The sequence below is a fragment of the Myxine glutinosa genome, chromosome 4 (genome assembly GCF_964187855.1).
Source record: "Myxine glutinosa chromosome 4, kmMyxGlut1.1, whole genome shotgun sequence".
NCBI classification, from domain to species: domain Eukaryota; kingdom Metazoa; phylum Chordata; class Myxini; order Myxiniformes; family Myxinidae; genus Myxine; species Myxine glutinosa.
The window spans coordinates 148342780-148414868 of record NC_136264.1 but is presented as its reverse complement, the minus strand read 5'-3'; positions in this window follow the sequence as shown (position 1 = coordinate 148414868).

Genomic DNA, 72089 nt, shown 5'->3' with positions numbered 1-72089 from the left:
TTTTTCAACACTATCACAAGTGCAAAAAGTGGTTTTTCAACACTATCACAAGTGCAAAAAGTGTTTTTTCCACACTAATACAAGTGCAAAAGTGGTTTCCTGCACCAACATAAGTGCGAAAAGTGGTTTTTCAACACTAACACAAGTGCGAAAAGTGGTTTTTCAACACTAACACAAGTGCGAAAAGTGGTTTTTCAACACTATCACAAGTGCAAAAAGTGTTTTTTCCACAATAATACAAGTGCAAAAGTGGTTTCCTGCACCAACACAAGTGCGAAAAGTGGTTTTTCAACACTAACACAAGTGCGAAAAGTGATTTTTCAACACTAACACAAGTGCGAAAAGTGGTTTTTCCACACTAATACAAGTGCGAAAAGTGGTTTTTCAACACTAACACAAGTGCGAAAAGTGGTTTTTCCACACTAATACAAGTGCAAAAGTGGTTTCCTGCACCAACACAAGTGCAAAAAGTGGTTTTTCAACACTAACACAAGTGCGAAAAGTGGTTTTTCAACACTAACACAAGTGCGAAAAGTGTTTTTTCCACACTAATACAAGTGCAAAAGTGGTTTCCTGCACCAACACAAGTGCGAAAAGTGGTTTTTCAACACTAACACAAGTGCAAAAAGTGGTTTTTCAACACTAACACAAGTGCGAAAAGTGGTTTTTCAACACTAACACAAGTGCGAAAAGTGGTTTTTCCACACTAATACAAGTGCAAAAGTGGTTTCCTGCACCAACACAAGTGCGAAAAGTGGTTTTTCAACACTAACACAAGTGCGAAAAGTGGTTTTTCAACACTATCACAAGTGCAAAAAGTGTGTTCCACACTAATACAAGTGCAAAAGTGGTTTCCTGCACCAACACAAGTGCGAAAAGTGGTTTTTCAACACTATCACAAGTGCAAAAAGTGTTTTTTCAACACTAACACAAGTACGAAAAGTGGTTTTTCAACACTAACACAAGTGCGAAAAGTGGTTTTCCACACTAATACAAGTGCAAAAGTGGTTTCCTGCACCAACACAAGTGCGAAAAGTGGTTTTTCAACACTAACACAAGTGCGAAAAGTGGTTTTTCAACACTATCACAAGTGCAAAAAGTGTTTTTTCCACACTAATGCAAGTGCAAAAGTGGTTTCCTGCACCAACACAAGTGCGAAAAGTGGTTTTTCAACACTAACACAAGTGCGAAAAGTGGTTTTTTCCACACTAATACAAGTGCAAAAGTGGTTTCCTGCACCAACACAAGTGCGAAAAGTGGTTTTTCAACACTAACACAAGTGCAAAAGTGGTTTCCTGCACCAACACAAGTGCGAAAAGTGGTTTTTCAACACTAACACAAGTGCAAAAAGTGGTTTTTCAACACTAACACAAGTGCAAAAAGTGGTTTTTCAACACTATCACAAGTGCAAAAAGTGGTTTTTCAACACTATCACAAGTGCAAAAAGTGTTTTTTCCACACTAATACAAGTGCAAAAGTGGTTTCCTGCACCAACATAAGTGCGAAAAGTGGTTTTTCAACACTAACACAAGTGCGAAAAGTGGTTTTTCAACACTAACACAAGTGCAAAAAGTGGTTTTTCAACACTATCACAAGTGCAAAAAGTGTTTTTTCCACAATAATACAAGTGCAAAAGTGGTTTCCTGCACCAACACAAGTGCGAAAAGTGGTTTTTCAACACTAACACAAGTGCAAAAGTGGTTTCCTGCACCAACACAAGTGCGAAAAGTGGTTTTTCAACACTAACACAAGTGCAAAAAGTGGTTTTTCAACACTAACACAAGTGCAAAAAGTGGTTTTTCAACACTATCACAAGTGCAAAAAGTGGTTTTTCAACACTATCACAAGTGCAAAAAGTGTTTTTTACACACTAATACAAGTGCAAAAGTGGTTTCCTGCACCAACATAAGTGCGAAAAGTGGTTTTTCAACACTAACACAAGTGCGAAAAGTGGTTTTTCAACACTAACACAAGTGCGAAAAGTGGTTTTTCAACACTATCACAAGTGCAAAAAGTGTTTTTTTCCACAATAATACAAGTGCAAAAGTGGTTTCCTGCACCAACACAAGTGCGAAAAGTGGTTTTTCAACACTAACACAAGTGCGAAAAGTGATTTTTCAACACTAACACAAGTGCGAAAAGTGGTTTTTCCACACTAATACAAGTGCGAAAAGTGGTTTTTCAACACTAACACAAGTGCGAAAAGTGGTTTTTCCACACTAATACAAGTGCAAAAGTGGTTTCCTGCACCAACACAAGTGCAAAAAGTGGTTTTTCAACACTAACACAAGTGCGAAAAATGGTTTTTCAACACTAACACAAGTGCGAAAAGTGTTTTTTCCACACTAATACAAGTGCAAAAGTGGTTTCCTGCACCAACACAAGTGCGAAAAGTGGTTTTTCAACACTAACACAAGTGCAAAAAGTGGTTTTTCAACACTAACACAAGTACGAAAAGTGATTTTTCAACACTAACACAAGTGCGAAAAGTGGTTTTCCACACTAATACAAGTGCAAAAGTGGTTTCCTGCACCAACACAAGTGCGAAAAGTGGTTTTTCAACACTAACACAAGTGCGAAAAGTGGTTTTTCAACACTATCACAAGTGCAAAAAGTGTTTTTTCCACACTAATACAAGTGCAAAAGTGGTTTCCTGCACCAACACAAGTGCGAAAAGTGGTTTTTCAACACTAACACAAGTGCGAAAAGTGGTTTTTCCACACTAATACAAGTGCAAAAGTGTTTTCCTGCACCAACACAAGTGCGAAAAGTGGTTTTTCAACACTAACACAAGTGCGAAAAGTGGTTTTTCAACACTATCACAAGTGCAAAAAGTGTTTTTTCCACACTAATACAAGTGCAAAAGTGGTTTCCTGCACCAACACAAGTGCGAAAAGTGGTTTTTCAACACTAACACAAGTGCGAAAAGTGGTTTTTCAACACTAACACAAGTGCGAAAAGTGGTTTTTCAACACTAACACAAGTGCAAAAGTGGTTTCCTGCACCAACACAAGTGCGAAAAGTGGTTTTTCAACACTAACACAAGTGCAAAAAGTGGTTTTTCAACACTATCACAAGTGCAAAAAGTGTTTTTTCCACACTAATACAAGTGCAAAAGTGGTTTCCTGCACCAACACAAGTGCGAAAAGTGGTTTTTCAACACTAACACAAGTGCGAAAAGTGGTTTTTCAACACTAACACAAGTGCGAAAAGTGTTTTTTCCACACTAATACAAGTGCAAAAGTGGTTTCCTGCACCAACACAAGTGCGAAAAGTGGTTTTTCAACACTAACACAAGTGCGAAAAGTGGTTTTTCAACACTATCACAAGTGCAAAAAGTGTTTTTTCCACACTAATACAAGTGCAAAAGTGGTTTTTCAACACTACCACAAGTGCAAAAAGTGTTTTTTCAACACTAACACAAGTGCGAAAAGTGGTTTTTCAACACTAACACAAGTGCAAAAGTGGTTTTTCAACACTATCACAAGTGCAAAAAGTGTTTTTTCCACACTAATACAAGTGCAAAAGTGGTTTCCTGCACCAACACAAGTGCGAAAAGTGGTTTTTCAACACTATCACAAGTGCAAAAAGTGTTTTTTCCACACTAACACAAGTGCGAAAAGTGGTTTTTCCACACTAATACAAGTGCAAAAGTGGTTTCCTGCACCAACACAAGTGCGAAAAGTGGTTTTTCAACACTAACACAAGTGCGAAAAGTGGTTTTTCCACACTAATACAAGTGCAAAAGTGGTTTCCTGCACCAACACAAGTGCGAAAAGTGGTTTTTCAACACTAACACAAGTGCGAAAAGTGGTTTTTCAACACTATCACAAGTGCAAAAAGTGTGTTCCACACTAATACAAGTGCAAAAGTGGTTTCCTGCACCAACACAAGTGCGAAAAGTGGTTTTTCAACACTATCACAAGTGCAAAAAGTGTTTTTTCAACACTAACACAAGTACGAAAAGTGGTTTTTCAACACTAACACAAGTGCGAAAAGTGGTTTTCCACACTAATACAAGTGCAAAAGTGGTTTCCTGCACCAACACAAGTGCGAAAAGTGGTTTTTCAACACTAACACAAGTGCGAAAAGTGGTTTTTCAACACTATCACAAGTGCGAAAAGTGGTTTTTCAACACTATCACAAGTGCAAAAAGTGTTTTTTCCACACTAATACAAGTGCAAAAGTGGTTTCCTGCACCAACACAAGTGCGAAAAGTGGTTTTTCAACACTAACACAAGTGCGAAAAGTGGTTTTTCCACACTAATACAAGTGCAAAAGTGTTTTCCTGCACCAACACAAGTGCGAAAAGTGGTTTTTCAACACTAACACAAGTGCGAAAAGTGGTTTTTCCACACTAATACAAGTGCAAAAGTGGTTTCCTGCACCAACACAAGTGCAAAAAGTGGTTTTTCAACACTAACACAAGTGCGAAAAGTGGTTTTTCAACACTAACACAAGTGCGAAAAGTGGTTTTTCAACACTAACACAAGTGCGAAAAGTGGTTTTTCCACACTAATACAAGTGCAAAAGTGGTTTCCTGCACAACACAAGTGCGAAAAGTGGTTTTTCAACACTAACAGAAGTGCGAAAAGTGGTTTTTCAACACTATCACAAGTGCAAAAAGTGTTTTTCCACACTAATACAAGTGCAAAAGTGGTTTCCTGCACCAACACAAGTGCAAAAAGTGGTTTTTCAACACTAACACAAGTGCGAAAAGTGGTTTTTCAACACTAACACAAGTGCGAAAAGTGTTTTTTCCCACACTAATACAAGTGCAAAAGTGGTTTCCTGCACCAACACAAGTGCGAAAAGTGATTTTTCAACACTAACACAAGTGCGAAAAGTGGTTTTTCCACACTAATACAAGTGCGAAAAGTGGTTTTTCAACACTAACACAAGTGCGAAAAGTGGTTTTTCCACACTAATACAAGTGCAAAAGTGGGTTTCCTGCACCAACACAAGTGCAAAAAGTGGTTTTTCAACACTAACACAAGTGCGAAAAGTGGTTTTTCAACACTAACACAAGTGCGAAAAGTGTTTTTTCCACACTAATACAAGTGCAAAAGTGGTTTCCTGCACCAACACAAGTGCGAAAAGTGGTTTTTCAACACTAACACAAGTGCAAGAAAGTGGTTTTTCAACACTAACACAAGTGCGAAAAGTGGTTTTTCAACACTAACACAAGTGCGAAAAGTGGTTTTTCCACACTAATACAAGTGCAAAAGTGGTTTCCTGCACCAACACAAGTGCGAAAAGTGGTTTTTCAACACTAACACAAGTGCGAAAAGTGGTTTTTCAACACTATCACAAGTGCAAAAAGTGTGTTCCACACTAATACAAGTGCAAAAGTGGTTTCCTGCACCAACACAAGTGCGAAAAGTGGTTTTTCAACACTATCACAAGTGCAAAAAGTGTTTTTTCAACACTAACACAAGTACGAAAAGTGGTTTTTCAACACTAACACAAGTGCGAAAAGTGGTTTTCCACACTAATACAAGTGCAAAAGTGGTTTCCTGCACCAACACAAGTGCGAAAAGTGGTTTTTCAACACTAACACAAGTGCGAAAAGTGGTTTTTCAACACTATCACAAGTGCAAAAAGTGTTTTTTCCACACTAATACAAGTGCAAAAGTGGTTTCCTGCACCAACACAAGTGCGAAAAGTGGTTTTTCAACACTAACACAAGTGCGAAAAGTGGTTTTTTTCCACACTAATACAAGTGCAAAAGTGGTTTCCTGCACCAACACAAGTGCGAAAAGTGGTTTTTCAACACTAACACAAGTGCAAAAGTGGTTTTCTGCACCAACACAAGTGCGAAAAGTGGTTTTTCAACACTAACACAAGTGCAAAAAGTGGTTTTTCAACACTAACACAAGTGCAAAAAGTGGTTTTTCAACACTATCACAAGTGCAAAAAGTGGTTTTTCAACACTATCACAAGTGCAAAAAGTGTTTTTTCCACACTAATACAAGTGCAAAAGTGGTTTCCTGCACCAACATAAGTGCGAAAAGTGGTTTTTCAACACTAACACAAGTGCGAAAAGTGGTTTTTCAACACTAACACAAGTGCGAAAAGTGGTTTTTCAACACTATCACAAGTGCAAAAAGTGTTTTTTCCACAATAATACAAGTGCAAAAGTGGTTTCCTGCACCAACACAAGTGCGAAAAGTGGTTTTTCAACACTAACACAAGTGCAAAAGTGGTTTCCTGCACCAACACAAGTGCGAAAAGTGGTTTTTCAACACTAACACAAGTGCAAAAAGTGGTTTTTCAACACTAACACAAGTGCAAAAAGTGGTTTTTCAACACTATCACAAGTGCAAAAAGTGGTTTTTCAACACTATCACAAGTGCAAAAAGTGTTTTTTCCACACTAATACAAGTGCAAAAGTGGTTTCCTGCACCAACATAAGTGCGAAAAGTGGTTTTTCAACACTAACACAAGTGCGAAAAGTGGTTTTTCAACACTAACACAAGTGCGAAAAGTGGTTTTTCAACACTATCACAAGTGCAAAAAGTGTTTTTTCCACAATAATACAAGTGCAAAAGTGGTTTCCTGCACCAACACAAGTGCGAAAAGTGGTTTTTCAACACTAACACAAGTGCGAAAAGTGATTTTTCAACACTAACACAAGTGCGAAAAGTGGTTTTTCCACACTAATACAAGTGCGAAAAGTGGTTTTTCAACACTAACACAAGTGCGAAAAGTGGTTTTTCCACACTAATACAAGTGCAAAAGTGGTTTCCTGCACCAACACAAGTGCAAAAAGTGGTTTTTCAACACTAACACAAGTGCGAAAAATGGTTTTTCAACACTAACACAAGTGCGAAAAGTGTTTTTTCCACACTAATACAAGTGCAAAAGTGGTTTCCTGCACCAACACAAGTGCGAAAAGTGGTTTTTCAACACTAACACAAGTGCAAAAAGTGGTTTTTCAACACTAACACAAGTACGAAAAGTGATTTTTCAACACTAACACAAGTGCGAAAAGTGGTTTTCCACACTAATACAAGTGCAAAAGTGGTTTCCTGCACCAACACAAGTGCGAAAAGTGGTTTTTCAACACTAACACAAGTGCGAAAAGTGGTTTTTCAACACTATCACAAGTGCAAAAAGTGTTTTTTCCACACTAATACAAGTGCAAAAGTGGTTTCCTGCACCAACACAAGTGCGAAAAGTGGTTTTTCAACACTAACACAAGTGCGAAAAGTGGTTTTTCCACACTAATACAAGTGCAAAAGTGTTTTCCTGCACCAACACAAGTGCGAAAAGTGGTTTTTCAACACTAACACAAGTGCGAAAAGTGGTTTTTCAACACTATCACAAGTGCAAAAAGTGTTTTTTCCACACTAATACAAGTGCAAAAGTGGTTTCCTGCACCAACACAAGTGCGAAAAGTGGTTTTTCAACACTAACACAAGTGCGAAAAGTGGTTTTTCAACACTAACACAAGTGCGAAAAGTGGTTTTTCAACACTAACACAAGTGCAAAAGTGGTTTCCTGCACCAACACAAGTGCGAAAAGTGGTTTTTCAACACTAACACAAGTGCAAAAAGTGGTTTTTCAACACTATCACAAGTGCAAAAAGTGTTTTTTCCACACTAATACAAGTGCAAAAGTGGTTTCCTGCACCAACACAAGTGCGAAAAGTGGTTTTTCAACACTAACACAAGTGCGAAAAGTGGTTTTTCAACACTAACACAAGTGCGAAAAGTGTTTTTTCCACACTAATACAAGTGCAAAAGTGGTTTCCTGCACCAACACAAGTGCGAAAAGTGGTTTTTCAACACTAACACAAGTGCGAAAAGTGGTTTTTCAACACTATCACAAGTGCAAAAAGTGTTTTTTCCACACTAATACAAGTGCAAAAGTGGTTTTTCAACACTACCACAAGTGCAAAAAGTGTTTTTTCAACACTAACACAAGTGCGAAAAGTGGTTTTTCAACACTAACACAAGTGCAAAAGTGGTTTTTCAACACTATCACAAGTGCAAAAAGTGTTTTTTCCACACTAATACAAATGCAAAAGTGGTTTCCTGCACCAACACAAGTGCGAAAAGTGGTTTTTCAACACTATCACAAGTGCAAAAAGTGTTTTTTCCACACTAACACAAGTGCGAAAAGTGGTTTTTCCACACTAATACAAGTGCAAAAGTGGTTTCCTGCACCAACACAAGTGCGAAAAGTGGTTTTTCAACACTAACACAAGTGCGAAAAGTGGTTTTTCCACACTAATACAAGTGCAAAAGTGGTTTCCTGCACCAACACAAGTGCGAAAAGTGGTTTTTCAACACTAACACAAGTGCGAAAAGTGGTTTTTCAACACTATCACAAGTGCAAAAAGTGTGTTCCACACTAATACAAGTGCAAAAGTGGTTTCCTGCACCAACACAATTGCGAAAAGTGGTTTTTCAACACTATCACAAGTGCAAAAAGTGTTTTTTCAACACTAACACAAGTACGAAAAGTGGTTTTTCAACACTAACACAAGTGCGAAAAGTGGTTTTCCACACTAATACAAGTGCAAAAGTGGTTTCCTGCACCAACACAAGTGCGAAAAGTGGTTTTTCAACACTAACACAAGTGCGAAAAGTGGTTTTTCAACACTATCACAAGTGCGAAAAGTGGTTTTTCAACACTATCACAAGTGCAAAAAGTGTTTTTTCCACACTAATACAAGTGCAAAAGTGGTTTCCTGCACCAACACAAGTGCGAAAAGTGGTTTTTCAACACTAACACAAGTGCGAAAAGTGGTTTTTCCACACTAATACAAGTGCAAAAGTGTTTTCCTGCACCAACACAAGTGCGAAAAGTGGTTTTTCAACACTAACACAAGTGCGAAAAGTGGTTTTTCCACACTAATACAAGTGCAAAAGTGGTTTCCTGCACCAACACAAGTGCAAAAAGTGGTTTTTCAACACTAACACAAGTGCGAAAAGTGGTTTTTCAACACTAACACAAGTGCGAAAAGTGTTTTTTCCACACTAATGCAAGTGCAAAAGTGGTTTCCTGCACCAACACAAGTGCGAAAAGTGGTTTTTCAACACTAACACAAGTGCGAAAAGTGGTTTTTCAACACTATCACAAGTGCGAAAAGTGGTTTTTCAACACTATCACAAGTGCAAAAAGTGTTTTTTCCACAATAATACAAGTGCAAAAGTGGTTTCCTGCACCAACACAAGTGCGAAAAGTGGTTTTTCAACACTAACACAAGTGCGAAAAGTGATTTTTCAACACTAACACAAGTGCGAAAAGTGGTTTTTCCACACTAATACAAGTGCGAAAAGTGGTTTTTCAACACTAACACAAGTGCGAAAAGTGGTTTTTCAACACTAACACAAGTGCGAAAAGTGTTTTTTCCACACTAATACAAGTGCAAAAGTGGTTTCCTGCACCAACACAAGTGCGAAAAGTGATTTTTCAACACTAACACAAGTGCGAAAAGTGGTTTTTCCACACTAATACAAGTGCGAAAAGTGGTTTTTCAACACTAACACAAGTGCGAAAAGTGGTTTTTCCACACTAATACAAGTGCAAAAGTGGTTTCCTGCACCAACACAAGTGCAAAAAGTGGTTTTTCAACACTAACACAAGTGCGAAAAGTGGTTTTTCAACACTAACACAAGTGCGAAAAGTGTTTTTTCCACACTAATACAAGTGCAAAAGTGGTTTCCTGCACCAACACAAGTGCGAAAAGTGGTTTTTCAACACTAACACAAGTGCAAAAAGTGGTTTTTCAACACTAACACAAGTGCGAAAAGTGGTTTTTCAACACTAACACAAGTGCGAAAAGTGGTTTTTCCACACTAATACAAGTGCAAAAGTGGTTTCCTGCACCAACACAAGTGCGAAAAGTGGTTTTTCAACACTAACACAAGTGCGAAAAGTGGTTTTTCAACACTATCACAAGTGCAAAAAGTGTGTTCCACACTAATACAAGTGCAAAAGTGGTTTCCTGCACCAACACAAGTGCGAAAAGTGGTTTTTCAACACTATCACAAGTGCAAAAAGTGTTTTTTCAACACTAACACAAGTACGAAAAGTGGTTTTTCAACACTAACACAAGTGCGAAAAGTGGTTTTCCACACTAATACAAGTGCAAAAGTGGTTTCCTGCACCAACACAAGTGCGAAAAGTGGTTTTTCAACACTAACACAAGTGCGAAAAGTGGTTTTTCAACACTATCACAAGTGCAAAAAGTGTTTTTTCCACACTAATACAAGTGCAAAAGTGGTTTCCTGCACCAACACAAGTGCGAAAAGTGGTTTTTCAACACTAACACAAGTGCGAAAAGTGGTTTTTTCCACACTAATACAAGTGCAAAAGTGGTTTCCTGCACCAACACAAGTGCGAAAAGTGGTTTTTCAACACTAACACAAGTGCAAAAGTGGTTTTCTGCACCAACACAAGTGCGAAAAGTGGTTTTTCAACACTAACACAAGTGCAAAAAGTGGTTTTTCAACACTAACACAAGTGCAAAAAGTGGTTTTTCAACACTATCACAAGTGCAAAAAGTGGTTTTTCAACACTATCACAAGTGCAAAAAGTGTTTTTTCCACACTAATACAAGTGCAAAAGTGGTTTCCTGCACCAACATAAGTGCGAAAAGTGGTTTTTCAACACTAACACAAGTGCGAAAAGTGGTTTTTCAACACTAACACAAGTGCGAAAAGTGGTTTTTCAACACTATCACAAGTGCAAAAAGTGTTTTTTCCACAATAATACAAGTGCAAAAGTGGTTTCCTGCACCAACACAAGTGCGAAAAGTGGTTTTTCAACACTAACACAAGTGCAAAAGTGGTTTCCTGCACCAACACAAGTGCGAAAAGTGGTTTTTCAACACTAACACAAGTGCAAAAAGTGGTTTTTCAACACTAACACAAGTGCAAAAAGTGGTTTTTCAACACTATCACAAGTGCAAAAAGTGGTTTTTCAACACTATCACAAGTGCAAAAAGTGTTTTTTCCACACTAATACAAGTGCAAAAGTGGTTTCCTGCACCAACATAAGTGCGAAAAGTGGTTTTTCAACACTAACACAAGTGCGAAAAGTGGTTTTTCAACACTAACACAAGTGCGAAAAGTGGTTTTTCAACACTATCACAAGTGCAAAAAGTGTTTTTTCCACAATAATACAAGTGCAAAAGTGGTTTCCTGCACCAACACAAGTGCGAAAAGTGGTTTTTCAACACTAACACAAGTGCGAAAAGTGATTTTTCAACACTAACACAAGTGCGAAAAGTGGTTTTTCCACACTAATACAAGTGCGAAAAGTGGTTTTTCAACACTAACACAAGTGCGAAAAGTGGTTTTTCCACACTAATACAAGTGCAAAAGTGGTTTCCTGCACCAACACAAGTGCAAAAAGTGGTTTTTCAACACTAACACAAGTGCGAAAAATGGTTTTTCAACACTAACACAAGTGCGAAAAGTGTTTTTTCCACACTAATACAAGTGCAAAAGTGGTTTCCTGCACCAACACAAGTGCGAAAAGTGGTTTTTCAACACTAACACAAGTGCAAAAAGTGGTTTTTCAACACTAACACAAGTACGAAAAGTGATTTTTCAACACTAACACAAGTGCGAAAAGTGGTTTTCCACACTAATACAAGTGCAAAAGTGGTTTCCTGCACCAACACAAGTGCGAAAAGTGGTTTTTCAACACTAACACAAGTGCGAAAAGTGGTTTTTCAACACTATCACAAGTGCAAAAAGTGTTTTTTCCACACTAATACAAGTGCAAAAGTGGTTTCCTGCACCAACACAAGTGCGAAAAGTGGTTTTTCAACACTAACACAAGTGCGAAAAGTGGTTTTTCCACACTAATACAAGTGCAAAAGTGTTTTCCTGCACCAACACAAGTGCGAAAAGTGGTTTTTCAACACTAACACAAGTGCGAAAAGTGGTTTTTCAACACTATCACAAGTGCAAAAAGTGTTTTTTCCACACTAATACAAGTGCAAAAGTGGTTTCCTGCACCAACACAAGTGCGAAAAGTGGTTTTTCAACACTAACACAAGTGCGAAAAGTGGTTTTTCAACACTAACACAAGTGCGAAAAGTGGTTTTTCAACACTAACACAAGTGCAAAAGTGGTTTCCTGCACCAACACAAGTGCGAAAAGTGGTTTTTCAACACTAACACAAGTGCAAAAAGTGGTTTTTCAACACTATCACAAGTGCAAAAAGTGTTTTTTCCACACTAATACAAGTGCAAAAGTGGTTTCCTGCACCAACACAAGTGCGAAAAGTGGTTTTTCAACACTAACACAAGTGCGAAAAGTGGTTTTTCAACACTAACACAAGTGCGAAAAGTGTTTTTTCCACACTAATACAAGTGCAAAAGTGGTTTCCTGCACCAACACAAGTGCGAAAAGTGGTTTTTCAACACTAACACAAGTGCGAAAAGTGGTTTTTCAACACTATCACAAGTGCAAAAAGTGTTTTTTCCACACTAATACAAGTGCAAAAGTGGTTTTTCAACACTACCACAAGTGCAAAAAGTGTTTTTTCAACACTAACACAAGTGCGAAAAGTGGTTTTTCAACACTAACACAAGTGCAAAAGTGGTTTTTCAACACTATCACAAGTGCAAAAAGTGTTTTTTCCACACTAATACAAATGCAAAAGTGGTTTCCTGCACCAACACAAGTGCGAAAAGTGGTTTTTCAACACTATCACAAGTGCAAAAAGTGTTTTTTCCACACTAACACAAGTGCGAAAAGTGGTTTTTCCACACTAATACAAGTGCAAAAGTGGTTTCCTGCACCAACACAAGTGCGAAAAGTGGTTTTTCAACACTAACACAAGTGCGAAAAGTGGTTTTTCCACACTAATACAAGTGCAAAAGTGGTTTCCTGCACCAACACAAGTGCGAAAAGTGGTTTTTCAACACTAACACAAGTGCGAAAAGTGGTTTTTCAACACTATCACAAGTGCAAAAAGTGTGTTCCACACTAATACAAGTGCAAAAGTGGTTTCCTGCACCAACACAATTGCGAAAAGTGGTTTTTCAACACTATCACAAGTGCAAAAAGTGTTTTTTCAACACTAACACAAGTACGAAAAGTGGTTTTTCAACACTAACACAAGTGCGAAAAGTGGTTTTCCACACTAATACAAGTGCAAAAGTGGTTTCCTGCACCAACACAAGTGCGAAAAGTGGTTTTTCAACACTAACACAAGTGCGAAAAGTGGTTTTTCAACACTATCACAAGTGCGAAAAGTGGTTTTTCAACACTATCACAAGTGCAAAAAGTGTTTTTTCCACACTAATACAAGTGCAAAAGTGGTTTCCTGCACCAACACAAGTGCGAAAAGTGGTTTTTCAACACTAACACAAGTGCGAAAAGTGGTTTTTCCACACTAATACAAGTGCAAAAGTGTTTTCCTGCACCAACACAAGTGCGAAAAGTGGTTTTTCAACACTAACACAAGTGCGAAAAGTGGTTTTTCCACACTAATACAAGTGCAAAAGTGGTTTCCTGCACCAACACAAGTGCAAAAAGTGGTTTTTCAACACTAACACAAGTGCGAAAAGTGGTTTTTCAACACTAACACAAGTGCGAAAAGTGTTTTTTCCACACTAATGCAAGTGCAAAAGTGGTTTCCTGCACCAACACAAGTGCGAAAAGTGGTTTTTCAACACTAACACAAGTGCGAAAAGTGGTTTTTCAACACTATCACAAGTGCGAAAAGTGGTTTTTCAACACTATCACAAGTGCAAAAAGTGTTTTTTCCACAATAATACAAGTGCAAAAGTGGTTTCCTGCACCAACACAAGTGCGAAAAGTGGTTTTTCAACACTAACACAAGTGCGAAAAGTGATTTTTCAACACTAACACAAGTGCGAAAAGTGGTTTTTCCACACTAATACAAGTGCGAAAAGTGGTTTTTCAACACTAACACAAGTGCGAAAAGTGGTTTTTCCACACTAATACAAGTGCAAAAGTGGTTTCCTGCACCAACACAAGTGCAAAAAGTGTTTTTTCCACAATAATACAAGTGCAAAAGTGGTTTCCTGCACCAACACAAGTGCGAAAAGTGGTTTTTCAACACTAACACAAGTGCGAAAAGTGATTTTTCAACACTAACACAAGTGCGAAAAGTGGTTTTTCCACACTAATACAAGTGCGAAAAGTGGTTTTTCAACACTAACACAAGTGCGAAAAGTGGTTTTTCCACACTAATACAAGTGCAAAAGTGGTTTCCTGCACCAACACAAGTGCAAAAAGTGGTTTTTGAACACTAACACAAGTGCGAAAAATGGTTTTTCAACACTAACACAAGTGCGAAAAGTGTTTTTTCCACACTAATACAAGTGCAAAAGTGGTTTCCTGCACCAACACAAGTGCGAAAAGTGGTTTTTCAACACTAACACAAGTGCAAAAAGTGGTTTTTCAACACTAACACAAGTACGAAAAGTGATTTTTCAACACTAACACAAGTGCGAAAAGTGGTTTTCCACACTAATACAAGTGCAAAAGTGGTTTCCTGCACCAACACAAGTGCGAAAAGTGGTTTTTCAACACTAACACAAGTGCGAAAAGTGGTTTTTCAACACTATCACAAGTGCAAAAAGTGTTTTTTCCACACTAATACAAGTGCAAAAGTGGTTTCCTGCACCAACACAAGTGCGAAAAGTGGTTTTTCAACACTAACACAAGTGCGAAAAGTGGTTTTTCCACACTAATACAAGTGCAAAAGTGTTTTCCTGCACCAACACAAGTGCGAAAAGTGGTTTTTCAACACTAACACAAGTGCGAAAAGTGGTTTTTCAACACTATCACAAGTGCAAAAAGTGTTTTTTCCACACTAATACAAGTGCAAAAGTGGTTTCCTGCACCAACACAAGTGCGAAAAGTGGTTTTTCAACACTAACACAAGTGCGAAAAGTGGTTTTTCAACACTAACACAAGTGCGAAAAGTGGTTTTTCAACACTAACACAAGTGCAAAAGTGGTTTCCTGCACCAACACAAGTGCGAAAAGTGGTTTTTCAACACTAACACAAGTGCAAAAAGTGGTTTTTCAACACTATCACAAGTGCAAAAAGTGTTTTTTCCACACTAATACAAGTGCAAAAGTGGTTTCCTGCACCAACACAAGTGCGAAAAGTGGTTTTTCAACACTAACACAAGTGCGAAAAGTGGTTTTTCAACACTAACACAAGTGCGAAAAGTGTTTTTTCCACACTAATACAAGTGCAAAAGTGGTTTCCTGCACCAACACAAGTGCGAAAAGTGGTTTTTCAACACTAACACAAGTGCGAAAAGTGGTTTTTCAACACTATCACAAGTGCAAAAAGTGTTTTTTCCACACTAATACAAGTGCAAAAGTGGTTTTTCAACACTACCACAAGTGCAAAAAGTGTTTTTTCAACACTAACACAAGTGCGAAAAGTGGTTTTTCAACACTAACACAAGTGCAAAAGTGGTTTTTCAACACTATCACAAGTGCAAAAAGTGTTTTTTCCACACTAATACAAATGCAAAAGTGGTTTCCTGCACCAACACAAGTGCGAAAAGTGGTTTTTCAACACTATCACAAGTGCAAAAAGTGTTTTTTCCACACTAACACAAGTGCGAAAAGTGGTTTTTCCACACTAATACAAGTGCAAAAGTGGTTTCCTGCACCAACACAAGTGCGAAAAGTGGTTTTTCAACACTAACACAAGTGCGAAAAGTGGTTTTTCCACACTAATACAAGTGCAAAAGTGGTTTCCTGCACCAACACAAGTGCGAAAAGTGGTTTTTCAACACTAACACAAGTGCGAAAAGTGGTTTTTCAACACTATCACAAGTGCAAAAAGTGTGTTCCACACTAATACAAGTGCAAAAGTGGTTTCCTGCACCAACACAATTGCGAAAAGTGGTTTTTCAACACTATCACAAGTGCAAAAAGTGTTTTTTCAACACTAACACAAGTACGAAAAGTGGTTTTTCAACACTAACACAAGTGCGAAAAGTGGTTTTCCACACTAATACAAGTGCAAAAGTGGTTTCCTGCACCAACACAAGTGCGAAAAGTGGTTTTTCAACACTAACACAAGTGCGAAAAGTGGTTTTTCAACACTATCACAAGTGCGAAAAGTGGTTTTTCAACACTATCACAAGTGCAAAAAGTGTTTTTTCCACACTAATACAAGTGCAAAAGTGGTTTCCTGCACCAACACAAGTGCGAAAAGTGGTTTTTCAACACTAACACAAGTGCGAAAAGTGGTTTTTCCACACTAATACAAGTGCAAAAGTGTTTTCCTGCACCAACACAAGTGCGAAAAGTGGTTTTTCAACACTAACACAAGTGCGAAAAGTGGTTTTTCCACACTAATACAAGTGCAAAAGTGGTTTCCTGCACCAACACAAGTGCAAAAAGTGGTTTTTCAACACTAACACAAGTGCGAAAAGTGGTTTTTCAACACTAACACAAGTGCGAAAAGTGTTTTTTCCACACTAATGCAAGTGCAAAAGTGGTTTCCTGCACCAACACAAGTGCGAAAAGTGGTTTTTCAACACTAACACAAGTGCGAAAAGTGGTTTTTCAACACTATCACAAGTGCAAAAAGTGTTTTTTCCACACTAATACAAGTGCAAAAGTGGTTTCCTGCACCAACACAAGTGCGAAAAGTGGTTTTTCAACACTAACACAAGTGCGAAAAGTGGTTTTTCCACACTAATACAAGTGCAAAAGTGTTTTCCTGCACCAACACAAGTGCGAAAAGTGGTTTTTCAACACTAACACAAGTGCGAAAAGTGGTTTTTCAACACTATTACAAGTGCAAAAAGTGTTTTTTCCACACTAATACAAGTGCAAAAGTGGTTTCCTGCACCAACACAAGTGCGAAAAGTGGTTTTTCAACACTAACACAAGTGCGAAAAGTGGTTTTTCAACACTAACACAAGTGCGAAAAGTGGTTTTTCAACACTAACACAAGTGCAAAAGTGGTTTCCTGCACCAACACAAGTGCGAAAAGTGGTTTTTCAACACTAACACAAGTGCAAAAAGTGGTTTTTCAACACTATCACAAGTGCAAAAAGTGTTTTTTCCACACTAATACATATGCAAAAGTGGTTTCCTGCACCAACACAAGTGCGAAAAGTGGTTTTTCAACACTAACACAAGTGCGAAAAGTGGTTTTTCAACACTAACACAAGTGCGAAAAGTGTTTTTTCCACACTAATACAAGTGCAAAAGTGGTTTCCTGCACCAACACAAGTGCGAAAAGTGGTTTTTCAACACTAACACAAGTGCGAAAAGTGGTTTTTCAACACTATCACAAGTGCAAAAAGTGTTTTTTCCACACTAATACAAGTGCAAAAGTGGTTTTTCAACACTACCACAAGTGCAAAAAGTGTTTTTTCAACACTAACACAAGTGCGAAAAGTGGTTTTTCAACACTAACACAAGTGCAAAAGTGGTTTTTCAACACTATCACAAGTGCAAAAAGTGTTTTTTCCACACTAATACAAATGCAAAAGTGGTTTCCTGCACCAACACAAGTGCGAAAAGTGGTTTTTCAACACTATCACAAGTGCAAAAAGTGTTTTTTCCACACTAACACAAGTGCGAAAAGTGGTTTTTCCACACTAATACAAGTGCAAAAGTGGTTTCCTGCACCAACACAAGTGCGAAAAGTGGTTTTTCAACACTAACACAAGTGCGAAAAGTGGTTTTTCCACACTAATACAAGTGCAAAAGTGGTTTCCTGCACCAACACAAGTGCGAAAAGTGGTTTTTCAACACTAACACAAGTGCGAAAAGTGGTTTTTCAACACTATCACAAGTGCAAAAAGTGTGTTCCACACTAATACAAGTGCAAAAGTGGTTTCCTGCACCAACACAATTGCGAAAAGTGGTTTTTCAACACTATCACAAGTGCAAAAAGTGTTTTTTCAACACTAACACAAGTACGAAAAGTGGTTTTTCAACACTAACACAAGTGCGAAAAGTGGTTTTCCACACTAATACAAGTGCAAAAGTGGTTTCCTGCACCAACACAAGTGCGAAAAGTGGTTTTTCAACACTAACACAAGTGCGAAAAGTGGTTTTTCAACACTATCACAAGTGCGAAAAGTGGTTTTTCAACACTATCACAAGTGCAAAAAGTGTTTTTTCCACACTAATACAAGTGCAAAAGTGGTTTCCTGCACCAACACAAGTGCGAAAAGTGGTTTTTCAACACTAACACAAGTGCGAAAAGTGGTTTTTCCACACTAATACAAGTGCAAAAGTGTTTTCCTGCACCAACACAAGTGCGAAAAGTGGTTTTTCAACACTAACACAAGTGCGAAAAGTGGTTTTTCCACACTAATACAAGTGCAAAAGTGGGTTCCTGCACCAACACAAGTGCAAAAAGTGGTTTTTCAACACTAACACAAGTGCGAAAAGTGGTTTTTCAACACTAACACAAGTGCGAAAAGTGTTTTTTCCACACTAATGCAAGTGCAAACGTGGTTTCCTGCACCAACACAAGTGCGAAAAGTGGTTTTTCAACACTAACACAAGTGCAAAATGTGGTTTTTCAACACTAACACAAGTGCGAAAAGTGGTTTTTCAACACTAACACAAGTGCGAAAAGTGGTTTTTCCACACTAATACAAGTGCAAAAGTGGTTTCCTGCACCAACACAAGTGCGAAAAGTGGTTTTTCAACACTATCACAAGTGCAAAAAGTGGTATTTCAACACTATCACAAGTGCAAAAAGTGTTTTTTCCACACTAATACAAGTGCAAAAGTGGTTTCCTGCACCAACACAAGTGCGAAAAGTGGTTTTTCAACACTAACACAAGTGCGAAAAGTGGTTTTTCAACACTAACACAAGTGTGAAAAGTGTTTTTTCCACACTAATACAAGTGCAAAAGTGGTTTCCTGCACCAACACAAGTGCGAAAAGTGGTTTTTCAACACTAACACAAGTGCGAAAGTGGTTTTTCAACACTATCACAAGTGCAAAAAGTGTTTTTTCCACACTAATACAAGTGCAAAAGTGGTTTTTCAACACTCCCACAAGTGCAAAAAGTGTTTTTTCAACACTAACACAAGTGCGAAAAGTGGTTTTTCAACACTAACACAAGTGCAAAAGTGGTTTTTCAACACTATCACAAGTGCAAAAAGTGTTTTTTCCACACTAATACAAGTGCAAAAGTGGTTTCCTGCACCAACACAAGTGCGAAAAGTGGTTTTTCAACACTATCACAAGTGCAAAAAGTGTTTTTTCCACACTAACACAAGTGCGAAAAGTGGTTTTCCACACTAATACAAGTGCAAAAGTGGTTTCCTGCACCAACACAAGTGCGAAAAGTGGTTTTTCAACACTAACACAAGTGCGAAAAGTGGTTTTTCAACACTATCACAAGTGCAAAAAGTGTTTTTCCACACTAATGCAAGTGCAAAAGTGGTTTCCTGCACCAACACAAGTGCGAAAAGTGGTTTTTCAACACTAACACAAGTGCGAAAAGTGGTTTTTCAATACTAACAGAAGTGCAAAATTGGCTTCCTGCACCAACACAAGTGCAAAAGTGGTTTTTCAACACTAACACAAGTGCGAAAAGTGATTTTTCAACACTAACACAAGTGCGAAAAGTGGTTTTCCACACTAATACAAATGCGAAAGGTGGTTTTTCAACACTATCACAAGTGCAAAAAGTGTTTTTTCCACACTAATACAAGTGCAAAAGTGGTTTTTCAACACTAGCACAAGTGTGAAAAGTGGTTTTTCAACACTAACACAAGTGCGAAAAGTGGTTTTTCAACACCAACACAAGTGCGAAAAGTGGTTTTTCCACACTAATACAAGTGCAAAAGTGATTTCCTGCACCAACACAAGCGCGAAAAGTGGTTTTTCAACACTAACATAAGTGCGAAAAGTGGTTTTTCAACACTATCACAAGTGCAAAAAGTGTTTTTTCAACACTAATACAAGTGTAAAAGTGGTTTCCTGCACCAACACAAGTGCGAAAAGTGGTTTTTCAACACTAACACAAGTGCGAAAAGTGGTTTTTCAACACTAACACAATTGCGAAAAGTGTTTTTTCCACACTAATACAAGTGTAAAAGTGGTTTCCTGCACCAACACAAGTGCGAAAAGTGGTTTTTCAACACTATCACAAGTGCAAAAAGTGTTTTTTCCACACTAATACAAGTGCAAAAGTGGTTTCCTGCACCAACACAAGTGCGAAAAGTGGTTTTTCAACACTAACACAAGTGCGAAAAGTGGTTTTTCAACACTAACACAAGTGCGAAAAGTGGTTTGTCAACACTATCACAAGTGCAAAAAGTGTTTTTTCCACACTAATACAAGTGCAAAAGTGGTTTCCTGCACCAACACAAGTGCGAAAAGTGGTTTTTCAACCCTAACACAAGTGCGAAAAGTGGTTTTTCAATACTAACAGAAGTGCAAAATTGGCTTCCTGCACCAACAGAAGTGCGAAAAGTGATTTTTCCACGCTAATACAAGTGCAAAAGTGGTTTTTCAACACTAACACAAGTGCGAAAAGTGATTTTTCAACACTAACACAAGTGCGAAAAGTGGTTTTCCACACTAATACAAGTGCGAAAGGTGGTTTTTCAACACTATCACAAGTGCAAAAAGTGTTTTTTCCACACTAATACAAGTGCAAAAGTGGTTTTTCAACACTAGCACAAGTGTGAAAAGTGGTTTTTCAACACTAACACAAGTGCGAAAAGTGGTTTTTCAACACCAACACAAGTGCGAAAAGTGGTTTTTCCACACTAATACAAGTGCAAAAGTGATTTCCTGCACCAACACAAGCGCGAAAAGTGGTTTTTCAACACTAACATAAGTGCGAAAAGTGGTTTTTCAACACTATCACAAGTGCAAAAAGTGTTTTTTCAACACTAATACAAGTGTAAAAGTGGTTTCCTGCACCAACACAAGTGCGAAAAGTGGTTTTTCAACACTAACACAAGTGCGAAAAGTGGTTTTTCAACACTAACACAATTGCGAAAAGTGTTTTTTCCACACTAATACAAGTGTAAAAGTGGTTTCCTGCACCAACACAAGTGCGAAAAGTGGTTTTTCAACACTATCACAAGTGCAAAAAGTGTTTTTTCCACACTAATACAAGTGCAAAAGTGGTTTCCTGCACCAACACAAGTGCGAAAAGTGGTTTTTCAACACTAACACAAGTGCGAAAAGTGGTTTTTCAACACTTACACAAGTGTGAAAAGTGGTTTGTCAACACTATCACAAGTGCAAAAAGTGTTTTTTCCACACTAATACAAGTGCAAAAGTGGTTTCCTGCACCAACACAAGTGCGAAAAGTGGTTTTTCAACACTAACACAACTGCGAAAAGTGTTTTTTCAACACTAACACAAGTGCGAAAGTGGTTTTTCCACACTAATACAAGTGCGAAAAGTGGTTTTTCAACACTAACACAAGTGCGAAAAGTGGTTTTTCCACACTAATACAAGTGCAAAAGTGGTTTCCTGCACCAACACAAGTGCGAAAAGTGGTTTTTCAACACTAACACAAGTGCGAAAAGTGGTTTTTCAACACTAACACAAGTGCGAAAAGTGTTTTTTCCACACTAATACAAGTGCGAAAAGTGGTTTTTCAACACTAACACAAGTGCGAAAAATGGTTTTTCAACACTAACACAAGTGCGAAAAGTGGTTTTTCAACACTAACACAAGTGCGAAAAGTGGTTTTTCCACACTAATACAAGTGCAAAAGTGGTTTCCTGCACCAACACAAGTGCGAAAAGTGGTTTTTCAACACTAACACAAGTGCGAAAAGTGGTTTTTTCAACACTATCACAAGTGCAAAAAGTGTTTTTCCACACTAATATAAGTGCAAAAGTGGTTTCCTGCACCAACACAAGTGCGAAAAGTGGTTTTTCAACACTATCACAAGTGCAAAAAGTGTTTTTTCAACACTAACACAAATACGAAAAGTGGTTTTTCAACACTAACACAAGTGCGAAAAGTGGTTTTTCCACACTAATACAAGTGCAAAAGTGGTTTCCTCAACCAACACAAGTGCGAAAAGTGGTTTTTCAACACTAACACAAGTGCGAAAAGTGGTTTTTCAACATTATCACAAGTGCAAAAAGTGTTTTTTCCACACTAATACAAGTGCAAAAGTGGTTTCCTGCACCAACACAAGTGCGAAAAGTGGTTTTTCCACACTAATACAAGTGCAAAAGTGGTTTCCTGCACCAACACAAGTGCGAAAAGTGGTTTTTCAACACTAACACAATTGCGAAAAGTGGTTTTTCAACACTATCACAAGTGCAAAAAGTGTTTTTTCCACACTAATACAAGTGCAAAAGTGGTTTCCTGCACCAACACAAGTGCGAAAAGTGGTTTTTCAACACTAACACAAGTGCGAAAAGTGGTTTTTCAACACTAACACAAGTGCGAAAAGTGGTTTTTCACACTAACACAAGTGCAAAAGTGGTTTCCTGCACCAACACAAGTGCGAAAGTGGTTTTTCAACACTAACACAAGTGCAAAAAGTGGTTTTTCAACACTATCACAAGTGCAAAAAGTGTTTTTTCCACACTAATACAAGTGCAAAAGTGGTTTCCTGCACCAACACAAGTGCGAAAAGTGGTTTTTCAACACTAACACAAGTGCGAAAAGTGGTTTTTCAACACTAACACAAGTGCGAAAAGTGTTTTTTCCACACTAATACAAGTGCAAAAGTGGTTTCCTGCACCAACACAAGTGCGAAAAGTGGTTTTTCAACACTAACACAAGTGCGAAAAGTGGTTTTTCAACACTATCACAAGTGCAAAAAGTGTTTTTTCCACACTAATACAAGTGCAAAAGTGGTTTTTCAACACTACCACAAGTGCAAAAAGTGTTTTTTCAACACTAACACAAGTGCGAAAAGTGGTTTTTCAACACTAACACAAGTGCAAAAGTGGTTTTTCAACACTATCACAAGTGCAAAAAGTGTTTTTTCCACACTAATACAAGTGCAAAAGTGGTTTCCTGCACCAACACAAGTGCGAAAAGTGGTTTTTCAACACTATCACAAGTGCAAAAAGTGTTTTTTCCACACTAACACAAGTGCGAAAAGTGGTTTTTCCACACTAATACAAGTGCAAAAGTGGTTTCCTGCACCAACACAAGTGCGAAAAGTGGTTTTTCAACACTAACACAAGTGCGAAAAGTGGTTTTTCCACACTAATACAAGTGCAAAAGTGGTTTCCTGCACCAACACAAGTGCGAAAAGTGGTTTTTCAACACTAACACAAGTGCGAAAAGTGGTTTTTCAACACTATCACAAGTGCAAAAAGTGTGTTCCACACTAATACAAGTGCAAAAGTGGTTTCCTGCACCAACACAAGTGCGAAAAGTGGTTTTTCAACACTATCACGAGTGCAAAAAGTGTTTTTTCAACACTAACACAAGTACGAAAAGTGGTTTTTCAACACTAACACAAGTGCGAAAAGTGGTTTTCCACACTAATACAAGTGCAAAAGTGGTTTCCTGCACCAACACAAGTGCGAAAAGTGGTTTTTCAACACTAACACAAGTGCGAAAAGTGGTTTTTCAACACTATCACAAGTGCGAAAAGTGGTTTTTCAACACTATCACAAGTGCAAAAAGTGTTTTTTCCACACTAATACAAGTGCAAAAGTGGTTTCCTGCACCAACACAAGTGCGAAAAGTGGTTTTTCAACACTAACACAAGTGCGAAAAGTGGTTTTTCCACACTAATACAAGTGCAAAAGTGTTTTCCTGCACCAACACAAGTGCGAAAAGTGGTTTTTCAACACTAACACAAGTGCGAAAAGTGGTTTTTCCACACTAATACAAGTGCAAAAGTGGTTTCCTGCACCAACACAAGTGCAAAAAGTGGTTTTTCAACACTAACACAAGTGCGAAAAGTGGTTTTTCAACACTAACACAAGTGCGAAAAGTGTTTTTTCCACACTAATGCAAGTGCAAACGTGGTTTCCTGCACCAACACAAGTGCGAAAAGTGGTTTTTCAACACTAACACAAGTGCAAAATGTGGTTTTTCAACACTAACACAAGTGCGAAAAGTGGTTTTTCAACACTAACACAAGTGCGAAAAGTGGTTTTTCCACACTAATACAAGTGCAAAAGTGGTTTCCTGCACCAACACAAGTGCGAAAAGTGGTTTTTCAACACTATCACAAGTGCAAAAAGTGGTTTTTCAACACTATCACAAGTGCAAAAAGTGTTTTTTCCACACTAATACAAGTGCAAAAGTGGTTTCCTGCACCAACACAAGTGCGAAAAGTGGTTTTTCAACACTAACACAAGTGCGAAAAGTGGTTTTTCAACACTAACACAAGTGCGAAAAGTGTTTTTTCCACACTAATACAAGTGCAAAAGTGGTTTCCTGCACCAACACAAGTGCGAAAAGTGGTTTTTCAACACTAACACAAGTGCGAAAGTGGTTTTTCAACACTATCACAAGTGCAAAAAGTGTTTTTTCCACACTAATACAAGTGCAAAAGTGGTTTTTCAACACTCCCACAAGTGCAAAAAGTGTTTTTTCAACACTAACACAAGTGCGAAAAGTGGTTTTTCAACACTAACACAAGTGCAAAAGTGGTTTTTCAACACTATCACAAGTGCAAAAAGTGTTTTTTCCACACTAATACAAGTGCAAAAGTGGTTTCCTGCACCAACACAAGTGCGAAAAGTGGTTTTTCAACACTATCACAAGTGCAAAAAGTGTTTTTTCCACACTAACACAAGTGCGAAAAGTGGTTTTCCACACTAATACAAGTGCAAAAGTGGTTTCCTGCACCAACACAAGTGCGAAAAGTGGTTTTTCAACACTAACACAAGTGCGAAAAGTGGTTTTTCAACACTATCACAAGTGCAAAAAGTGTTTTTCCACACTAATGCAAGTGCAAAAGTGGTTTCCTGCACCAACACAAGTGCGAAAAGTGGTTTTTCAATACTAACAGAAGTGCAAAATTGGCTTCCTGCACCAACACAAGTGCGAAAAGTGATTTTTCCACGCTAATACAAGTGCAAAAGTGGTTTTTCAACACTAACACAAGTGCGAAAAGTGATTTTTCAACACTAACACAAGTGCGAAAAGTGGTTTTCCACACTAATACAAGTGCGAAAGGTGGTTTTTCAACACTATCACAAGTGCAAAAAGTGTTTTTTCCACACTAACACAAGTGCGAAAAGTGGTTTTTCCACACTAATACAAGTGCAAAAGTGGTTTCCTGCACCAACACAAGTGCGAAAAGTGGTTTTTCAACACTAACACAAGTGCGAAAAGTGGTTTTTCCACACTAATACAAGTGCAAAAGTGGTTTCCTGCACCAACACAAGTGCGAAAAGTGGTTTTTCAACACTAACACAAGTGCGAAAAGTGGTTTTTCAACACTATCACAAGTGCAAAAAGTGTGTTCCACACTAATACAAGTGTAAAAGTGGTTTCCTGCACCAACACAAGTGCGAAAAGTGGTTTTTCAACACTAACACAAGTGCGAAAAGTGGTTTTTCAACACTAACACAATTGCGAAAAGTGTTTTTTCCACACTAATACAAGTGTAAAAGTGGTTTCCTGCACCAACACAAGTGCGAAAAGTGGTTTTTCAACACTATCACAAGTGCAAAAAGTGTTTTTTCCACACTAATACAAGTGCAAAAGTGGTTTCCTGCACCAACACAAGTGCGAAAAGTGGGTTTTCAACACTAACACAAGTGCGAAAAGTGGTTTTTCAACACTAACACAAGTGCGAAAAGTGGTTTGTCAACACTATCACAAGTGCAAAAAGTGTTTTTTCCACACTAATACAAGTGCAAAAGTGGTTTCCTGCACCAACACAAGTGCGAAAAGTGGTTTTTCAACACTAACACAACTGCGAAAAGTGTTTTTTCAACACTAACACAAGTGCGAAAGTGGTTTTTCCACACTAATACAAGTGCGAAAAGTGGTTTTTCAACACTAACACAAGTGCGAAAAGTGGTTTTTCCACACTAATACAAGTGCAAAAGTGGTTTCCTGCACCAACACAAGTGCGAAAAGTGGTTTTTCAACACTAACACAAGTGCGAAAAGTGGTTTTTCAACACTAACACAAGTGCGAAAAGTGTTTTTTCCACACTAATACAAGTGCAAAAGTGGTTTCCTGCACCAACACAAGTGCGAAAAGTGGTTTTTCAACACTAACACAAGTGCGAAAAGTGGTTTTTCAACACTAACACAAGTGCGAAAAGTGGTTTTTCCACACTAATACAAGTGCAAAAGTGGTTTCCTGCACCAACACAAGTGCGAAAAGTGGTTTTTCAACACTAACACAAGTGCGAAAAGTGGTTTTTCAACACTATCACAAGTGCAAAAAGTGTTTTTCCACACTAATATAAGTGCAAAAGTGGTTTCCTGCACCAACACAAGTGCGAAAAGTGGTTTTTCAACACTATCACAAGTGCAAAAAGTGTTTTTTCAACACTAACACAAGTACGAAAAGTGGTTTTTCAACACTAACACAAGTGCGAAAAGTGGTTTTTCCACACTAATACAAGTGCAAAAGTGGTTTCCTCAACCAACACAAGTGCGAAAAGTGGTTTTTCAACACTAACACAAGTGCGAAAAGTGGTTTTTCAACACTATCACAAGTGCAAAAAGTGTTTTTTCCACACTAATACAAGTGCAAAAGTGGTTTCCTGCACCAACACAAGTGCGAAAAGTGGTTTTTCCACACTAATACAAGTGCAAAAGTGGTTTCCTGCACCAACACAAGTGCGAAAAGTGGTTTTTCAACACTAACACAAGTGCGAAAAGTGGTTTTTCAACACTATCACAAGTGCAAAAAGTGTTTTTTCCACACTAATACAAGTGCAAAAGTGGTTTCCTGCACCAACACAAGTGCGAAAAGTGGTTTTTCAACACTAACACAAGTGCGAAAAGTGCTTTTTCAACACTATCACAAGTGCAAAAAGTGTTTTTTCCACACTAATACAAGTGCAAAAGTGGTTTCCTGCACCAACACAAGTGCGAAAAGTGGTTTTTCAACACTAACACAAGTGCAAAAAGTGGTTTTTCATCACTAACACAAGTGCGAAAAGTGGTTTTTCCACACTAATACAAGTGCAAAAGTGGTTTGCTGCACCAACACAAGTGCGAAAAGTTGTTTTTCAACACTAACACAAGTGCGAAAAGTGGTTTTTCAACACTATCACAAGTGCAAAAAGTGTTTTTTCCACACTAATACAAGTGTAAAAGTGGTTTCCTGCACCAACACAAGTGCGAAAAGTGGTTTTTCAACACTAACACAAGTGCGAAAAGTGGTTTTTCAACACTAACACAATTGCGAAAAGTGTTTTTTCCACACTAATACAAGTGTAAAAGTGGTTTCCTGCACCAACACAAGTGCGAAAAGTGGTTTTTCAACACTATCACAAGTGCAAAAAGTGTTTTTTCCACACTAATACAAGTGCAAAAGTGGTTTCCTGCACCAACATAAGTGCGAAAAGTGGTTTTTCAACACTAACACAAGTGCGAAAAGTGGTTTTTCAACACTAACACTAGTGCGAAAAGTGGTTTTTCAACACTATCACAAGTGCAAAAAGTGTTTTTTCCACAATAATACAAGTGCAAAAGTGGTTTCCTGCACCAACACAAGTGCGAAAAGTGGTTTTTCAACACTAACACAAGTGCGAAAAGTGGTTTTTCAACACTAACACAAGTGCGAAAAGTGGTTTTTCCACACTAATACAAGTGCGAAAAGTGGTTTTTCAACACTAACACAAGTGCAAAAAGTGGTTTTTCCACACTAATACAAGTGCAAAAGTGGTTTCCTGCACCAACACAAGTGCGAAAAGTGGTTTTTCAACACTAACACAAGTGCGAAAAGTGGTTTTTCAACACTAACACAAGTGCAAAAAGTGTTTTTCCACACTACTACAAGTGCAAAAGTGGTTTCCTGCACCAACACAAGTGCGAAAAGTGGTTTTTCAACACTAACACAAGTGCAAAAAGTGGTTTTTCAACACTAACACAAGTGCGAAAAGTGGTTTTTCAACACTAACACAAGTGCGAAAAGTGGTTTTTCCACACTAATACAAGTGCAAAAGTGGTTTCCTGCACCAACACAAGTGCGAAAAGTGGTTTTTCAACACTAACACAATTGCGAAAAGTGGTTTTTCAACACTATCACAAGTGCAAAAAGTGTTTTTCCACACTAATACAAGTGCAAAAGTGGTTTCCTGCACCAACACAAGTGCGAAAAGTGGTTTTTCAACACTATCACAAGTGCAAAAAGTGTTTTTTCAACACTAACACAAGTACGAAAAGTGGTTTTTCAACACTAACACAAGTGCGAAAAGTGGTTTTCCACACTAATACAAGTGCAAAAGTGGTTTCCTGCACCAACACAAGTGCGAAAAGTGGTTTTTCAACACTAACACAACTGCGAAAAGTGTTTTTTCAACACTAACACAAGTGCGAAAGTGGTTTTTCCACACTAATACAAGTGCGAAAAGTGGTTTTTCAACACTAACACAAGTGCGAAAAGTGGTTTTTCCACACTAATACAAGTGCAAAAGTGGTTTCCTGCACCAACACAAGTGCGAAAAGTGGTTTTTCAACACTAACACAAGTGCGAAAAGTGGTTTTTCAACACTAACACAAGTGCGAAAAGTGTTTTTTCCACACTAATACAAGTGCAAAAAGTGGTTTTTCAACACTAACACAAGTGCGAAAAATGGTTTTTCAACACTAACACAAGTGCGAAAAGTGGTTTTTCAACACTAACACAAGTGCGAAAAGTGGTTTTTCCACACTAATACAAGTGCAAAAGTGGTTTCCTGCACCAACACAAGTGCGAAAAGTGGTTTTTCAACACTAACACAAGTGCGAAAAGTGGTTTTTCAACACTATCACAAGTGCAAAAAGTGTTTTTCCACACTAATATAAGTGCAAAAGTGGTTTCCTGCACCAACACAAGTGCGAAAAGTGGTTTTTCAACACTATCACAAGTGCAAAAAGTGTTTTTTCAACACTAACACAAATACGAAAAGTGGTTTTTCAACACTAACACAAGTGCGAAAAGTGGTTTTTCCACACTAATACAAGTGCAAAAGTGGTTTCCTCAACCAACACAAGTGCGAAAAGTGGTTTTTCAACACTAACACAAGTGCGAAAAGTGGTTTTTCAACATTATCACAAGTGCAAAAAGTGTTTTTTCCACACTAATACAAGTGCAAAAGTGGTTTCCTGCACCAACACAAGTGCGAAAAGTGGTTTTTCCACACTAATACAAGTGCAAAAGTGGTTTCCTGCACCAACACAAGTGCGAAAAGTGGTTTTTCAACACTAACACAATTGCGAAAAGTGGTTTTTCAACACTATCACAAGTGCAAAAAGTGTTTTTTCCACACTAATACAAGTGCAAAAGTGGTTTCCTGCACCAACACAAGTGCGAAAAGTGGTTTTTCAACACTAACACAAGTGCGAAAAGTGGTTTTTCAACACTAACACAAGTGCGAAAAGTGGTTTTTCAACACTAACACAAGTGCAAAAGTGGTTTCCTGCACCAACACAAGTGCGAAAAGTGGTTTTTCAACACTAACACAAGTGCAAAAAGTGGTTTTTCAACACTATCACAAGTGCAAAAAGTGTTTTTTCCACACTAATACAAGTGCAAAAGTGGTTTCCTGCACCAACACAAGTGCGAAAAGTGGTTTTTCAACACTAACACAAGTGCGAAAAGTGGTTTTTCAACACTAACACAAGTGCGAAAAGTGTTTTTTCCACACTAATACAAGTGCAAAAGTGGTTTCCTGCACCAACACAAGTGCGAAAAGTGGTTTTTCAACACTAACACAAGTGCGAAAAGTGGTTTTTCAACACTATCACAAGTGCAAAAAGTGTTTTTTTCACACTAATACAAGTGCAAAAGTGGTTTTTCAACACTACCACAAGTGCAAAAAGTGTTTTTTCAACACTAACACAAGTGCGAAAAGTGGTTTTTCAACACTAACACAAGTGCAAAAGTGGTTTTTCAACACTATCACAAGTGCAAAAAGTGTTTTTTCCACACTAATACAAGTGCAAAAGTGGTTTCCTGCACCAACACAAGTGCGAAAAGTGGTTTTTCAACACTATCACAAGTGCAAAAAGTGTTTTTTCCACACTAACACAAGTGCGAAAAGTTGTTTTTCCACACTAATACAAGTGCAAAAGTGGTTTCCTGCACCAACACAAGTGCGAAAAGTGGTTTTTCAACACTAACACAAGTGCGAAAAGTGGTTTTTCCACACTAATACAAGTGCAAAAGTGGTTTCCTGCACCAACACAAGTGCGAAAAGTGGTTTTTCAACACTAACACAAGTGCGAAAAGTGGTTTTTCAACACTATCACAAGTGCAAAAAGTGTGTTCCACACTAATACAAGTGCAAAAGTGGTTTCCTGCACCAACACAAGTGCGAAAAGTGGTTTTTCAACACTATCACGAGTGCAAAAAGTGTTTTTTCAACACTAACACAAGTACGAAAAGTGGTTTTTCAACACTAACACAAGTGCGAAAAGTGGTTTTCCACACTAATACAAGTGCAAAAGTGGTTTCCTGCACCAACACAAGTGCGAAAAGTGTTTTTTCAACACTAACACAAGTGCGAAAAGTGGTTTTTCAACACTATCACAAGTGCGAAAAGTGGTTTTTCAACACTATCACAAGTGCAAAAAGTGTTTTTTCCACACTAATACAAGTGCAAAAGTGGTTTCCTGCACCAACACAAGTGCGAAAAGTGGTTTTTCAACACTAACACAAGTGCGAAAAGTGGTTTTTCCACACTAATACAAGTGCAAAAGTGTTTTCCTGCACCAACACAAGTGCGAAAAGTGGTTTTTCAACACTAACACAAGTGCGAAAAGTGGTTTTTCCACACTAATACAAGTGCAAAAGTGGTTTCCTGCACCAACACAAGTGCAAAAAGTGGTTTTTCAACACTAACACAAGTGCGAAAAGTGGTTTTTCAACACTAACACAAGTGCGAAAAGTGTTTTTTCCACACTAATGCAAGTGCAAACGTGGTTTCCTGCACCAACACAAGTGCGAAAAGTGGTTTTTCAACACTAACACAAGTGCAAAATGTGGTTTTTCAACACTAACACAAGTGCGAAAAGTGGTTTTTCAACACTAACACAAGTGCGAAAAGTGGTTTTTCCACACTAATACAAGTGCAAAAGTGGTTTCCTGCACCAACACAAGTGCGAAAAGTGGTTTTTCAACACTATCACAAGTGCAAAAAGTGGTTTTTCAACACTATCACAAGTGCAAAAAGTGTTTTTTCCACACTAATACAAGTGCAAAAGTGGTTTCCTGCACCAACACAAGTGCGAAAAGTGGTTTTTCAACACTAACACAAGTGCGAAAAGTGGTTTTTCAACACTAACACAAGTGCGAAAAGTGTTTTTTCCACACTAATACAAGTGCAAAAGTGGTTTCCTGCACCAACACAAGTGCGAAAAGTGGTTTTTCAACACTAACACAAGTGCGAAAGTGGTTTTTCAACACTATCACAAGTGCAAAAAGTGTTTTTTCCACACTAATACAAGTGCAAAAGTGGTTTTTCAACACTCCCACAAGTGCAAAAAGTGTTTTTTCAACACTAACACAAGTGCGAAAAGTGGTTTTTCAACACTAACACAAGTGCAAAAGTGGTTTTTCAACACTATCACAAGTGCAAAAAGTGTTTTTTCCACACTAATACAAGTGCGAAAAGTGGTTTTTCAACACTATCACAAGTGCAAAAAGTGTTTTTTCCACACTAACACAAGTGCGAAAAGTGGTTTTCCACACTAATACAAGTGCAAAAGTGGTTTCCTGCACCAACACAAGTGCGAAAAGTGGTTTTTCAACACTAACACAAGTGCGAAAAGTGGTTTTTCAACACTATCACAAGTGCAAAAAGTGTTTTTCCACACTAATGCAAGTGCAAAAGTGGTTTCCTGCACCAACACAAGTGCGAAAAGTGATTTTTCAACACTAACACAAGTGCGAAAAGTGGTTTTTCAATACTAACAGAAGTGCAAAATTGGCTTCCTGCACCAACACAAGTGCGAAAAGTGATTTTTCCACGCTAATACAAGTGCAAAAGTGGTTTTTCAACACTAACACAAGTGCGAAAAGTGATTTTTCAACACTAACACAAGTGCGAAAAGTGGTTTTCCACACTAATACAAGTGCGAAAGGTGGTTTTTCAACACTATCACAAGTGCAAAAAGTGTTTTTTCCACACTAATACAAGTGCAAAAGTGGTTTTTCAACACTAGCACAAGTGCGAAAAGTGGTTTTTCAACACTAACACAAGTGCGAAAAGTGGTTTTTCAACACCAACACAAGTGCGAAAAGTGGTTTTTCCACACTAATACAAGTGCAAAAGTGATTTCCTGCACCAACACAAGCGCGAAAAGTGGTTTTTCAACACTAACATAAGTGCGAAAAGTGGTTTTTCAACACTATCACAAGTGCAAAAAGTGTTTTTTAAACACTAATACAAGTGTAAAAGTGGTTTCCTGCACCAACACAAGTGCGAAAAGTGGTTTTTCAACACTAACACAAGTGCGAAAAGTGGTTTTTCAACACTAACACAATTGCGAAAAGTGTTTTTTCCACACTAATACAAGTGTAAAAGTGGTTTCCTGCACCAACACAAGTGCGAAAAGTGGTTTTTCAACACTATCACAAGTGCAAAAAGTGTTTTTTCCAAACTAATACAAGTGCAAAAGTGGTTTCCTGCACCAACACAAGTGCGAAAAGTGGGTTTTCAACACTAACACAAGTGCGAAAAGTGGTTTTTCAACACTAACACAAGTGCGAAAAGTGGTTTGTCAACACTATCACAAGTGCAAAAAGTGTTTTTTCCACACTAATACAAGTGCAAAAGTGGTTTCCTGCACCAACACAAGTGCGAAAAGTGGTTTTTCAACACTAACACAACTGCGAAAAGTGTTTTTTCAACACTAACACAAGTACGAAAGTGGTTTTTCCACACTAATACAAGTGCGAAAAGTGGTTTTTCAACACTAACACAAGTGCGAAAAGTGGTTTTTCCACACTAATACAAGTGCAAAAGTGGTTTCCTGCACCAACACAAGTGCGAAAAGTGGTTTTTCAACACTAACACAAGTGCGAAAAGTGGTTTTTCAACACTAACACAAGTGCGAAAAGTGTTTTTTCCACACTAATACAAGTGCAAAAGTGGTTTCCTGCACCAACACAAGTGCGAAAAGTGGTTTTTCAACACTAACACAAGTGCGAAAAGTGGTTTTTCAACACTAACACAAGTGCGAAAAGTGGTTTTTTCCACACTAATACAAGTGCAAAAGTGGTTTCCTGCACCAACACAAGTGCGAAAAGTGGTTTTTCAACACTAACACAAGTGCGAAAAGTGGTTTTTCAACACTATCACAAGTGCAAAAAGTGTTTTTCCACACTAATATAAGTGCAAAAGTGGTTTCCTGCACCAACACAAGTGCGAAAAGTGGTTTTTCAACACTATCACAAGTGCAAAAAGTGTTTTTTCAACACTAACACAAGTACGAAAAGTGGTTTTTCAACACTAACACAAGTGCGAAAAGTGGTTTTTCCACACTAATACAAGTGCAAAAGTGGTTTCCTCAACCAACACAAGTGCGAAAAGTGGTTTTTCAACACTAACACAAGTGCGAAAAGTGGTTTTTCAACACTATCACAAGTGCAAAAAGTGTTTTTTCCACACTAATACAAGTGCAAAAGTGGTTTCCTGCACCAACACAAGTGCGAAAAGTGGTTTTTCCACACTAATACAAGTGCAAAAGTGGTTTCCTGCACCAACACAAGTGCGAAAAGTGGTTTTTCAACACTAACACAAGTGCGAAAAGTGGTTTTTCAACACTATCACAAGTGCAAAAAGTGTTTTTTCCACACTAATACAAGTGCAAAAGTGGTTTCCTGCACCAACACAAGTGCGAAAAGTGGTTTTTCAACACTAACACAAGTGCGAAAAGTGCTTTTTCAACACTATCACAAGTGCAAAAAGTGTTTTTTCCACACTAATACAAGTGCAAAAGCGGTTTCCTGCACCAACACAAGTGCGAAAAGTGGTTTTTCAACACTAACACAAGTGCAAAAAGTGGTTTTTCATCACTAACACAAGTGCGAAAAGTGGTTTTTCCACACTAATACAAGTGCAAAAGTGGTTTGCTGCACCAACACAAGTGCGAAAAGTTGTTTTTCAACACTAACACAAGTGCGAAAAGTGGTTTTTCAACACTATCACAAGTGCAAAAAGTGTTTTTTCCACACTAATACAAGTGTAAAAGTGGTTTCCTGCACCAACACAAGTGCGAAAAGTGGTTTTTCAACACTAACACAAGTGCGAAAAGTGGTTTTTCAACACTAACACAATTGCGAAAAGTGTTTTTTCCACACTAATACAAGTGTAAAAGTGGTTTCCTGCACCAACACAAGTGCGAAAAGTGGTTTTTCAACACTATCACAAGTGCAAAAAGTGTTTTTTCCACACTAATACAAGTGCAAAAGTGGTTTCCTGCACCAACATAAGTGCGAAAAGTGGTTTTTCAACACTAACACAAGTGCGAAAAGTGGTTTTTCAACACTAACACTAGTGCGAAAAGTGGTTTTTCAACACTATCACAAGTGCAAAAAGTGTTTTTTCCACAATAATACAAGTGCAAAAGTGGTTTCCTGCACCAACACAAGTGCGAAAAGTGGTTTTTCAACACTAACACAAGTGCGAAAAGTGGTTTTTCAACACTAACACAAGTGCGAAAAGTGGTTTTTCCACACTAATACAAGTGCGAAAAGTGGTTTTTCAACACTAACACAAGTGCAAAAAGTGGTTTTTCCACACTAATACAAGTGCAAAAGTGGTTTCCTGCACCAACACAAGTGCGAAAAGTGGTTTTTCAACACTAACACAAGTGCGAAAAGTGGTTTTTCAACACTAACACAAGTGCGAAAAGTGTTTTTTCCACACTACTACAAGTGCAAAAGTGGTTTCCTGCACCAACACAAGTGCGAAAAGTGGTTTTTCAACACTATCACAAGTGCAAAAAGTGTTTTTTCCACACTAATACAAGTGCAAAAGTGGTTTCCTGCACCAACACAAGTGCGAAAAGTGGGTTTTCAACACTAACACAAGTGCGAAAAGTGGTTTTTCAACACTAACACAAGTGCGAAAAGTGGTTTGTCAACACTATCACAAGTGCAAAAAGTGTTTTTTCCACACTAATACAAGTGCAAAAGTGGTTTCCTGCACCAACACAAGTGCGAAAAGTGGTTTTTCAACACTAACACAACTGCGAAAAGTGTTTTTTCAACACTAACACAAGTGCGAAAGTGGTTTTTCCACACTAATACAAGTGCGAAAAGTGGTTTTTCAACACTAACACAAGTGCGAAAAGTGGTTTTTCCACACTAATACAAGTGCAAAAGTGGTTTCCTGCACCAACACAAGTGCGAAAAGTGGTTTTTCAACACTAACACAAGTGCGAAAAGTGGTTTTTCAACACTAACACAAGTGCGAAAAGTGTTTTTTCCACACTAATACAAGTGCAAAAGTGGTTTCCTGCACCAACACAAGTGCGAAAAGTGGTTTTTCAACACTAACACAAGTGCGAAAAGTGGTTTTTCAACACTAACACAAGTGCGAAAAGTGGTTTTTCCACACTAATACAAGTGCAAAAGTGGTTTCCTGCACCAACACAAGTGCGAAAAGTGGTTTTTCAACACTAACACAAGTGCGAAAAGTGGTTTTTCAACACTATCACAAGTGCAAAAAGTGTTTTTCCACACTAATATAAGTGCAAAAGTGGTTTCCTGCACCAACACAAGTGCCAAAAGTGGTTTTTCAACACTATCACAAGTGCAAAAAGTGTTTTTTCAACACTAACACAAGTACGAAAAGTGGTTTTTCAACACTAACACAAGTGCGAAAAGTGGTTTTTCCACACTAATACAAGTGCAAAAGTGGTTTCCTCAACCAACACAAGTGCGAAAAGTGGTTTTTCAACACTAACACAAGTGCGAAAAGTGGTTTTTCAACACTATCACAAGTGCAAAAAGTGTTTTTTCCACACTAATACAAGTGCAAAAGTGGTTTCCTGCACCAACACAAGTGCGAAAAGTGGTTTTTCCACACTAATACAAGTGCAAAAGTGGTTTCCTGCACCAACACAAGTGCGAAAAGTGGTTTTTCAACACTAACACAAGTGCGAAAAGTGGTTTTTCAACACTATCACAAGTGCAAAAAGTGTTTTTTCCACACTAATACAAGTGCAAAAGTGGTTTCCTGCACCAACACAAGTGCGAAAAGTGGTTTTTCAACACTAACACAAGTGCGAAAAGTGCTTTTTCAACACTATCACAAGTGCAAAAAGTGTTTTTTCCACACTAATACAAGTGCAAAAGTGGTTTCCTGCACCAACACAAGTGCGAAAAGTGGTTTTTCAACACTAACACAAGTGCAAAAAGTGGTTTTTCATCACTAACACAAGTGCGAAAAGTGGTTTTTCCACACTAATACAAGTGCAAAAGTGGTTTGCTGCACCAACACAAGTGCGAAAAGTTGTTTTTCAACACTAACACAAGTGCGAAAAGTGGTTTTTCAACACTATCACAAGTGCAAAAAGTGTAAATTCCACACTAATACAAGTGTAAAAGTGGTTTCCTGCACCAACACAAGTGCGAAAAGTGGTTTTTCAACACTAACACAAGTGCGAAAAGTGGTTTTTCAACACTAACACAATTGCGAAAAGTGTTTTTTCCACACTAATACAAGTGTAAAAGTGGTTTCCTGCACCAACACAAGTGCGAAAAGTGGTTTTTCAACACTATCACAAGTGCAAAAAGTGTTTTTTCCACACTAATACAAGTGCAAAAGTGGTTTCCTGCACCAACATAAGTGCGAAAAGTGGTTTTTCAACACTAACACAAGTGCGAAAAGTGGTTTTTCAACACTAACACTAGTGCGAAAAGTGGTTTTTCAACACTATCACAAGTGCAAAAAGTGTTTTTTCCACAATAATACAAGTGCAAAAGTGGTTTCCTGCACCAACACAAGTGCGAAAAGTGGTTTTTCAACACTAACACAAGTGCGAAAAGTGGTTTTTCAACACTAACACAAGTGCGAAAAGTGGTTTTTCCACACTAATACAAGTGCGAAAAGTGGTTTTTCAACACTAACACAAGTGCAAAAAGTGGTTTTTCCACACTAATACAAGTGCAAAAGTGGTTTCCTGCACCAACACAAGTGCGAAAAGTGGTTTTTCAACACTAACACAAGTGCGAAAAGTGGTTTTTCAACACTAACACAAGTGCGAAAAGTGTTTTTCCACACTACTACAAGTGCAAAAGTGGTTTCCTGCACCAACACAAGTGCGAAAAGTGGTTTTTCAACACTAACACAAGTGCAAAAAGTGGTTTTTCAACACTAACACAAGTGCGAAAAGTGGTTTTTCAACACTAACACAAGTGCGAAAAGTGGTTTTTCCACACTAATACAAGTGCAAAAGTGGTTTCCTGCACCAACACAAGTGCGAAAAGTGGTTTTTCAACACTAACACAATTGCGAAAAGTGGTTTTTCAACACTATCACAAGTGCAAAAAGTGTTTTTCCACACTAATACAAGTGCAAAAGTGGTTTCCTGCACCAACACAAGTGCGAAAAGTGGTTTTTCAACACTATCACAAGTGCAAAAAGTGTTTTTTCAACACTAACACAAGTACGAAAAGTGGTTTTTCAACACTAACACAAGTGCGAAAAGTGGTTTTCCACACTAATACAAGTGCAAAAGTGGTTTCCTGCACCAACACAAGTGCGAAAAGTGGTTTTTCAACACTAACACAACTGCGAAAAGTGTTTTTTCAACACTAACACAAGTGCGAAAGTGGTTTTTCCACACTAATACAAGTGCGAAAAGTGGTTTTTCAACACTAACACAAGTGCGAAAAGTGGTTTTTCCACACTAATACAAGTGCAAAAGTGGTTTCCTGCACCAACACAAGTGCGAAAAGTGGTTTTTCAACACTAACACAAGTGCGAAAAGTGGTTTTTCAACACTAACACAAGTGCGAAAAGTGTTTTTTCCACACTAATACAAGTGCGAAAAGTGGTTTTTCAACACTAACACAAGTGCGAAAAATGGTTTTTCAACACTAACACAAGTGCGAAAAGTGGTTTTTCAACACTAACACAAGTGCGAAAAGTGGTTTTTCCACACTAATACAAGTGCAAAAGTGGTTTCCTGCACCAACACAAGTGCGAAAAGTGGTTTTTCAACACTAACACAAGTGCGAAAAGTGGTTTTTCAACACTATCACAAGTGCAAAAAGTGTTTTTCCACACTAATATAAGTGCAAAAGTGGTTTCCTGCACCAACACAAGTGCGAAAAGTGGTTTTTCAACACTATCACAAGTGCAAAAAGTGTTTTTTCAACACTAACACAAATACGAAAAGTGGTTTTTCAACACTAACACAAGTGCGAAAAGTGGTTTTTCCACACTAATACAAGTGCAAAAGTGGTTTCCTCAACCAACACAAGTGCGAAAAGTGGTTTTTCAACACTAACACAAGTGCGAAAAGTGGTTTTTCAACATTATCACAAGTGCAAAAAGTGTTTTTTCCACACTAATACAAGTGCAAAAGTGGTTTCCTGCACCAACACAAGTGCGAAAAGTGGTTTTTCCACACTAATACAAGTGCAAAAGTGGTTTCCTGCACCAACACAAGTGCGAAAAGTGGTTTTTCAACACTAACACAATTGCGAAAAGTGGTTTTTCAACACTATCACAAGTGCAAAAAGTGTTTTTTCCACACTAATACAAGTGCAAAAGTGGTTTCCTGCACCAACACAAGTGCGAAAAGTGGTTTTTCAACACTAACACAAGTGCGAAAAGTGGTTTTTCAACACTAACACAAGTGCGAAAAGTGGTTTTTCAACACTAACACAAGTGCAAAAGTGGTTTCCTGCACCAACACAAGTGCGAAAAGTGGTTTTTCAACACTAACACAAGTGCAAAAAGTGGTTTTTCAACACTATCACAAGTGCAAAAAGTGTTTTTTCCACACTAATACAAGTGCAAAAGTGGTTTCCTGCACCAACACAAGTGCGAAAAGTGGTTTTTCAACACTAACACAAGTGCGAAAAGTGGTTTTTCAACACTAACACAAGTGCGAAAAGTGTTTTTTCCACACTAATACAAGTGCAAAAGTGGTTTCCTGCACCAACACAAGTGCGAAAAGTGGTTTTTCAACACTAACACAAGTGCGAAAAGTGGTTTTTCAACACTATCACAAGTGCAAAAAGTTGTTTTTTCCACACTAATACAAGTGCAAAAGTGGTTTTTCAACACTACCACAAGTGCAAAAAGTGTTTTTTCAACACTAACACAAGTGCGAAAAGTGGTTTTTCAACACTAACACAAGTGCAAAAGTGGTTTTTCAACACTATCACAAGTGCAAAAAGTGTTTTTTCCACACTAATACAAGTGCAAAATTGGTTTCCTGCACCAACACAAGTGCGAAAAGTGGTTTTTCAACACTATCACAAGTGCAAAAAGTGTTTTTTCCACACTAACACAAGTGCGAAAAGTGGTTTTTCCACACTAATACAAGTGCAAAAGTGGTTTCCTGCACCAACACAAGTGCGAAAAGTGGTTTTTCAACACTAACACAAGTGCGAAAAGTGGTTTTTCCACACTAATACAAGTGCAAAAGTGGTTTCCTGCACCAACACAAGTGCGAAAAGTGGTTTTTCAACACTAACACAAGTGCGAAAAGTGGTTTTTCAACACTATCACAAGTGCAAAAAGTGTGTTCCACACTAATACAAGTGCAAAAGTGGTTTCCTGCACCAACACAAGTGCGAAAAGTGGTTTTTCAACACTATCACGAGTGCAAAAAGTGTTTTTTCAACACTAACACAAGTACGAAAAGTGGTTTTTCAACACTAACACAAGTGCGAAAAGTGGTTTTCCACACTAATACAAGTGCAAAAGTGGTTTCCTGCACCAACAAAGTGCAAAAGTGGTTTCCTGCACCAACACCAAGTGCGAAAAGTGGTTTTTCAACACTATCACGAGTGCAAAAAGTGTTTTTTCAACACTAACACACAAGTACGAAAGTGGTTTTTCAACACTAACACAAGTGCGAAAAGTGGTTTTCCACACTAATACAAGTGCAAAAGTGGTTTCCTGCACCAACACAAGTGCGAAAAGTGGTTTTTCAACACTAATCACAAGTGCGAAAAGTGGTTTTTCAACACTATCACAAGTGCGAAAAGTGGTTTTCAACACTATCACAAGTGCAAAAAGTGGTTTTTTCCACACTAATACAAGTGCAAAAGTGGTTTCCTGCACCAACACAAGTGCAAAAAGTGGTTTTTCAACACTAACACAAGTGCGAAAAGTGGTTTTTCAACACTAACACAAGTGCGAAAAGTGTTTTTTCCACACTAATGCAAGTGCAAACGTGGTTTCCTGCACCAACACAAGTGCGAAAAGTGGTTTTTCAACACTAACACAAGTGCAAAATGTGGTTTTTCAACACTAACACAAGTGCGAAAAGTGGTTTTTCAACACTAACACAAGTGCGAAAAGTGGTTTTTCCACACTAATACAAGTGCAAAAGTGGTTTCCTGCACCAACACAAGTGCGAAAAGTGGTTTTTCAACACTATCACAAGTGCAAAAAGTGGTTTTTCAACACTATCACAAGTGCAAAAAGTGTTTTTTCCACACTAATACAAGTGCAAAAGTGGTTTCCTGCACCAACACAAGTGCGAAAAGTGGTTTTTCAACACTAACACAAGTGCGAAAAGTGGTTTTTCAACACTAACACAAGTGCGAAAAGTGTTTTTTCCACACTAATACAAGTGCAAAAGTGGTTTCCTGCACCAACACAAGTGCGAAAAGTGGTTTTTCAACACTAACACAAGTGCGAAAGTGGTTTTTCAACACTATCACAAGTGCAAAAAGTGTTTTTTCCACACTAATACAAGTGCAAAAGTGGTTTTTCAACACTCCCACAAGTGCAAAAAGTGTTTTTTCAACACTAACACAAGTGCGAAAAGTGGTTTTTCAACACTAACACAAGTGCAAAAGTGGTTTTTCAACACTATCACAAGTGCAAAAAGTGTTTTTTCCACACTAATACAAGTGCAAAAGTGGTTTCCTGCACCAACACAAGTGCGAAAAGTGGTTTTTCAACACTATCACAAGTGCAAAAAGTGTTTTTTCCACACTAACACAAGTGCGAAAAGTGGTTTTCCACACTAATACAAGTGCAAAAGTGGTTTCCTGCACCAACACAAGTGCGAAAAGTGGTTTTTCAACACTAACACAAGTGCGAAAAGTGGTTTTTCAACACTATCACAAGTGCAAAAAGTGTTTTTCCACACTAATGCAAGTGCAAAAGTGGTTTCCTGCACCAACACAAGTGCGAAAAGTGATTTTTCAACACTAACACAAGTGCGAAAAGTGGTTTTTCAATACTAACAGAAGTGCAAAATTGGCTTCCTGCACCAACACAAGTGCGAAAAGTGATTTTTCCACGCTAATACAAGTGCAAAAGTGGTTTTTCAACACTAACACAAGTGCGAAAAGTGATTTTTCAACACTAACACAAGTGCGAAAAGTGGTTTTCCACACTAATACAAGTGCGAAAGGTGGTTTTTCAACACTATCACAAGTGCAAAAAGTGTTTTTTCCACACTAATACAAGTGCAAAAGTGGTTTTTCAACACTAGCACAAGTGCGAAAAGTGGTTTTTCAACACTAACACAAGTGCGAAAAGTGGTTTTTCAACACCAACACAAGTGTGAAAAGTGGTTTTTCCACACTAATACAAGTGCAAAAGTGATTTCCTGCACCAACACAAGCGCGAAAAGTGGTTTTTCAACACTAACATAAGTGCGAAAAGTGGTTTTTCAACACTATCACAAGTGCAAAAAGTGTTTTTTCAACACTAATACAAGTGTAAAAGTGGTTTCCTGCACCAACACAAGTGCGAAAAGTGGTTTTTCAACACTAACACAAGTGCGAAAAGTGGTTTTTCAACACTAACACAATTGCGAAAAGTGTTTTTTCCACACTAATACAAGTGTAAAAGTGGTTTCCTGCACCAACACAAGTGCGAAAAGTGGTTTTTCAACACTATCACAAGTGCAAAAAGTGTTTTTTCCACACTAATACAAGTGCAAAAGTGGTTTCCTGCACCAACACAAGTGCGAAAAGTGGGTTTTCAACACTAACACAAGTGCGAAAAGTGGTTTTTCAACACTAACACAAGTGCGAAAAGTGGTTTGTCAACACTATCACAAGTGCAAAAAGTGTTTTTTCCACACTAATACAAGTGCAAAAGTGGTTTCCTGCACCAACACAAGTGCGAAAAGTGGTTTTTCAACACTAACACAACTGCGAAAAGTGTTTTTTCAACACTAACACAAGTGCGAAAGTGGTTTTTCCACACTAATACAAGTGCGAAAAGTGGTTTTTCAACACTAACACAAGTGCGAAAAGTGGTTTTTCCACACTAATACAAGTGCAAAAGTGGTTTCCTGCACCAACACAAGTGCGAAAAGTGGTTTTTCAACACTAACACAAGTGCGAAAAGTGGTTTTTCAACACTAACACAAGTGCGAAAAGTGTTTTTTCCACACTAATACAAGTGCAAAAGTGGTTTCCTGCACCAACACAAGTGCGAAAAGTGGTTTTTCAACACTAACACAAGTGCGAAAAGTGGTTTTTCAACACTAACACAAGTGCGAAAAGTGGTTTTTCCACACTAATACAAGTGCAAAAGTGGTTTCCTGCACCAACACAAGTGCGAAAAGTGGTTTTTCAACACTAACACAAGTGCGAAAAGTGGTTTTTCAACACTATCACAAGTGCAAAAAGTGTTTTTCCACACTAATATAAGTGCAAAAGTGGTTTCCTGCACCAACACAAGTGCGAAAAGTGGTTTTTCAACACTATCACAAGTGCAAAAAGTGTTTTTTCAACACTAACACAAGTACGAAAAGTGGTTTTTCAACACTAACACAAGTGCGAAAAGTGGTTTTTCCACACTAATACAAGTGCAAAAGTGGTTTCCTCAACCAACACAAGTGCGAAAAGTGGTTTTTCAACACTAACACAAGTGCGAAAAGTGGTTTTTCAACACTATCACAAGTGCAAAAAGTGTTTTTTCCACACTAATACAAGTGCAAAAGTGGTTTCCTGCACCAACACAAGTGCGAAAAGTGGTTTTTCCACACTAATACAAGTGCAAAAGTGGTTTCCTGCACCAACACAAGTGCGAAAAGTGGTTTTTCAACACTAACACAAGTGCGAAAAGTGGTTTTTCAACACTATCACAAGTGCAAAAAGTGTTTTTTCCACACTAATACAAGTGCAAAAGTGGTTTCCTGCACCAACACAAGTGCGAAAAGTGGTTTTTCAACACTAACACAAGTGCGAAAAGTGCTTTTTCAACACTATCACAAGTGCAAAAAGTGTTTTTTCCACACTAATACAAGTGCAAAAGTGGTTTCCTGCACCAACACAAGTGCGAAAAGTGGTTTTTCAACACTAACACAAGTGCAAAAAGTGGTTTTTCATCACTAACACAAGTGCGAAAAGTGGTTTTTCCACACTAATACAAGTGCAAAAGTGGTTTGCTGCACCAACACAAGTGCGAAAAGTTGTTTTTCAACACTAACACAAGTGCGAAAAGTGGTTTTTCAACACTATCACAAGTGCAAAAAGTGTTTTTTCCACACTAATACAAGTGTAAAAGTGGTTTCCTGCACCAACACAAGTGCGAAAAGTGGTTTTTCAACACTAACACAAGTGCGAAAAGTGGTTTTTCAACACTAACACAATTGCGAAAAGTGTTTTTTCCACACTAATACAAGTGTAAAAGTGGTTTCCTGCACCAACACAAGTGCGAAAAGTGGTTTTTCAACACTATCACAAGTGCAAAAAGTGTTTTTTCCACACTAATACAAGTGCAAAAGTGGTTTCCTGCACCAACATAAGTGCGAAAAGTGGTTTTTCAACACTAACACAAGTGCGAAAAGTGGTTTTTCAACACTAACACTAGTGCGAAAAGTGGTTTTTCAACACTATCACAAGTGCAAAAAGTGTTTTTTCCACAATAATACAAGTGCAAAAGTGGTTTCCTGCACCAACACAAGTGCGAAAAGTGGTTTTTCAACACTAACACAAGTGCGAAAAGTGGTTTTTCAACACTAACACAAGTGCGAAAAGTGGTTTTTCCACACTAATACAAGTGCGAAAAGTGGTTTTTCAACACTAACACAAGTGCAAAAAGTGGTTTTTCCACACTAATACAAGTGCAAAAGTGGTTTCCTGCACCAACACAAGTGCGAAAAGTGGTTTTTCAACACTAACACAAGTGCGAAAAGTGGTTTTTCAACACTAACACAAGTGCGAAAAGTGTTTTTTCCACACTACTACAAGTGCAAAAGTGGTTTCCTGCACCAACACAAGTGCGAAAAGTGGTTTTTCAACACTAACACAAGTGCAAAAAGTGGTTTTTCAACACTAACACAAGTGCGAAAAGTGGTTTTTCAACACTAACACAAGTGCGAAAAGTGGTTTTTCCACACTAATACAAGTGCAAAAGTGGTTTCCTGCACCAACACAAGTGCGAAAAGTGGTTTTTCAACACTAACACAAGTGCGAAAAGTGGTTTTTCAACACTATCACAAGTGCAAAAAGTGTTTTTCCACACTAATACAAGTGCAAAAGTGGTTTCCTGCACCAACACAAGTGCGAAAAGTGGTTTTTCAACACTATCACAAGTGCAAAAAGTGTTTTTTCAACACTAACACAAGTACGAAAAGTGGTTTTTCAACACTAACACAAGTGCGAAAAGTGGTTTTCCACACTAATACAAGTGCAAAAGTGGTTTCCTGCACCAACACAAGTGCGAAAAGTGGTTTTTCAACACTAACACAAGTGCGAAAAGTGGTTTTTCAACACTATCACAAGTGCAAAAAGTGTTTTTTCCACACTAATACAAGTGCAAAAGTGGTTTCCTGCACCAACACAAGTGCGAAAAGTGGTTTTTCAACACTAACACAAGTGCGAAAAGTGGTTTTTCCACACTAATACAAGTGCAAAAGTGTTTTCCTGCACCAACACAAGTGCGAAAAGTGGTTTTTCAACACTAACACAAGTGCGAAAAGTGGTTTTTCAACACTATCACAAGTGCAAAAAGTGTTTTTCCACACTAATACAAGTGCAAAAGTGGTTTCCTGCACCAACACAAGTGCGAAAAGTGGTTTTTCAACACTATCACAAGTGCAAAAAGTGTTTTTTCAACACTAACACAAGTACGAAAAGTGGTTTTTCAACACTAACACAAGTGCGAAAAGTGGTTTTCCACACTAATACAAGTGCAAAAGTGGTTTCCTGCACCAACACAAGTGCGAAAAGTGGTTTTTCAACACTAACACAAGTGCGAAAAGTGGTTTTTCAACACTATCACAAGTGCAAAAAGTGTTTTTTCCACACTAATACAAGTGCAAAAGTGGTTTCCTGCACCAACACAAGTGCGAAAAGTGGTTTTTCAACACTAACACAAGTGCGAAAAGTGGTTTTTCCACACTAATACAAGTGCAAAAGTGTTTTCCTGCACCAACACAAGTGCGAAAAGTGGTTTTTCAACACTAACACAAGTGCGAAAAGTGGTTTTTCAACACTAACACAAGTGCGAAAAGTGGTTTGTCAACACTATCACAAGTGCAAAAAGTGTTTTTTCCACACTAATACAAGTGCAAAAGTGGTTTCCTGCACCAACACAAGTGCGAAAAGTGGTTTTTCAACACTAACACAACTGCGAAAAGTGTTTTTTCAACACTAACACAAGTGCGAAAGTGGTTTTTCCACACTAATACAAGTGCGAAAAGTGGTTTTTCAACACTAACACAAGTGCGAAAAGTGGTTTTTCCACACTAATACAAGTGCAAAAGTGGTTTCCTGCACCAACACAAGTGCGAAAAGTGGTTTTTCAACACTAACACAAGTGCGAAAAGTGGTTTTTCAACACTAACACAAGTGCGAAAAGTGTTTTTTCCACACTAATACAAGTGCGAAAAGTGGTTTTTCAACACTAACACAAGTGCGAAAAATGGTTTTTCAACACTAACACAAGTGCGAAAAGTGGTTTTTCAACACTAACACAAGTGCGAAAAGTGGTTTTTCCACACTAATACAAGTGCAAAAGTGGTTTCCTGCACCAACACAAGTGCGAAAAGTGGTTTTTCAACACTAACACAAGTGCGAAAAGTGGTTTTTCAACACTATCACAAGTGCAAAAAGTGTTTTTCCACACTAATATAAGTGCAAAAGTGGTTTCCTGCACCAACACAAGTGCGAAAAGTGGTTTTTCAACACTATCACAAGTGCAAAAAGTGTTTTTTCAACACTAACACAAATACGAAAAGTGGTTTTTCAACACTAACACAAGTGCGAAAAGTGGTTTTTCCACACTAATACAAGTGCAAAAGTGGTTTCCTCAACCAACACAAGTGCGAAAAGTGGTTTTTCAACACTAACACAAGTGCGAAAAGTGGTTTTTCAACATTATCACAAGTGCAAAAAGTGTTTTTTCCACACTAATACAAGTGCAAAAGTGGTTTCCTGCACCAACACAAGTGCGAAAAGTGGTTTTTCCACACTAATACAAGTGCAAAAGTGGTTTCCTGCACCAACACAAGTGCGAAAAGTGGTTTTTCAACACTAACACAATTGCGAAAAGTGGTTTTTCAACACTATCACAAGTGCAAAAAGTGTTTTTTCCACACTAATACAAGTGCAAAAGTGGTTTCCTGCACCAACACAAGTGCGAAAAGTGGTTTTTCAACACTAACACAAGTGCGAAAAGTGGTTTTTCAACACTAACACAAGTGCGAAAAGTGGTTTTTCAACACTAACACAAGTGCAAAAGTGGTTTCCTGCACCAACACAAGTGCGAAAAGTGGTTTTTCAACACTAACACAAGTGCAAAAAGTGGTTTTTCAACACTATCACAAGTGCAAAAAGTGTTTTTTCCACACTAATACAAGTGCAAAAGTGGTTTCCTGCACCAACACAAGTGCGAAAAGTGGTTTTTCAACACTAACACAAGTGCGAAAAGTGGTTTTTCAACACTAACACAAGTGCGAAAAGTGTTTTTTCCACACTAATACAAGTGCAAAAGTGGTTTCCTGCACCAACACAAGTGCGAAAAGTGGTTTTTCAACACTAACACAAGTGCGAAAAGTGGTTTTTCAACACTATCACAAGTGCAAAAAGTGTTTTTTCCACACTAATACAAGTGCAAAAGTGGTTTTTCAACACTACCACAAGTGCAAAAAGTGTTTTTTCAACACTAACACAAGTGCGAAAAGTGGTTTTTCAACACTAACACAAGTGCAAAAGTGGTTTTTCAACACTATCACAAGTGCAAAAAGTGTTTTTTCCACACTAATACAAGTGCAAAAGTGGTTTCCTGCACCAACACAAGTGCGAAAAGTGGTTTTTCAACACTATCACAAGTGCAAAAAGTGTTTTTTCCACACTAACACAAGTGCGAAAAGTGGTTTTTCCACACTAATACAAGTGCAAAAGTGGTTTCCTGCACCAACACAAGTGCGAAAAGTGGTTTTTCAACACTAACACAAGTGCGAAAAGTGGTTTTTCCACACTAATACAAGTGCAAAAGTGGTTTCCTGCACCAACACAAGTGCGAAAAGTGGTTTTTCAACACTAACACAAGTGCGAAAAGTGGTTTTTCAACACTATCACAAGTGCAAAAAGTGTGTTCCACACTAATACAAGTGCAAAAGTGGTTTCCTGCACCAACACAAGTGCGAAAAGTGGTTTTTCAACACTATCACGAGTGCAAAAAGTGTTTTTTCAACACTAACACAAGTACGAAAAGTGGTTTTTCAACACTAACACAAGTGCGAAAAGTGGTTTTCCACACTAATACAAGTGCAAAAGTGGTTTCCTGCACCAACACAAGTGCGAAAAGTGGTTTTTCAACACTAACACAAGTGCGAAAAGTGGTTTTTCAACACTATCACAAGTGCGAAAAGTGGTTTTCAACACTATCACAAGTGCAAAAAGTGGTTTTTCCACACTAATACAAGTGCAAAAGTGGTTTCCTGCACCAACACAAGTGCAAAAAGTGGTTTTTCAACACTAACACAAGTGCGAAAAGTGGTTTTTCAACACTAACACAAGTGCGAAAAGTGTTTTTTCCACACTAATGCAAGTGCAAACGTGGTTTCCTGCACCAACACAAGTGCGAAAAGTGGTTTTTCAACACTAACACAAGTGCAAAATGTGGTTTTTCAACACTAACACAAGTGCGAAAAGTGGTTTTTCAACACTAACACAAGTGCGAAAAGTGGTTTTTCCACACTAATACAAGTGCAAAAGTGGTTTCCTGCACCAACACAAGTGCGAAAAGTGGTTTTTCAACACTATCACAAGTGCAAAAAGTGGTTTTTCAACACTATCACAAGTGCAAAAAGTGTTTTTTCCACACTAATACAAGTGCAAAAGTGGTTTCCTGCACCAACACAAGTGCGAAAAGTGGTTTTTCAACACTAACACAAGTGCGAAAAGTGGTTTTTCAACACTAACACAAGTGCGAAAAGTGTTTTTTCCACACTAATACAAGTGCAAAAGTGGTTTCCTGCACCAACACAAGTGCGAAAAGTGGTTTTTCAACACTAACACAAGTGCGAAAGTGGTTTTTCAACACTATCACAAGTGCAAAAAGTGTTTTTTCCACACTAATACAAGTGCAAAAGTGGTTTTTCAACACTCCCACAAGTGCAAAAAGTGTTTTTTCAACACTAACACAAGTGCGAAAAGTGGTTTTTCAACACTAACACAAGTGCAAAAGTGGTTTTTCAACACTATCACAAGTGCAAAAAGTGTTTTTTCCACACTAATACAAGTGCAAAAGTGGTTTCCTGCACCAACACAAGTGCGAAAAGTGGTTTTTCAACACTATCACAAGTGCAAAAAGTGTTTTTTCCACACTAACACAAGTGCGAAAAGTGGTTTTCCACACTAATACAAGTGCAAAAGTGGTTTCCTGCACCAACACAAGTGCGAAAAGTGGTTTTTCAACACTAACACAAGTGCGAAAAGTGGTTTTTCAACACTATCACAAGTGCAAAAAGTGTTTTTCCACACTAATGCAAGTGCAAAAGTGGTTTCCTGCACCAACACAAGTGCGAAAAGTGATTTTTCAACACTAACACAAGTGCGAAAAGTGGTTTTTCAATACTAACAGAAGTGCAAAATTGGCTTCCTGCACCAACACAAGTGCGAAAAGTGATTTTTCCACGCTAATACAAGTGCAAAAGTGGTTTTTCAACACTAACACAAGTGCGAAAAGTGATTTTTCAACACTAACACAAGTGCGAAAAGTGGTTTTCCACACTAATACAAGTGCGAAAGGTGGTTTTTCAACACTATCACAAGTGCAAAAAGTGTTTTTTCCACACTAATACAAGTGCAAAAGTGGTTTTTCAACACTAGCACAAGTGCGAAAAGTGGTTTTTCAACACTAACACAAGTGCGAAAAGTGGTTTTTCAACACCAACACAAGTGTGAAAAGTGGTTTTTCCACACTAATACAAGTGCAAAAGTGATTTCCTGCACCAACACAAGCGCGAAAAGTGGTTTTTCAACACTAACATAAGTGCGAAAAGTGGTTTTTCAACACTATCACAAGTGCAAAAAGTGTTTTTTCAACACTAATACAAGTGTAAAAGTGGTTTCCTGCACCAACACAAGTGCGAAAAGTGGTTTTTCAACACTAACACAAGTGCGAAAAGTGGTTTTTCAACACTAACACAATTGCGAAAAGTGTTTTTTCCACACTAATACAAGTGTAAAAGTGGTTTCCTGCACCAACACAAGTGCGAAAAGTGGTTTTTCAACACTATCACAAGTGCAAAAAGTGTTTTTTCCACACTAATACAAGTGCAAAAGTGGTTTCCTGCACCAACACAAGTGCGAAAAGTGGGTTTTCAACACTAACACAAGTGCGAAAAGTGGTTTTTCAACACTAACACAAGTGCGAAAAGTGGTTTGTCAACACTATCACAAGTGCAAAAAGTGTTTTTTCCACACTAATACAAGTGCAAAAGTGGTTTCCTGCACCAACACAAGTGCGAAAAGTGGTTTTTCAACACTAACACAACTGCGAAAAGTGTTTTTTCAACACTAACACAAGTGCGAAAGTGGTTTTTCCACACTAATACAAGTGCGAAAAGTGGTTTTTCAACACTAACACAAGTGCGAAAAGTGGTTTTTCCACACTAATACAAGTGCAAAAGTGGTTTCCTGCACCAACACAAGTGCGAAAAGTGGTTTTTCAACACTAACACAAGTGCGAAAAGTGGTTTTTCAACACTAACACAAGTGCGAAAAGTGTTTTTTCCACACTAATACAAGTGCAAAAGTGGTTTCCTGCACCAACACAAGTGCGAAAAGTGGTTTTTCAACACTAACACAAGTGCGAAAAGTGGTTTTTCAACACTAACACAAGTGCGAAAAGTGGTTTTTCCACACTAATACAAGTGCAAAAGTGGTTTCCTGCACCAACACAAGTGCGAAAAGTGGTTTTTCAACACTAACACAAGTGCGAAAAGTGGTTTTTCAACACTATCACAAGTGCAAAAAGTGTTTTTCCACACTAATATAAGTGCAAAAGTGGTTTCCTGCACCAACACAAGTGCGAAAAGTGGTTTTTCAACACTATCACAAGTGCAAAAAGTGTTTTTTCAACACTAACACAAGTACGAAAAGTGGTTTTTCAACACTAACACAAGTGCGAAAAGTGGTTTTTCCACACTAATACAAGTGCAAAAGTGGTTTCCTCAACCAACACAAGTGCGAAAAGTGGTTTTTCAACACTAACACAAGTGCGAAAAGTGGTTTTTCAACACTATCACAAGTGCAAAAAGTGTTTTTTCCACACTAATACAAGTGCAAAAGTGGTTTCCTGCACCAACACAAGTGCGAAAAGTGGTTTTTCCACACTAATACAAGTGCAAAAGTGGTTTCCTGCACCAACACAAGTGCGAAAAGTGGTTTTTCAACACTAACACAAGTGCGAAAAGTGGTTTTTCAACACTATCACAAGTGCAAAAAGTGTTTTTTCCACACTAATACAAGTGCAAAAGTGGTTTCCTGCACCAACACAAGTGCGAAAAGTGGTTTTTCAACACTAACACAAGTGCGAAAAGTGCTTTTTCAACACTATCACAAGTGCAAAAAGTGTTTTTTCCACACTAATACAAGTGCAAAAGTGGTTTCCTGCACCAACACAAGTGCGAAAAGTGGTTTTTCAACACTAACACAAGTGCAAAAAGTGGTTTTTCATCACTAACACAAGTGCGAAAAGTGGTTTTTCCACACTAATACAAGTGCAAAAGTGGTTTGCTGCACCAACACAAGTGCGAAAAGTTGTTTTTCAACACTAACACAAGTGCGAAAAGTGGTTTTTCAACACTATCACAAGTGCAAAAAGTGTTTTTTCCACACTAATACAAGTGTAAAAGTGGTTTCCTGCACCAACACAAGTGCGAAAAGTGGTTTTTCAACACTAACACAAGTGCGAAAAGTGGTTTTTCAACACTAACACAATTGCGAAAAGTGTTTTTTCCACACTAATACAAGTGTAAAAGTGGTTTCCTGCACCAACACAAGTGCGAAAAGTGGTTTTTCAACACTATCACAAGTGCAAAAAGTGTTTTTTCCACACTAATACAAGTGCAAAAGTGGTTTCCTGCACCAACATAAGTGCGAAAAGTGGTTTTTCAACACTAACACAAGTGCGAAAAGTGGTTTTTCAACACTAACACTAGTGCGAAAAGTGGTTTTTCAACACTATCACAAGTGCAAAAAGTGTTTTTTCCACAATAATACAAGTGCAAAAGTGGTTTCCTGCACCAACACAAGTGCGAAAAGTGGTTTTTCAACACTAACACAAGTGCGAAAAGTGGTTTTTCAACACTAACACAAGTGCGAAAAGTGGTTTTTCCACACTAATACAAGTGCGAAAAGTGGTTTTTCAACACTAACACAAGTGCAAAAAGTGGTTTTTCCACACTAATACAAGTGCAAAAGTGGTTTCCTGCACCAACACAAGTGCGAAAAGTGGTTTTTCAACACTAACACAAGTGCGAAAAGTGGTTTTTCAACACTAACACAAGTGCGAAAAGTGTTTTTTCCACACTACTACAAGTGCAAAAGTGGTTTCCTGCACCAACACAAGTGCGAAAAGTGGTTTTTCAACACTAACACAAGTGCAAAAAGTGGTTTTTCAACACTAACACAAGTGCGAAAAGTGGTTTTTCAACACTAACACAAGTGCGAAAAGTGGTTTTTCCACACTAATACAAGTGCAAAAGTGGTTTCCTGCACCAACACAAGTGCGAAAAGTGGTTTTTCAACACTAACACAAGTGCGAAAAGTGGTTTTTCAACACTATCACAAGTGCAAAAAGTGTTTTTCCACACTAATACAAGTGCAAAAGTGGTTTCCTGCACCAACACAAGTGCGAAAAGTGGTTTTTCAACACTATCACAAGTGCAAAAAGTGTTTTTTCAACACTAACACAAGTACGAAAAGTGGTTTTTCAACACTAACACAAGTGCGAAAAGTGGTTTTCCACACTAATACAAGTGCAAAAGTGGTTTCCTGCACCAACACAAGTGCGAAAAGTGGTTTTTCAACACTAACACAAGTGCGAAAAGTGGTTTTTCAACACTATCACAAGTGCAAAAAGTGTTTTTTCCACACTAATACAAGTGCAAAAGTGGTTTCCTGCACCAACACAAGTGCGAAAAGTGGTTTTTCAACACTAACACAAGTGCGAAAAGTGGTTTTTCCACACTAATACAAGTGCAAAAGTGTTTTCCTGCACCAACACAAGTGCGAAAAGTGGTTTTTCAACACTAACACAAGTGCGAAAAGTGGTTTTTCAACACTATCACAAGTGCAAAAAGTGTTTTTTCCACACTAATACAAGTGCAAAAGTGGTTTCCTGCACCAACACAAGTGCGAAAAGTGGTTTTTCAACACTAACACAAGTGCGAAAAGTGGTTTTTCAACACTAATACAAGTGCAAAAGTGGTTTCCTGCACCAACACAAGTGCGAAAAGTGGTTTTTCAACACTAACACAAGTGCAAAAGTGGTTTCCTGCACCAACACAAGTGCGAAAAGTGGTTTTTCAACACTAACACAAGTGCAAAAAGTGGTTTTTCAACACTAACACAAGTGCAAAAAGTGGTTTTTCAACACTATCACAAGTGCAAAAAGTGGTTTTTCAACACTATCACAAGTGCAAAAAGTGTTTTTTCCACACTAATACAAGTGCAAAAGTGGTTTCCTGCACCAACATAAGTGCGAAAAGTGGTTTTTCAACACTAACACAAGTGCGAAAAGTGGTTTTTCAACACTAACACAAGTGCGAAAAGTGGTTTTTCAACACTATCACAAGTGCAAAAAGTGTTTTTTCCACAATAATACAAGTGCAAAAGTGGTTTCCTGCACAAACACAAGTGCGAAAAGTGGTTTTTCAACACTAACACAAGTGCGAAAAGTGATTTTTCAACACTAACACAAGTGCGAAAAGTGGTTTTTCCACACTAATACAAGTGCGAAAAGTGGTTTTTCAACACTAACACAAGTGCGAAAAGTGGTTTTTCCACACTAATACAAGTGCAAAAGTGGTTTCCTGCACCAACACAAGTGCAAAAAGTGGTTTTTCAACACTAACACAAGTGCGAAAAGTGGTTTTTCAACACTAACACAAGTGCGAAAAGTGTTTTTTCCACACTAATACAAGTGCAAAAGTGGTTTCCTGCACCAACACAAGTGCGAAAAGTGGTTTTTCAACACTAACACAAGTGCAAAAAGTGGTTTTTCAACACTAACACAAGTGCGAAAAGTGGTTTTTCAACACTAACACAAGTGCGAAAAGTGGTTTTTCCACACTAATACAAGTGCAAAAGTGGTTTCCTGCACCAACACAAGTGCGAAAAGTGGTTTTTCAACACTAACACAAGTGCGAAAAGTGGTTTTTCAACACTATCACAAGTGCAAAAAGTGTTTTCCACACTAATACAAGTGCAAAAGTGGTTTCCTGCACCAACACAATTGCGAAAAGTGGTTTTTCAACACTATCACAAGTGCAAAAAGTGTTTTTTCAACACTAACACAAGTACGAAAAGTGATTTTTCAACACTAACACAAGTGCGAAAAGTGGTTTTCCACACTAATACAAGTGCAAAAGTGGTTTCCTGCACCAACACAAGTGCGAAAAGTGGTTTTTCAACACTAACACAAGTGCGAAAAGTGGTTTTTCAACACTATCACAAGTGCAAAAGTGTTTTTCCACACTAATACAAGTGCAAAAGTGGTTTCCTGCACCAACACAAGTGCGAAAAGTGGTTTTTCAACACTAACACAAGTGCGAAAAGTGGTTTTTCCACACTAATACAAGTGCAAAAGTGTTTTCCTGCACCAACACAAGTGCGAAAAGTGGTTTTTCAACACTAACACAAGTGCGAAAAGTGGTTTTTCAACACTATCACAAGTGCAAAAAGTGTTTTTTCCACACTAATACAAGTGCAAAAGTGGTTTCCTGCACCAACACAAGTGCGAAAAGTGGTTTTTCAACACTAACACAAGTGCGAAAAGTGGTTTTTCAACACTAACACAAGTGCGAAAAGTGGTTTTTCAACACTAACACAAGTGCAAAAGTGGTTTCCTGCACCAACACAAGTGCGAAAAGTGGTTTTTCAACACTAACACAAGTGCAAAAAGTGGTTTTTCAACACTATCACAAGTGCAAAAAGTGTTTTTTCCACACTAATACAAGTGCAAAAGTGGTTTCCTGCACCAACACAAGTGCGAAAAGTGGTTTTTCAACACTAACACAAGTGCGAAAAGTGGTTTTTCAACACTAACACAAGTGCGAAAAGTGTTTTTTCCACACTAATACAAGTGCAAAAGTGGTTTCCTGCACCAACACAAGTGCGAAAAGTGGTTTTTCAACACTAACACAAGTGCGAAAAGTGGTTTTTCAACACTATCACAAGTGCAAAAAGTGTTTTTTCCACACTAATACAAGTGCAAAAGTGGTTTCCTGCACCAACATAAGTGCGAAAAGTGGTTTTTCAACACTAACACAAGTGCGAAAAGTGGTTTTTCAACACTAACACAAGTGCGAAAAGTGGTTTTTCAACACTATCACAAGTGCAAAAAGTGTTTTTTCCACAATAATACAAGTGCAAAAGTGGTTTCCTGCACCAACACAAGTGCGAAAAGTGGTTTTTCAACACTATCACAAGTGCAAAAAGTGTTTTTTCAACACTAACACAAGTACGAAAAGTGGTTTTTCAACACTAACACAAGTGCGAAAAGTGGTTTTTCCACACTAATACAAGTGCAAAAGTGGTTTCCTCAACCAACACAAGTGCGAAAAGTGGTTTTTCAACACTAACACAAGTGCGAAAAGTGGTTTTTCAACACTATCACAAGTAGAAAAAGTGTTTTTTCCACACTAATACAAGTGCAAAAGTGGTTTCCTGCACCAACACAAGTGCGAAAAGTGGTTTTTCCACACTAATACAAGTGCAAAATTGGTTTCCTGCACCAACACAAGTGCGAAAAGTGGTTTTTCAACACTAACACAAGTGCGAAAAGTGGTTTTTCAACACTATCACAAGTGCAAAAAGTGTTTTTTCCACACTAATACAAGTGCAAAAGTGGTTTCCTGCACCAACACAAGTGCGAAAAGTGGTTTTTCAACACTAACACAAGTGCGAAAAGTGCTTTTTCAACACTATCACAAGTGCAAAAAGTGTTTTTTCCACACTAATACAAGTGCAAAAGTGGTTTCCTGCACCAACACAAGTGCGAAAAGTGGTTTTTCAACACTAACACAAGTGCAAAAAGTGGTTTTTCATCACTAACACAAGTGCGAAAAGTGGTTTTTCCACACTAATACAAGTGCAAAAGTGGTTTGCTGCACCAACACAAGTGCGAAAAGTTGTTTTTCAACACTAACACAAGTGCGAAAAGTGGTTTTTCAACACTATCACAAGTGCAAAAAGTGTTTTTTCCACACTAATACAAGTGTAAAAGTGGTTTCCTGCACCAACACAAGTGCGAAAAGTGGTTTTTCAACACTAACACAAGTGCGAAAAGTGGTTTTTCAACACTAACACAATTGCGAAAAGTGTTTTTTCCACACTAATACAAGTGTAAAAGTGGTTTCCTGCACCAACACAAGTGCGAAAAGTGGTTTTTCAACACTATCACAAGTGCAAAAAGTGTTTTTTCCACACTAATACAAGTGCAAAAGTGGTTTCCTGCACCAACATAAGTGCGAAAAGTGGTTTTTCAACACTAACACAAGTGCGAAAAGTGGTTTTTCAACACTAACACTAGTGCGAAAAGTGGTTTTTCAACACTATCACAAGTGCAAAAAGTGTTTTTTCCACAATAATACAAGTGCAAAAGTGGTTTCCTGCACCAACACAAGTGCGAAAAGTGGTTTTTCAACACTAACACAAGTGCGAAAAGTGGTTTTTCAACACTAACACAAGTGCGAAAAGTGGTTTTTCCACACTAATACAAGTGCGAAAAGTGGTTTTTCAACACTAACACAAGTGCAAAAAGTGGTTTTTCCACACTAATACAAGTGCAAAAGTGGTTTCCTGCACCAACACAAGTGCGAAAAGTGGTTTTTCAACACTAACACAAGTGCGAAAAGTGGTTTTTCAACACTAACACAAGTGCGAAAAGTGTTTTTTCCACACTACTACAAGTGCAAAAGTGGTTTCCTGCACCAACACAAGTGCGAAAAGTGGTTTTTCAACACTAACACAAGTGCAAAAAGTGGTTTTTCAACACTAACACAAGTGCGAAAAGTGGTTTTTCAACACTAACACAAGTGCGAAAAGTGGTTTTTCCACACTAATACAAGTGCAAAAGTGGTTTCCTGCACCAACACAAGTGCGAAAAGTGGTTTTTCAACACTAACACAAGTGCGAAAAGTGGTTTTTCAACACTATCACAAGTGCAAAAAGTGATTTTCCACACTAATACAAGTGCAAAAGTGGTTTCCTGCACCAACACAAGTGCGAAAAGTGGTTTTTCAACACTATCACAAGTGCAAAAAGTGTTTTTTCAACACTAACACAAGTACGAAAAGTGGTTTTTCAACACTAACACAAGTGCGAAAAGTGGTTTTCCACACTAATACAAGTGCAAAAGTGGTTTCCTGCACCAACACAAGTGCGAAAAGTGGTTTTTCAACACTAACACAAGTGCGAAAAGTGGTTTTTCAACACTATCACAAGTGCAAAAAGTGTTTTTTCCACACTAATACAAGTGCAAAAGTGGTTTCCTGCACCAACACAAGTGCGAAAAGTGGTTTTTCAACACTAACACAAGTGCGAAAAGTGGTTTTTCCACACTAATACAAGTGCAAAAGTGTTTTCCTGCACCAACACAAGTGCGAAAAGTGGTTTTTCAACACTAACACAAGTGCGAAAAGTGGTTTTTCAACACTATCACAAGTGCAAAAAGTGTTTTTTCCACACTAATACAAGTGCAAAAGTGGTTTCCTGCACCAACACAAGTGCGAAAAGTGGTTTTTCAACACTAACACAAGTGCGAAAAGTGGTTTTTCAACACTAATACAAGTGCAAAAGTGGTTTCCTGCACCAACACAAGTGCGAAAAGTGGTTTTTCAACACTAACACAAGTGCAAAAGTGGTTTCCTGCACCAACACAAGTGCGAAAAGTGGTTTTTCAACACTAACACAAGTGCAAAAAGTGGTTTTTCAACACTAACACAAGTGCAAAAAGTGGTTTTTCAACACTATCACAAGTGCAAAAAGTGGTTTTTCAACACTATCACAAGTGCAAAAAGTGTTTTTTCCACACTAATACAAGTGCAAAAGTGGTTTCCTGCACCAACATAAGTGCGAAAAGTGGTTTTTCAACACTAACACAAGTGCGAAAAGTGGTTTTTCAACACTAACACAAGTGCGAAAAGTGGTTTTTCAACACTATCACAAGTGCAAAAAGTGTTTTTTCCACAATAATACAAGTGCAAAAGTGGTTTCCTGCACAAACACAAGTGCGAAAAGTGGTTTTTCAACACTAACACAAGTGCGAAAAGTGATTTTTCAACACTAACACAAGTGCGAAAAGTGGTTTTTCCACACTAATACAAGTGCGAAAAGTGGTTTTTCAACACTAACACAAGTGCGAAAAGTGGTTTTTCCACACTAATACAAGTGCAAAAGTGGTTTCCTGCACCAACACAAGTGCAAAAAGTGGTTTTTCAACACTAACACAAGTGCGAAAAGTGGTTTTTCAACACTAACACAAGTGCGAAAAGTGTTTTTTCCACACTAATACAAGTGCAAAAGTGGTTTCCTGCACCAACACAAGTGCGAAAAGTGGTTTTTCAACACTAACACAAGTGCAAAAAGTGGTTTTTCAACACTAACACAAGTGCGAAAAGTGGTTTTTCAACACTAACACAAGTGCGAAAAGTGGTTTTTCCACACTAATACAAGTGCAAAAGTGGTTTCCTGCACCAACACAAGTGCGAAAAGTGGTTTTTCAACACTAACACAAGTGCGAAAAGTGGTTTTTCAACACTATCACAAGTGCAAAAAGTGTTTTGCACACTAATACAAGTGCAAAAGTGGTTTCCTGCACCAACACAATTGCGAAAAGTGGTTTTTCAACACTATCACAAGTGCAAAAAGTGTTTTTTCAACACTAACACAAGTACGAAAAGTGATTTTTCAACACTAACACAAGTGCGAAAAGTGGTTTTCCACACTAATACAAGTGCAAAAGTGGTTTCCTGCACCAACACAAGTGCGAAAAGTGGTTTTTCAACACTAACACAAGTGCGAAAAGTGGTTTTTCAACACTATCACAAGTGCAAAAAGTGTTTTTTCCACACTAATACAAGTGCAAAAGTGGTTTCCTGCACCAACACAAGTGCGAAAAGTGGTTTTTCAACACTAACACAAGTGCGAAAAGTGGTTTTTCCACACTAATACAAGTGCAAAAGTGTTTTCCTGCACCAACACAAGTGCGAAAAGTGGTTTTTCAACACTAACACAAGTGCGAAAAGTGGTTTTTCAACACTATCACAAGTGCAAAAAGTGTTTTTTCCACACTAATACAAGTGCAAAAGTGGTTTCCTGCACCAACACAAGTGCGAAAAGTGGTTTTTCAACACTAACACAAGTGCGAAAAGTGGTTTTTCAACACTAACACAAGTGCGAAAAGTGTTTTTTCCACACTAATACAAGTGCAAAAGTGGTTTCCTGCACCAACACAAGTGCGAAAAGTGGTTTTTCAACACTAACACAAGTGCGAAAAGTGGTTTTTCAACACTATCACAAGTGCAAAAAGTGTTTTTTCCACACTAATACAAGTGCAAAAGTGGTTTCCTGCACCAACATAAGTGCGAAAAGTGGTTTTTCAACACTAACACAAGTGCGAAAAGTGGTTTTTCAACACTAACACAAGTGCGAAAAGTGGTTTTTCAACACTATCACAAGTGCAAAAAGTGTTTTTTCCACAATAATACAAGTGCAAAAGTGGTTTCCTGCACCAACACAAGTGCGAAAAGTGGTTTTTCAACACTAACACAAGTGCGAAAAGTGATTTTTCAACACTAACACAAGTGCGAAAAGTGGTTTTTCCACACTAATACAAGTGCGAAAAGTGGTTTTTCAACACTAACACAAGTGCGAAAAGTGGTTTTTCCACACTAATACAAGTGCAAAAGTGGTTTCCTGCACCAACACAAGTGCAAAAAGTGGTTTTTCAACACTAACACAAGTGCAAAAAGTGGTTTTTCAACACTAACACAAGTGCGAAAAGTGTTTTTTCCACACTAATGCAAGTGCAAAAGTGGTTTCCTGCACCAACACAAGTGCGAAAAGTGGTTTTTCAACACTAACACAAGTGCAAAAAGTGGTTTTTCAACACTAACACAAGTGCGAAAAGTGGTTTTTCAACACTAACACAAGTGCGAAAAGTGGTTTTTCCACACTAATACAAGTGCAAAAGTGGTTTCCTGCACCAACACAAGTGCGAAAAGTGGTTTTTCAACACTAACACAAGTGCGAAAAGTGGTTTTTCAACACTATCACAAGTGCAAAAAGTGTTTTCCACACTAATACAAGTGCAAAAGTGGTTTCCTGCACCAACACAAGTGCGAAAAGTGGTTTTTCAACACTATCACAAGTGCAAAAAGTGTTTTTTCAACACTAACACAAGTACGAAAAGTGATTTTTCAACACTAACACAAGTGCGAAAAGTGGTTTTCCACACTAATACAAGTGCAAAAGTGGTTTCCTGCACCAACACAAGTGCGAAAAGTGGTTTTTCAACACTAACACAAGTGCGAAAAGTGGTTTTTCAACACTATCACAAGTGCAAAAAGTGTTTTTTCCACACTAATACAAGTGCAAAAGTGGTTTCCTGCACCAACACAAGTGCGAAAAGTGGTTTTTCAACACTAACACAAGTGCGAAAAGTGGTTTTTCCCACACTAATACAAGTGCAAAAGTGTTTTCCTGCACCAACACAAGTGCGAAAAGTGGTTTTTCAACACTAACACAAGTGCGAAAAGTGGTTTTTCAACACTATCACAAGTGCAAAAAGTGTTTTTTCCACACTAATACAAGTGCAAAAGTGGTTTCCTGCACCAACACAAGTGCGAAAAGTGGTTTTTCAACACTAACACAAGTGCGAAAAGTGGTTTTTCAACACTAACACAAGTGCGAAAAGTGGTTTTTCAACACTAACACAAGTGCAAAAGTGGTTTCCTGCACCAACACAAGTGCGAAAAGTGGTTTTTCAACACTAACACAAGTGCAAAAAGTGGTTTTTCAACACTATCACAAGTGCAAAAAGTGTTTTTTCCACACTAATACAAGTGCAAAAGTGGTTTCCTGCACCAACACAAGTGCGAAAAGTGGTTTTTCAACACTAACACAAGTGCGAAAAGTGGTTTTTCAACACTAACACAAGTGCGAAAAGTGTTTTTTCCACACTAATACAAGTGCAAAAGTGGTTTCCTGCACCAACACAAGTGTGAAAAGTGGTTTTTCAACACTAACACAAGTGCGAAAAGTGGTTTTTCAACACTATCACAAGTGCAAAAAGTGTTTTTTCCACACTAATACAAGTGCAAAAGTGGTTTTTCAACACTACCACAAGTGCAAAAAGTGTTTTTTCAACACTAACACAAGTGCGAAAAGTGGTTTTTCAACACTAACACAAGTGCAAAAGTGGTTTTTCAACACTATCACAAGTGCAAAAAGTGTTTTTTCCACACTAATACAAGTGCAAAAGTGGTTTCCTGCACCAACACAAGTGCGAAAAGTGGTTTTTCAACACTATCACAAGTGCAAAAAGTGTTTTTTCCACACTAACACAAGTGCGAAAAGTGGTTTTTCCACACTAATACAAGTGCAAAAGTGGTTTCCTGCACCAACACAAGTGCGAAAAGTGGTTTTTCAACACTAACACAAGTGCGAAAAGTGGTTTTTCAACACTAACACAAGTGCGAAAAGTGTTTTTTCCACACTAATACAAGTGCAAAAGTGGTTTCCTGCACCAACACAAGTGCGAAAAGTGGTTTTTCAACACTAACACAAGTGCGAAAAGTGGTTTTTCAACACTAACACAAGTGCGAAAAGTGGTTTTTCAACACTAACACAAGTGCGAAAAGTGGTTTTTCCACACTAATACAAGTGCAAAAGTGGTTTCCTGCACCAACACAAGTGCGAAAAGTGGTTTTTCAACACTAACAGAAGTGCGAAAAGTGGTTTTTCAACACTATCACAAGTGCAAAAAGTGTTTTTCCACACTAATACAAGTGCAAAAGTGGTTTCCTGCACCAACACAAGTGCGAAAAGTGGTTTTTCAACACTATCACAAGTGCAAAAAGTGTTTTTTCAACACTAACACAAGTGCGAAAAGTGATTTTTCAACACTAACACAAGTGCGAAAAGTGGTTTTTCCACAGTAATACAAGTGCGAAAAGTGGTTTTTCAACACTAACACAAGTGCGAAAAGTGGTTTTTCCACACTAATACAAGTGCAAAAGTGGTTTCCTGCACCAACACAAGTGCAAAAAGTGGTTTTTCAACACTAACACAAGTGCGAAAAGTGGTTTTTCAACACTAACACAAGTGCGAAAAGTGTTTTTTCCACACTAATACAAGTGCAAAAGTGGTTTCCTGCACCAACACAAGTGCGAAAAGTGGTTTTTCAACACTAACACAAGTGCAAAAAGTGGTTTTTCAACACTAACACAAGTGCGAAAAGTGGTTTTTCAACACTAACACAAGTGCGAAAAGTGGTTTTGCCACACTAATACAAGTGCAAAAGTGGTTTCCTGCACCAACACAAGTGCGAAAAGTGGTTTTTCAACACTAACACAAGTGCGAAAAGTGGTTTTTCAACACTATCACAAGTGCAAAAAGTGTGTTCCACACTAATACAAGTGCAAAAGTGGTTTCCTGCACCAACACAAGTGCGAAAAGTGGTTTTTCAACACTATCACAAGTGCAAAAAGTGTTTTTTCAACACTAACACAAGTACGAAAAGTGGTTTTTCAACACTAACACAAGTGCGAAAAGTGGTTTTCCACACTAATACAAGTGCAAAAGTGGTTTCCTGCACCAACACAAGTGCGAAAAGTGGTTTTTCAACACTAACACAAGTGCGAAAAGTGGTTTTTCAACACTATCACAAGTGCAAAAAGTGTTTTTTCCACACTAATACAAGTGCAAAAGTGGTTTCCTGCACCAACACAAGTGCGAAAAGTGGTTTTTCAACACTAACACAAGTGCGAAAAGTGGTTTTTCCACACTAATACAAGTGCAAAAGTGTTTTCCTGCACCAACACAAGTGCGAAAAGTGGTTTTTCAACACTAACACAAGTGCGAAAAGTGGTTTTTCAACACTATCACAAGTGCAAAAAGTGTTTTTTCCACACTAATACAAGTGCAAAAGTGGTTTCCTGCACCAACACAAGTGCGAAAAGTGGTTTTTCAACACTAACACAAGTGCGAAAAGTGGTTTTTCAACACTAATACAAGTGCAAAAGTGGTTTCCTGCACCAACACAAGTGCGAAAAGTGGTTTTCAACACCAACACAAGTGCAAAAGTGGTTTCCTGCACCAACACAAGTGCGAAAAGTGGTTTTTCAACACTAACACAAGTGCGAAAAGTGGTTTTTCAACACTAATACAAGTGCAAAAGTGGTTTCCTGCACCAACACAAGTGCGAAAAGTAGTTTTTCAACACTAACACAAGTGCAAAAAGTGGTTTTTCAACACTAACACAAGTGCAAAAAGTGGTTTTTCAACACTATCACAAGTGCAAAAAGTGGTTTTTCAACACTATCACAAGTGCAAAAAGTGTTTTTTCCACACTAATACAAGTGCAAAAGTGGTTTCCTGCACCAACATAAGTGCGAAAAGTGGTTTTTCAACACTAACACAAGTGCGAAAAGTGGTTTTTCAACACTAACACAAGTGCGAAAAGTGGTTTTTCAACACTATCACAAGTGCAAAAAGTGTTTTTTCCACAATAATACAAGTGCAAAAGTGGTTTCCTGCACCAACACAAGTGCGAAAAGTCGTTTTTCAACACTAACACAAGTGCGAAAAGTGATTTTTCAACACTAACACAAGTGCGAAAAGTGGTTTTTCCACACTAATACAAGTGCGAAAAGTGGTTTTTTCAACACTAACACAAGTGCGAAAAGTGGTTTTTCCACACTAATACAAGTGCAAAAGTGGTTTCCTGCACCAACACAAGTGCGAAAAGTGGTTTTTCAACACTATCACAAGTGCAAAAAGTGTTTTTTCCACACTAATACAAGTGCAAAAGTGGTTTCCTGCACCAACACAAGTGCGAAAAGTGGTTTTTCCACACTAATACAAGTGCAAAAGTGGTTTCCTGCACCAACACAAGTGCGAAAAGTGGTTTTTCAACACTAACACAAGTGCAAAAAGTGGTTTTTCAACACTAACACAAGTGCGAAAAGTGGTTTTTCAACACTAACACAAGTGCGAAAAGTGGTTTTTCCACACTAATACAAGTGCAAAAGTGGTTTCCTGCACCAACACAAGTGCGAAAAGTGGTTTTTCAACACTAACACAAGTGCGAAAAGTGGTTTTTCAACACTATCACAAGTGCAAAAAGTGTGTTCCACACTAATACAAGTGCAAAAGTGGTTTCCTGCACCAACACAAGTGCGAAAAGTGGTTTTTCAACACTATCACAAGTGCAAAAAGTGTTTTTTCAACACTAACACAAGTACGAAAAGTGGTTTTTCAACACTAACACAAGTGCGAAAAGTGGTTTTCCACACTAATACAAGTGCAAAAGTGGTTTCCTGCACCAACACAAGTGCGAAAAGTGGTTTTTCAACACTAACACAAGTGCGAAAAGTGGTTTTTCAACACTATCACAAGTGCAAAAAGTGTTTTTTCCACACTAATACAAGTGCAAAAGTGGTTTCCTGCACCAACACAAGTGCGAAAAGTGGTTTTTCAACACTAACACAAGTGCGAAAAGTGGTTTTTCCACACTAATACAAGTGCAAAAGTGTTTTCCTGCACCAACACAAGTGCGAAAAGTGGTTTTTCAACACTAACACAAGTGCGAAAAGTGGTTTTTCAACACTATCACAAGTGCAAAAAGTGTTTTTTCCACACTAATACAAGTGCAAAAGTGGTTTCCTGCACCAACACAAGTGCGAAAAGTGGTTTTTCAACACTAACACAAGTGCGAAAAGTGGTTTTTCAACACTAATACAAGTGCAAAAGTGGTTTCCTGCACCAACACAAGTGCGAAAAGTGGTTTTTCAACACCAACACAAGTGCAAAAGTGGTTTCCTGCACCAACACAAGTGCGAAAAGTAGTTTTTCAACACTAACACAAGTGCAAAAAGTGGTTTTTCAACACTAACACAAGTGCAAAAAGTGGTTTTTCAACACTATCACAAGTGCAAAAAGTGGTTTTTCAACACTATCACAAGTGCAAAAAGTGTTTTTTTCCACACTAATACAAGTGCAAAAGTGGTTTCCTGCACCAACATAAGTGCGAAAAGTGGTTTTTCAACACTAACACAAGTGCGAAAAGTGGTTTTTCAACACTAACACAAGTGCGAAAAGTGGTTTTTCAACACTATCACAAGTGCAAAAAGTGTTTTTTCCACAATAATACAAGTGCAAAAGTGGTTTCCTGCACCAACACAAGTGCGAAAAGTGGTTTTTCAACACTAACACAAGTGCGAAAAGTGATTTTTCAACACTAACACAAGTGCGAAAAGTGGTTTTTCCACACTAATACAAGTGCGAAAAGTGGTTTTTTCAACACTAACACAAGTGCGAAAAGTGGTTTTTCCACACTAATACAAGTGCAAAAGTGGTTTCCTGCACCAACACAAGTGCGAAAAGTGGTTTTTCAACACTATCACAAGTGCAAAAAGTGTTTTTTCCACACTAATACAAGTGCAAAAGTGGTTTCCTGCACCAACACAAGTGCGAAAAGTGGTTTTTCAACACTAACACAAGTGCGAAAAGTGGTTTTTCAACACTAACACAAGTGCGAAAAGTGGTTTGTCAACACTATCACAAGTGCAAAAAGTGTTTTTTCCACACTAATACAAGTGCAAAAGTGGTTTCCTGCACCAACACAAGTGCGAAAAGTGGTTTTTCAACACTAACACAACTGCGAAAAGTGTTTTTTCAACACTAACACAAGTGCGAAAGTGGTTTTTCCACACTAATATAAGTGCGAAAAGTGGTTTTTCAACACTAACACAAGTGCGAAAAGTGGTTTTTCCACACTAATACAAGTGCAAAAGTGGTTTCCTGCACCAACACAAGTGCGAAAAGTGGTTTTTCAACACTAACACAAGTGCGAAAAGTGGTTTTTCAACACTAACACAAGTGCGAAAAGTGTTTTTTCCACACTAATACAAGTGCAAAAGTGGTTTCCTGCACCAACACAAGTGCGAAAAGTGGTTTTTCAACACTAACACAAGTGCGAAAAGTGGTTTTTCAACACTAACACAAGTGCGAAAAGTGGTTTTTCCACACTAATACAAGTGCAAAAGTGGTTTCCTGCACCAACACAAGTGCGAAAAGTGGTTTTTCAACACTAACACAAGTGCGAAAAGTGGTTTTTCAACACTATCACAAGTGCAAAAAGTGTTTTTCCACACTAATATAAGTGCAAAAGTGGTTTCCTGCACCAACACAAGTGCGAAAAGTGGTTTTTCAACACTATCACAAGTGCAAAAAGTGTTTTTTCAACACTAACACAAGTACGAAAAGTGGTTTTTCAACACTAACACAAGTGCGAAAAGTGGTTTTTCCACACTAATACAAGTGCAAAAGTGGTTTCCTCAACCAACACAAGTGCGAAAAGTGGTTTTTCAACACTAACACAAGTGCGAAAAGTGGTTTTTCAACACTATCACAAGTGCAAAAAGTGTTTTTTCCACACTAATACAAGTGCAAAAGTGGTTTCCTGCACCAACACAAGTGCGAAAAGTGGTTTTTCCACACTAATACAAGTGCAAAAGTGGTTTCCTGCACCAACACAAGTGCGAAAAGTGGTTTTTCAACACTAACACAAGTGCGAAAAGTGGTTTTTCAACACTATCACAAGTGCAAAAAGTGTTTTTTCCACACTAATACAAGTGCAAAAGTGGTTTCCTGCACCAACACAAGTGCGAAAAGTGGTTTTTCAACACTAACACAAGTGCGAAAAGTGCTTTTTCAACACTATCACAAGTGCAAAAAGTGTTTTTTCCACACTAATACAAGTGCAAAAGTGGTTTCCTGCACCAACACAAGTGCGAAAAGTGGTTTTTCAACACTAACACAAGTGCAAAAAGTGGTTTTTCATCACTAACACAAGTGCGAAAAGTGGTTTTTCCACACTAATACAAGTGCAAAAGTGGTTTGCTGCACCAACACAAGTGCGAAAAGTTGTTTTTCAACACTAACACAAGTGCGAAAAGTGGTTTTTCAACACTATCACAAGTGCAAAAAGTGTTTTTTCCACACTAATACAAGTGTAAAAGTGGTTTCCTGCACCAACACAAGTGCGAAAAGTGGTTTTTCAACACTAACACAAGTGCGAAAAGTGGTTTTTCAACACTATCACAAGTGCAAAAAGTGTTTTTTCCACACTAATACAAGTGTAAAAGTGGTTTCCTGCACCAACACAAGTGCGAAAAGTGGTTTTTCAACACTAACACAAGTGCGAAAAGTGGTTTTTCAACACTAACACAATTGCGAAAAGTGGTTTTTCAACACTAACACAAGTGCGAAAAGTGGTTTTTCAACACTAACACTAGTGCGAAAAGTGGTTTTTCAACACTATCACAAGTGCAAAAAGTGTTTTTTCCACAATAATACAAGTGCAAAAGTGGTTTCCTGCACCAACACAAGTGCGAAAAGTGGTTTTTCAACACTAACACAAGTGCGAAAAGTGGTTTTTCAACACTAACACAAGTGCGAAAAGTGGTTTTTCCACACTAATACAAGTGCGAAAAGTGGTTTTTCAACACTAACACAAGTGCAAAAAGTGGTTTTTCCACACTAATACAAGTGCAAAAGTGGTTTCCTGCACCAACTCAAGTGCGAAAAGTGGTTTTTCAACACTAACACAAGTGCGAAAAGTGGTTTTTCAACACTAACACAAGTGCGAAAAGTGTTTTTTCCACACTAATACAAGTGCAAAAGTGGTTTCCTGCACCAACACAAGTGCGAAAAGTGGTTTTTCAACACTAACACAAGTGCAAAAAGTGGTTTTACAACACTAACACAAGTGCGAAAAGTGGTTTTTCAACACTAACACAAGTGCGAAAAGTGGTTTTTCCACACTAATACAAGTGCAAAAGTGGTTTCCTGCACCAACACAAGTGCGAAAAGTGGTTTTTCAACACTAACACAAGTGCGAAAAGTGGTTTTTCAACACTATCACAAGTGCAAAAAGTGTTTTTCCACACTAATACAAGTGCAAAAGTGGTTTCCTGCACCAACACAAGTGCGAAAAGTGGTTTTTCAACACTATCACAAGTGCAAAAAGTGTTTTTTCAACACTAACACAAGTACGAAAAGTGGTTTTTCAACACTAACACAAGTGCGAAAAGTGGTTTTCCACACTAATACAAGTGCAAAAGTGGTTTCCTGCACCAACACAAGTGCGAAAAGTGGTTTTTCAACACTAACACAAGTGCGAAAAGTGGTTTTTCAACACTATCACAAGTGCAAAAAGTGTTTTTTCCACACTAATACAAGTGCAAAAGTGGTTTCCTGCACCAACACAAGTGCGAAAAGTGGTTTTTCAACACTAACACAAGTGCGAAAAGTGGTTTTTCCACACTAATACAAGTGCAAAAGTGTTTTCCTGCACCAACACAAGTGCGAAAAGTGGTTTTTCAACACTAACACAAGTGCGAAAAGTGGTTTTTCAACACTATCACAAGTGCAAAAAGTGTTTTTTCCACACTAATACAAGTGCAAAAGTGGTTTCCTGCACCAACACAAGTGCGAAAAGTGGTTTTTCAACACTAACACAAGTGCGAAAAGTGGTTTTTTAACACTAATACAAGTGCAAAAGTGGTTTCCTGCACCAACACAAGTGCGAAAAGTGGTTTTTCAACACTATCACAAGTGCAAAAAGTGTTTTTTCCACAATAATACAAGTGCAAAAGTGGTTTCCTGCACCAACACAAGTGCGAAAAGTGGTTTTTCAACACTAACACAAGTGCGAAAAGTGATTTTTCAACACTAACACAAGTGCGAAAAGTGGTTTTTCCACACTAATACAAGTGCGAAAAGTGGTTTTTTCAACACTAACACAAGTGCGAAAAGTGGTTTTTCCACACTAATACAAGTGCAAAAGTGGTTTCCTGCACCAACACAAGTGCGAAAAGTGGTTTTTCAACACTATCACAAGTGCAAAAAGTGTTTTTTCCACACTAATACAAGTGCAAAAGTGGTTTCCTGCACCAACACAAGTGCGAAAGGTGGTTTTTCAACACTAACACAAGTGCGAAAAGTGGTTTTTCAACACTAACACAAGTGCGAAAAGTGTTTTTTCCACACTAATACAAGTGCAAAAGTGGTTTCCTGCACCAACACAAGTGCGAAAAGTGGTTTTTCAACACTAACACAAGTGCAAAAAGTGGTTTTTCAACACTAACACAAGTGCGAAAAGTGGTTTTTCAACACTAACACAAGTGCGAAAAGTGGTTTTTCCACACTAATACAAGTGCAAAAGTGGTTTCCTGCACCAACACAAGTGCGAAAAGTGGTTTTTCAACACTAACACAAGTGCGAAAAGTGGTTTTTCAACACTATCACAAGTGCAAAAAGTGTGTTCCACACTAATACAAGTGCAAAAGTGGTTTCCTGCACCAACACAAGTGCGAAAAGTGGTTTTTCAACACTATCACAAGTGCAAAAAGTGTTTTTTCAACACTAACACAAGTACGAAAAGTGGTTTTTCAACACTAACACAAGTGCGAAAAGTGGTTTTCCACACTAATACAAGTGCAAAAGTGGTTTCCTGCACCAACACAAGTGCGAAAAGTGGTTTTTCAACACTAACACAAGTGCGAAAAGTGGTTTTTCAACACTATCACAAGTGCAAAAAGTGTTTTTTCCACACTAATACAAGTGCAAAAGTGGTTTCCTGCACCAACACAAGTGCGAAAAGTGGTTTTTCAACACTAACACAAGTGCGAAAAGTGGTTTTTCCACACTAATACAAGTGCAAAAGTGTTTTCCTGCACCAACACAAGTGCGAAAAGTGGTTTTTCAACACTAACACAAGTGCGAAAAGTGGTTTTTCAACACTATCACAAGTGCAAAAAGTGTTTTTTCCACACTAATACAAGTGCAAAAGTGGTTTCCTGCACCAACACAAGTGCGAAAAGTGGTTTTTCAACACTAACACAAGTGCTAAAAGTGGTTTTTCAACACTAATACAAGTGCAAAAGTGGTTTCCTGCACCAACACAAGTGCGAAAAGTGGTTTTTCAACACCAACACAAGTGCAAAAGTGGTTTCCTGCACCAACACAAGTGCGAAAAGTAGTTTTTCAACACTAACACAAGTGCAAAAAGTGGTTTTTCAACACTAACACAAGTGCGAAAAGTGGTTTTTCAACACTAACACAAGTGCGAAAAGTGGTTTTTCAACACTATCACAAGTGCAAAAAGTGTTTTTTCCACAATAATACAAGTGCAAAAGTGGTTTCCTGCACCAACACAAGTGCGAAAAGTGGTTTTTCAACACTAACACAAGTGCGAAAAGTGATTTTTCAACACTAACACAAGTGCGAAAAGTGGTTTTCCACACTAATACAAGTGCGAAAAGTGGTTTTTTCAACACTAACACAAGTGCGAAAAGTGGTTTTTCCACACTAATACAAGTGCAAAAGTGGTTTCCTGCACCAACACAAGTGCGAAAAGTGGTTTTTCAACACTATCACAAGTGCAAAAAGTGTTTTTTCCACACTAATACAAGTGCAAAAGTGGTTTCCTGCACCAACACAAGTGCGAAAAGTGGTTTTTCAACACTAACACAAGTGCGAAAAGTGGTTTTTCAACACTAACACAAGTGCGAAAAGTGGTTTGTCAACACTATCACAAGTGCAAAAAGTGTTTTTTCCACACTAATACAAGTGCAAAAGTGGTTTCCTGCACCAACACAAGTGCGAAAAGTGGTTTTTCAACACTAACACAACTGCGAAAAGTGTTTTTTCAACACTAACACAAGTGCGAAAGTGGTTTTTCCACACTAATACAAGTGCGAAAAGTGGTTTTTCAACACTAACACAAGTGCGAAAAGTGGTTTTTCCACACTAATACAAGTGCAAAAGTGGTTTCCTGCACCAACACAAGTGCGAAAAGTGGTTTTTCAACACTAACACAAGTGCGAAAAGTGGTTTTTCAACACTAACACAAGTGCGAAAAGTGTTTTTTCCACACTAATACAAGTGCAAAAGTGGTTTCCTGCACCAACACAAGTGCGAAAAGTGGTTTTTCAACACTAACACAAGTGCGAAAAGTGGTTTTTCAACACTAACACAAGTGCGAAAAGTGGTTTTTCCACACTAATACAAGTGCAAAAGTGGTTTCCTGCACCAACACAAGTGCGAAAAGTGGTTTTTCAACACTAACACAAGTGCGAAAAGTGGTTTTTCAACACTATCACAAGTGCAAAAAGTGTTTTTCCACACTAATATAAGTGCAAAAGTGGTTTCCTGCACCAACACAAGTGCGAAAAGTGGTTTTTCAACACTATCACAAGTGCAAAAAGTGTTTTTTCAACACTAACACAAGTACGAAAAGTGGTTTTTCAACACTAACACAAGTGCGAAAAGTGGGTTTTCCACACTAATACAAGTGCAAAAGTGGTTTCCTCAACCAACACAAGTGCGAAAAGTGGTTTTTCAACACTAACACAAGTGCGAAAAGTGGTTTTTCAACACTATCACAAGTGCAAAAAGTGTTTTTTCCACACTAATACAAGTGCAAAAGTGGTTTCCTGCACCAACACAAGTGCGAAAAGTGGTTTTTCCACACTAATACAAGTGCAAAAGTGGTTTCCTGCACCAACACAAGTGCGAAAAGTGGTTTTTCAACACTAACACAAGTGCGAAAAGTGGTTTTTCAACACTATCACAAGTGCAAAAAGTGTTTTTTCCACACTAATACAAGTGCAAAAGTGGTTTCCTGCACCAACACAAGTGCGAAAAGTGGTTTTTCAACACTAACACAAGTGCGAAAAGTGCTTTTTCAACACTATCACAAGTGCAAAAAGTGTTTTTTCCACACTAATACAAGTGCAAAAGTGGTTTCCTGCACCAACACAAGTGCGAAAAGTGGTTTTTCAACACTAACACAAGTGCAAAAAGTGGTTTTTCATCACTAACACAAGTGCGAAAAGTGGTTTTTCCACACTAATACAAGTGCAAAAGTGGTTTG